The 72,089-nt window shown below is 35.2% G+C and overlaps 2 protein-coding genes across 4 annotated transcripts; both read left to right on the top strand.

Annotated features, from left to right (window-relative positions):
* Positions 1–15,036: 15,036 nt before the first annotated feature.
* On the top strand, positions 15,037–15,778 carry LOC116636234 (vitamin K epoxide reductase complex subunit 1-like). Its single transcript, XM_032410831.1, is given in 2 exon segments — positions 15,037–15,428; positions 15,431–15,778. Coding segments are annotated over 2 exon segments (489 nt in total). The 5' UTR covers positions 15,037–15,043; the 3' UTR covers positions 15,535–15,778.
* Positions 15,779–32,114: 16,336 nt separating this feature from the next.
* ETAA1 (ETAA1 activator of ATR kinase) lies at positions 32,115–45,698 on the top strand. 3 transcript variants are annotated; one of them, XM_032410828.1, is made up of 6 exons: positions 32,115–32,460; positions 33,656–33,784; positions 34,052–34,128; positions 37,147–37,259; positions 37,512–39,556; positions 44,569–45,698. In XM_032410828.1, the coding sequence occupies exons 1-6, from the start codon at positions 32,238–32,240 to the stop codon at positions 44,685–44,687; spliced, it is 2,706 nt and encodes a 901-aa protein (XP_032266719.1). In that variant the 5' UTR covers positions 32,115–32,237; the 3' UTR covers positions 44,688–45,698. The 3 variants fall into 3 exon arrangements, with proteins under 3 accessions (XP_032266719.1, XP_032266720.1, XP_032266721.1); XM_032410829.1 differs by lacking the exon at positions 44,569–45,698 and adding an exon at positions 41,627–42,138; XM_032410830.1 differs by lacking the exon at positions 32,115–32,460 and having other exon boundaries at positions 33,691–33,779.
* The last annotated feature ends 26,391 nt before the right edge of the window (positions 45,699–72,089 follow it).

Genomic DNA, 72,089 nt, shown 5'->3' with positions numbered 1-72,089 from the left:
AATCAAAACCACACTGAGATACCACCTTACACCAGTTAGAATGGCCAAAATGGACAGGGAAAGAAACAACAAATGTTGGAGAGGTTGTGGAGAAAGGGGAACCCTCTTACACTGTTGGTGGGAATGCAAGTTGGTACAGCCACTTTGGAAAGCAGTGTGGAGGTTCCTCAAAAATTTAAAAATAGAGCTACCCTATGACCCAGCAATTGCACTACTGGGTATTTACCCCAAAGACACAGATGTAGTGAAAAGAAGGGCCATATGCACCCCAGTGCTCATAGCAGCAATGTCCGCAATAGCCAAACTGTGGAAAGAGCCGAGATGCCCTTCAACAGATGAATGGATAAAGAAGATGTGGTCCATATATACAATGGAATATTACTCAGCCATCAGAAAAGATGAATACCCAACTTTTACATCAACATGGATGGGACTGGAGGAGATTATGCTAAGCGAAATAAGTCAAGCAGAGAAAGTCAATTATCATATGGTTTCACTTATTTGTGGAACATAAGGAATAACATGGAGGACATTAGGAGAAGGAAGGGAAAAATTGGGGGGGGGGGATTGGAGGGAGAGATGAACCATGAGAGACTATGGACCTGAGAAACAAACAGGGTTTTAGAGGGGAGGGGGGAGGGGGAATTGGTTAGCCCGGTGTTGGGTACTAAGGAGGGCACATACTGCATGGAGCACTGGGTGTTATACGAAAACAATGGATCGTGGATCACTACATCAAAAACTAATGATGTATTGTATGGTGACTAACTTAACATAATAAAATTAAAAACTACAAAAAATAAAAAATAAATAAAAAAGAATGGAAAGCAGCAAGGAAAATCAAAAAAAGAAAAAAGAAAGAAAAGAAATTTGTTACCACCCGTAGGTCCTAACAGAAGAAAGAAAGGAAGGTAAAGAATAAATAATAGATGACTAACCAGCAAAGGTGATTTGGGGGGCTCTGGTAAGCAAATGTGCCAACTGAGACCTGCCCACAAAAAACTCGTAGGAAATTTTTCAGCAGCCATTGGGATGCGAAGAACAAATCAAAAGAGCAGAATAGGAAAAGAAACCATCATGTGTTCGTTACACTATAAGCGCTGATGTGATACATTGCTTGGGGGGGGGTGGTACCGTGATCTCACAGTAACAAAAGCACATCATAATTTGTGGGGAGAAACGGCTCTGTGAACATTCAAAATCGCTCATCACAAACCTCTGAACCCCAAGGGTCTTCTCTAATTTTACCAGACTAAAAATAGTAACTAAAAACTGAGACAGATGTGTTATTTCTGGGAGGTCTCAGAATAACTTTTGATCTGCTGCTTTAAATTCACAAGGAAGAAACAGTGTGATATAACCATTGTCAGGATGCAATAAGCTTCATTTTGACATCATTTGAAGCAAAATTTATAAAATAAGAACAAAAGGCAACAGTGACATAGTGCTTCCTTTGAAAGCAGATTAAATTATAGACATAATAATCAGGATGGTATCAGTTACCAATACATACAGTTTTAGAAATGCTGTGTCTAAAAGTAAATGCATAAATTCCCTGGTTTTGATCTTATACTGAGATTCTCTAAGAATATGTCCTTGTTTTTAGCAATACACACTGAAATATTTAGGGCTAAAGGGGCATATGTCTGCAACTTCCTCTCAAATGATTTAGGAACAATAACAATACTTGTATGTATATATACATATATAGACAGGAAGAATGATAAGGCAGACATGGTAATATGTTAACATTTAGAAAACATGGGTGGTAGATATATAAGAATTCTTTTTACTATTTTTACTTCTCTGAAATCTGAAATTATTTCAAAGTAAAATGTTAATGTATAATGTATAAAATCTCAAGGAATAAATGCTTAGAGTTTGAATACCTCTGAGTCAAAAAACAAATGAGAGCTACAGAAGTAATTATTGAAGATGGAAATGTTGGGGCAAGAGTAGATAATGGAGATTTATTTGTTCATCACCAAGTGGTTATGGAATATTTTGCAACCTACCAAAATGTAGCCATTTTTTTCAGTCCACTGAAAAACAATCACTATTTTATATTGTTAAGGGCACACTCATTACATAGTATGACACACTGTGATCTAGAGCCTACACCATCTGGTGAACCAAGACACTGAAGACAGCGAAGGAATAATAGAATTAATTAAAAGTATGGTGCCAGATTTGTAAATGGACTCAGGTATAACTGTCATCAACATACACATACAGAAGATTAATAGTAAACTAAATGATAATATATTTGTCATTGAAGGCAAAGCTATATTTAGTTGTTTTTATCTTCTGGTAGAATTCAATATCAGGCAGAAAAAATATACATTTACTTGTCAAATCACATAAAGTAATTCTTTATGATCCAGAAATAATTTTATTTCTGTAAAATGTTAAAAACTGTAGGCTCTCGATCATGTACTCAACATTAATTTACCAGATATTTTGAGCCACCCACCACATGTCAGACACTATTGTGGGCACTGAGGATATAAAGTGGAGAGTAAAATTTCCGTTTTCTTTGTGCACTGTAGTAAGCATAACAAAAAATAAATGAGATTTAAAAAGTAAAATATATAGTGTTACTGATGCTTGCTAAAGTAAAAAAATAAATAATAATATAAGAAAAGATGAAATGAGAAATGTTCGGTGAGGGGGGTGAATTTTGGAGAGTGTTCCCAGGGAAGTAATCATGGAGAGAAGATCCTCTGAATAAAGCCTATGGGCAGAAGAGCACTCCAGAGAGGGAACAGAGAGTGCAAAGAACCTGAGGCAGAAGCATGCCTGATGAATTGAAAAATAGCAGTTGCCTTCTTTGGCTAGAGCAGAGAGAAACTAAGAAGAAAACAAAAAAATGAGGCCAGAAAAGTACCAAGAACTTAAATCACAAGAGGCATTGTAAAAGTAAGGACTGTGGGTTCCACTCTGAGTAATATGGGAAGCCATTAGCAGAAGCATAAAATGATATGTCATATGCCATTCAGGATCTCTCTGGTTCTGTACTGAGAATAAGTTGCAGAAGACCAAGGCCAGGAGCAGAGAAAACAAAAACAAAAGAACAGGCAATAGACGATGGTGGTTCAGGTAAAAGTGGTAGGAGTTGTGATAGGTGAATTTTTTTATATCCAGGCAGTCTTTGCCTTGAATGGACTGCAGAACTGCAAATATGTCCATGCAAACTGAAAGCATTCATCTTAATAATCAATCTTAGTAATCAGTGGAAAGAATTACGTTTGTTCTCCAACCTTTAAAAAATTTTCTCAAAGCATTAAGAATGCTCTACAGTCAGTTATAAACATATGGGTAAATGAAAAAATAGCACAACTCTTACTTATTTAGAACACGGTAATTTAAGACATTAGAAACATTGAGATTTCATGTTTTACTCCTTCGGAAAAAATGTATCAAGTGCAACTTGAACAAAATTTGACTTTTTCCTCTTGTAGTACTTACAATAATGAAGAAACATCTCTGCCTTGGTGAACTACTACTTACTAAGTCTGGATCAGCTTCCAACAGTTTATCCTTTGCACTTTCAATGTATTAAAATACCACTGAGAGTTCCTTTAATGAGAACTTATTTGTCAACATCATGTCCTCTGGAACATCTCCATCCTCTTTGTCACAACCACTTCTGCAGTTATGTTGATAAGTGTACCTTAACTAAGTCCTGCTGGCTAGAAATCTAGAGTTGCTTGAAATATGGCTATGCCAAAGTTCCCACAGACAGGTATTTCTTCTGTAACTCCATTTATATTGGATTTGAATTTCATTGCCAGCATTATCATTTTTCACTTCTTTACAACATGTTCATCTTTGTGGCTCAATTCTGTCTTTTAATTATCCACTTTTGCAAAATGTCAAATGGGTTTATCACTAAGAGACAAAGAGGCGACATAATTACACACTTTGCTGTCTGTGCATGAACTGTATAACAGATATGCAGTGACCAATTGCCTACAGGCATTCAATGAGGTGACGTGATGGTCATAGATTATGATAAGCATCTGTTATTTATGTGGGGATTTGTGGACTGAAAACCTAGTAGTAGGGGTGCCTCGGTGGCTCATTCATTAAGCATCTGCCTTCCAGCTCAGGTCATGATCCCAGAGTCCTGGGATCAAGCCCCACATCGGGCTCCCTGCTGCGCGGGGAGACTGCTTCTCCCTCTCCCACTCCCCCTGCTGTGTTTCTGCTCTCACTATCTCTCTCTCTGTCAAATAAATAAATAAAATCTTAAAAAAAAAAAACCTAGTAGTAAAGTTTGTACTTTATGTAATTACTCATAGTTTATATACTGCACTAACTGAAATTTGAACCATGCTGTAGGAGAACTGGTATTAACTAAACCTTCGAAATAGAAATTCATGTCTTTCAGAACCACAAAGTGAGGAAGGCCTGCATTTTGAAAGCAGAGACAATAGATTTTTTTTGGAAGATGGGATACAGGGTATGAGAAAAAGAGTTTCTCCTTCATAGCACCTATCACAGATGCAATTTCACATTCGTTAGTGATATTGATTATCTGATTACTGACTGTGGCTCTTGATAGCCAGCTCTGTGAGGGCAAGGACCACATTGTCTTTGTTTGCCATTATCAGTTGATGTTGTACTTTCCTAAATAGTGTCTTACTAAATCTCACAACAACTCCAGGAGGTAGGTACTACTAATCTCATTTTGCAAATTAGGAAACTGAAGCTCTGAATTTAACTAATTTGCCTTGGTTGCACACAACTAGTAACCAACAGACTAGGACTCAAATTCATATCTTCTATATTCAAGTCCAGTGCTTTTTCCTTTGAACCATCTTATTCTCCCAAATAGAAATAGGCACAGTCCTATAAAATCTTGCTTTGAAAACCATAGCACCATGTTTTCTTTTTTTTTATTTTATTATGTTATGTTAATCACCATACATTACATTATTAGTTTTTGATGTAGTGTTCCATGATTCATTGTTTGCGTATAACACCCAGTGCTCCATGCAGTATGTGCCCCATCCCCCAACCCCCTCCCCTCTAGAACCCTCAGTTTGTTTGTCAGAGTCCATGGTCTCTCATGGTTCGTCTCCCCCTCTGATTTCCCCACCATGTTTTCTATGCCATAATGAATTAGCATGTGGAAGCTGCAGACTATAAATGAGAGTAGAAACAAAACAAGCATGGTATGTTTCAATCTCCTGTCTTTATAAAATTCCTACAAGTTTCCATTTAAATTCTGGTCTTAACCTCCATGACAAAGATTTATAAAATATTTAAGACCTTCTTTGTTATCATAGCAACAAGGCAAGCAGTACCTAATTTACCTTCTTCGGACTTCTAATTACAATACTTATGAAAATCCGTAGACCAAACTGGCAACTATGCTGACTGAAGGAAAAAAAAAAAATCTTAGACTTCAGAGGAATTTCCACTATCTCCATAAACAATAAAGATATATTAAGGAATGCATTCCTGAGTTGCCCAAACTCTAGTCGTGGTTCAGAACATTAAGGAGGGGTACCTGGAAGGTAGAAAATGCTTTGACTCACATCAATAACCACACCCAACTCAAAGGTGTCTGGTTGCATTTACCAGAAACCCACCTCTCATCCCCAAAGGAATTATCTTCTAATCCAGTAGCATCTCTCTCCTCCTTCACCATGTCCAAAGCTTCTCTTTTTCCATTTGCATTCAGATACCATTCCTCTCAGGATGCAACAGTACAGGAATCAATAGGACAGGGCAATTTGAGGAAGACTTGTTGTTCCCATTATAATGGCCAATGTGACTATTGTCCTGGTTGTTTTAATATCTAAATTAGTCTGCCAGAATGTAAAATCATTGCTTTGTTACTAGCATATTATTATTTTGCAAGTAAGATGCTTAGTAGACATAACTCAACCATTCCAATCAAGGGAGACTTTCACCTTCTAGTTTTTCATTTTTGATATTACATGAATTTCTTCCAAGGACATATTCATTTCAGAACTAATAATAATAATTTTAAGTGTTATAACTGAGTTAGCCTCTGAGGATATGTCAATAACCCCTAAATCATTGTTATACAATAGCCTAAAGTATCCAATTAAATGTATGTATAATATTGAATACTAAAAGAACTGAGGGAAAGAAATATTGAGAGTATCCCATGTAATCTGGAGCTGAGAATAAAACCACATAATATAACATAAATATCACTTTTCTTATATCCATTTTATAATAAATACCAAACCAAAATTAAAACTATATGTAACAAATTGATAACACTCCTGACTAAAGACAAAAAGAAGATACTTTCTATTTGGGGGACATTTCCTTATTTATATCATCAATAGAGATAAATTAAGAAATGCATTCCTGAATTGCTCAAAGTCTGCTTTGGGAATCATAATCAAGAATTCTATCAAAATCAGAGGGTTTGTTTAAATTTTTCAATGGTAAAATATGTATCATTATTAAGCTGACAAATGCATGCATTATCTAAAATTAAATGAGTGCGACTATGTTATTTTAAGAGAGAAATGAGAGGATTTGATATGCATACCATGTAGGATACAAGCGAGTTCTCAGAGAATGAGCGCACATTTTTCTCAGAATGATTCTGAAAAAAAGCCTGTGATAGAGAAGACATATAATTCTAGGTTCTACGCATCTTTCCTCTGGATGTTACCTAACACCTACCTCATCTTCACCATCTACACCAACCCCACCCCATCCCAAACCTCCCTCATCTTCAGACTTAACCTCTCTCTATCTCATGACTTCCCTCAGAGTTGGGGTACTCTGGTCTAGCATAGGGATATCCATTCCAAACATCACTAAGAAATTTTTCTTAAAAACTAAAAATATAGTGGTTTCTTTGTTTATGCAACATTAAAAATGACACTGCAATCAAAATATCTACGTTACTTATGTAGGGACAGATCCAGTACATTTCTCTCATTTTGCTTCTTTCCATTATTATGGCAATAAAGGGATTTTTGCTTTTATAGACATAAATCCCCAAGTAGGGACAGAACTGGAGGATACAACTTCAACATTCTGGAAAAGGGAAAGCAGATAGAGGAACTTAGAGGACTAGAAAAAGATGAATCCTAATCTGGCAAATGAGGAAAGCTTAAATAGATGCATAGAATCCTCCAAAGGCTCAGGTATTGGAACTACTTAGAAATGGGTTGCTAACATAAAAAAAGTTGGTGAAGAGCAGTTTAAGAAGCAGCTGGAGACCACATCCCCTCTTCTACTCTGCGAAGCTGAGCAAATTCTCCTAAATCACCAGACAGAAGACCAGCTGTTCCTCAGTTTGTTGCTGGAGTGGTGGGGGGTGGGAAGGATGGGATGGCTGAGTGATAGACATTGGGGAGGGTATGTGCTATGGTGAGTGCTGTGAATTGTGTAAGACTGTTGAATCACAGACCTGTACCTCTGAAACAAATAATACATTATATGTTTAAAAAAAAAAGAAGAAGAAGAAGATAGCAGGAAGGGAAAAATGAAGGGGGGAATCGAAGGGGGAGACGAACCATGAGAGACTATGGACTCTGAGAAACAAACTGAGGGTTCTAGAGGGGAGGGGGTGGGGGGATGGGTTAGCCTGGTGGTGGGTATTAAAGAGGGCACGTACTGAATGGAGCACTGGGTATTATACGCAAACAATGAATCATGGAACACTACATCAAAAACTAATGATGTAATGTATGGTGATTAATATAGCATAGTAACATAAAAAATAATAAATAAATAAATAAATAAGAAGACCAGTAGTTCATTCTCTGGCAATTCAGCTTTGTCTGACACTATTAAACATAAGTGGTCTACCAAGATTCCCACACAGCCAAGGACACTTCATAATAGGAATAACTGAGATCAAGCAAACAGAAAAAAAAAAAAAAAGCACTCGGAGGAAGCAAAAATTCAGCAGGGAGAAGAAAGCTTGAGAAAAACTCAATAATTATAGAGAAGAGCAGTTGTTAATAAAACACTATAAAGAAGATTCAAGGAACAAAAAAGGTCATGAAATTTTAAATATGAGAGCATATTTAAGAAAAAAAACTTGATAGACTTGTTAGAAAAAAAAATATAGGAAAAATTCAGGAAATTTCCCAGAGAGAAGAGGGAAAATGAAAGAAATAGAAAATAGAAGAGGAAAAAACAAAACGCTTGGTGTTTGATTTAAATTCTATGTGATTTTCATTTAATAAGTAAATGTACATGTTATTAAAAATTGTCGGGGCGCCTCGGTGGCTCAGATGGTTAAGCATCTGCCTTGGGCTCAGGTCATGTCAGGAGTTGGCTTCTCCCTCTCCCTCTGCCTCTCCCCCTGCTTGTGCTCTCTCTGTCTCTCTCTCAAATGAAAAAATAAAATCTTTAAAATAAAAAAAAGAAAATTGTACTGAAAGGCTTATAATAAAAAAATGATCAGTTCCTTTACCTGCTTTTTCCTACTCCTTACTTGATGACTTCAGAGGCAATCACCTGACTCTTTAAGCCGTTTTTGTTGGCACTTGCCTATCTTTATACGTTTAAATAATATGTGCATTTTGCTATGTTTAGACACATAAATTTTGTACATAATCTACTTACTTCCTGTTATGGTAGTTGAATATTTTACTTTCTTATACTCCCATACTTCTGCTTTCCCTGCTCTGTGATTAAAATGTAGTTGTATTCACTTTTGTGAATTAAATCAATATCCAGTTATGTCTATGCAAATATTACTCACAGCTGAGCATTGTACTATGATTACATTTCCTTTCTTATATTTTTGTCAAAGTTAATTATTACCATTTTTAAAATTTGAGGTACAACTTATACACCATAAATTTTAAATTTAAATTTTATACACCCATCATTACAATTCAATGTACAATTCCATGAATTTTAGTAAATTGACAGAGTTGTGCAGCTATCACTTTGGAACATTTCCATCAACCCAAAAACTCTTTTGCGTCTGTTTGCAGTCAGCACCTGCTTCTGCTCCCAGCCCCAGGCAACCACTCATCTGTTTTCTGTCTCTGTAAATTTGCCTTTTTCTGGAAACTTCATTTAAACGGAATCATGCAATATGTAGTGCTTTCTGCCTGGCTTCTTTGACTTAGCATAATACTTTGAGATTCATTATGTTGTAGCATGTATTTTTAGTTTGTTCTTTTTATTGATCAATAGTATTCTATTTTATGGATATAGAATACTCTGTTAATCTCATCACTTGATGGATATTTGGATTGTTTCCACTTTTTTTGTTTCTACTATAAATAATGCTGCTGTGAACATAAGTGTGCAAGTCTTTGTGTAGACTTATATTTTCATTTCCCTTGGATAAATACCTAGGCGTAAGATTGCTGAGATGTATAGTAAGATACCTTTAACATTTTAAGAAACTGCTAAGCTGTTTTCCAAAGTAGCTGTCTCATTTTACATTCACGCAAGCAATGTCTGAGAGCTCCCGTTACTCCATGTCAACACCTACACTTGAAATTGTCAGTCTTTTCTTTAAAGCCATTTCAGGAGATATAGCAGTATCTCATTTTAATTTGCATTTCCCTGATAACTAATTATATTGAGCATCTTTTCATGGGTTTATGAGCCTGTGATCTTTTTTTGATGAAATGTCTATGTACATCTGTTGCCCTCTGCATTAGATTTTTATTGCTGCTACATCAAATTGCCACAAATACGGCTGCTTAAAATAATATGCATTTATTATCTGTTTCTGTAGGTGAGAAGTCCATTTGGGTTCAGCTGGGTCTTCTTCTTAAGGTCTCACAAGACTGAAATTACAATATCAGCAGGGTATGTTCTTTACTGGATGCTTTGGGAAAGAATCCTCTTTCAAGCCCACTCAGGCTATTGGCCAAACTCAGTTCCTTGTGGTTATAATCTCTATTTGGTGCTGTCATCCAAGGGCTAATCTCTGCATCTAAACGCTACTTGAATTCCTTCTCTTCTTTTTAAGTGGATTGTTTGTCTCCTTATTAATGAGTTTTAAAAGTGCTTTATATATTCTAGATATAAGTTCTTCAGCAGATCTATCAGAGAATTGCAAGTTTTTTTGTAAAAGGACAGGTAGCAAATTCATTGATCCACATGTTTATCCTTACCCAAATACTCCACTGTCTTGATTACCATAGATTTATAGGAAGTTTTATAATTGGGAATTCCACGTCCTCCAAATTTGTTCTTTTTCAAAGTTTCATTGGCTAGTATAGGTTCTTTGTGTTTCCATATAATTATAGGAGTAGCTTATCAATTTCTACCAAAAAAAGTCTCCTGGGATTTTGATAGAGATTATATTAAATCTATAAAGAATTGTCATTTTAACAATATTGAGTTTTCAATCTAGAACATAAAATGTCTCTCCATTTATTTCAATCTTAATTTTTTTAAGTAAGCTCTACATCTAACACAGGGCTTTAACTCACAACCCTGCAATCAAGAGTTGCATGCTCTACCAACTGAACCCGCCAGGCACCCCTTAATCTTAGTTTCTTTCAGCAGTGTTTCATAGTTTTCTGTGAGCAAGACTTGTACTACTTTGGTTATGTTTATTGTCTTTATTGTCAGTATTTTATTCTTTTTGATGCTAATAGGAATGAAATTTCATTTTCCAATTGATCATTGCTATAATATACAAAATAATTTATTTTTACATACTTATCTTGTATTTTGTAACCTTGAACTCATTTATTAGTTCCAGTATGTTTTTTATATTCATTGGGAGTTTCTATATTCAGGGTCATGTTGTCTTAAAAAGCAGTTTACTTCTTTTTTAATCCATATGCTTTTAATTTCTTTGTCTTTTCTTATTTTACTGGCTAGAGTCTCCAGTACAATGTTGAATACCACAGGTGAAAGTGAACATCTTTGCCTTATTCCTGATCTTAGGGACAAAACACTAAGTCTTTCACAATTAAGTAAAATGTTAGCTATAGATTTTTGCAGATGCCTTTTATCACATTGGAAAAGTTCCCTACTATTCCCAATTTGCTGAAAGTTTTTATCATTCATGATTGCTAGATTTTTTCAAACGTTGTTTCTGTGTTTCTTGAGATAATCATGTGGTTTTATCTGTTTTTATTAATATGGTATATTACATTGATTTGTTTTCAGACGTTAGAACAGTCTTCCATTTCTGTGATAAATCCCACTTGGCCATTGTGTATCTTTTTTATATGTTACTAGATTTTATTTTATTTGCTAATTTTTGAGGTTTTTTGCATCTATAGTCAAAGAAACACTAATATGTAGTTTTCTCTTCTTGAGATTAAATTAAAGATACCTTTAGGTGGCTTTAATATAAGGATAATACTAGCCTCATAGCATTGAGAAGTATCCCTTTTCCTCTATTTTCTGACAGAATTTGAGAAGAGTTGGTATTATTTCTCACTTAAAGATCTGTTTATTTATTTTAGAGGCAGAGCAAGCATGAGCGGGGGCGGGGGGCAGAAGGAAAGGAAAGAATCTCAAGCAGGCACTTTGCTGAGCGCAGAGCCCAACGTAGGGCTTGATCTCACAACCCCGAGATTGTGCATGACCTGAGCCGAAATCAAGAGTCAGATGCTTAACCCACTGAGCCACCCAGGTGCCCCTATTTCTTACCTAAATGTTTGCAGAATGGTGAAGATATTTGAGCCTGGGCTTTTCTTGGTGGATTTTTTTTTTTTTAAGATTTGTTTATTTTAGAGAGAGATTGTGAGTGAGGTTAGTGGCAGAGAGAGAGGGAAAGAAGCAGACTCCCCCTGAGCCCGGAGCCCAAGGCAGGGCTCACTCTCACTACCCAGAGATCATGACCTGAGCCTAAATCAAGAATGGGATGCTTAACGGATGGAGTCACCCAGGCACCCCTGTGGATTTTTAATTACTAATTCAATTTCTTTATTCATTGGTCTATTCTGATTTTCTATTTCTTCCTAAGTCAGTTTCAGTAGTTCGTGTTCAGTCGTTTGTGTAGGAAATTATCCATTTCATATGAGTTTTCTAATTTTTTGACATAATATCATTAATATTTTCTTATAACTCTTTTAATTTCTCAGAGTTGGCAGTGATGTCCTTTCTTTCATTCTTTAATTCCCTAATTTGTGTCTTCTCTCTTTTTTCTTGGTCAAACTAGGTCAGAGGTCAACATAGTATGGACAGCTTGGTGGCCAGCCCATGATTGGCCAGATGTTATACTGAAATACCTGGAGTCAGTAAGGTTTACATCCTGCTCATAGATCTGTTTGTTGATTGGGAGCACATCCAAATTTCAGGCATTTTGACCCTGCTTACTCAGTCACGTTCTTTCAGGTCTTTTCAGCATATATATACATGGCTTCCCAGTCAGCCAGTGAAATGCAAGGACCTTTGCTAGTTAGCTCTTCTATGGTTTTTTAATTATTTTGGAATCTACAGGTCTGCAACTCACTCTAAACAAGATTACAACCTCAGGCTTGATTCACAGGGCTGATGCTTTCATTATTCTTTTCCTATTAAGATTGCTATGATTGCTGGCAATACTGCTGAATGTGGGATTTTTTTTGCCCTCTGCTCTGAATCATGTGAGCCCCTTCAAGAGCAAAGCTGCTAGTTTTCACAGCAGCTTTTAAAGACTGCTTGTTCAACTATAGCTACATACTATATCCCAGCTTTATGGAAAAAGTCTTAGTTCAATTTTCGCAGTTTTGTTTTCATAATATTAAATGTCACACTTTAGCTGGGCAGGAGTTAAGAGGCTTACTGTGCAAGATTTTTTTTTTCCTGCTGTCATTTGTAATATGTTTGCAAGAATCCTTGGGATTAAAGTTTTGGTTACAAATTATTGTTTAACCTGAAAGCCTGTTTTTCCTTGCAAAGCTAAAATCTGTGAGTTTGGTATCAAGTCCCAGTATAACATTTCTATTGCAAACCATACTTACATTTTCTTGTAAAGTGCTTTTGAATTAATAAAATACTAGCATAATTGTGTAATAGTGTCCAAAAAAAAAAAAGCTGCTGGTTTATGGTTAGCCCCACCATGTGAGCTAAAGGACTGAATGGGAACAGCCAAGAATAGCAATATTTCCACTGCTCTTATCTGAAGTTCAGCAAATCTTTTAGTAATAAATTCTTCTTAATTTGTTATTTGCCTTTGATTTCTAGAGCCCTGAATTTTTTTTTTCAAAAATTTATCAAGTTTTATGTTTACTTTGAGGCAAGAGGACTTGCCATACTTTTCACTTTGCCATAATTAGAAATCCCCCTCCCAGGCCACCTGGCATCCCAGATATCTGTCTGTTTTCATTTATTTAGTTTTTCCTTATATTTATTGCTAATTGTCCATACACATGCCAAGAGTCAAAATAATTTTTCACCAGAAAGAAATCTCCCCTTCAATGTTTTAATTTTAGAGTCTTCCCTCCTGAGAACTTCCATTCTGCTTTTATGTAGAGTATAAATTAATTGCACCACTAATATCTTAAGGTATCACTTCCTAATTATCCTAGGAATTCCTTTCATCTATCTCCTGATTTAGATTATGTCTCCTGAATCTCAAGACTTTCTCTTTTTTGTTTATTACCTTGTTTTTGGTGGAACATAGTCTCCAGTAGAGCTTTTATTAATTTTGTCCTGAAGGTACTGCTCTTCACATAAAATGGTGATGGCAACCTTCAATATGCCTTCTTCTGTAGTCACACTGCTCTGAATGATGTGTCACCTCAGGTTAGGCAGAATTTTTTGTTGTGGTTTTTTGCTAAGTGGAAAATGCAATTTTAAGTAAATAGCCTAATTGCTAGGGAAAATAGAGTGAGGAGAGAGAAGAAAAAGACTCAGAAATAGTCTTTCTTTAGTGATATTAAGTTGGAGAGGATAGGATTCTTTTGGATAGAATAAATTCTTTTGGAAAGGATAAATTGCTGATTCTGGCCCCAAGGCAATTTGAAGACCAAAGCAAAGGGTACTCAAGGAATCACATCACAGAAACACGAGGATTATAAGGCAGATGCAAAAATTTATAACCATCCAGCCTAACAACACATCAGTACGGATCTTTGCCTAAAAAAGAAGTTCAATGTACAAAGACAAGAATTTTACTAAAACTTGGATTAGTTCTTTTATGCTAGTATTTTGTTGTTGTTGTTAGTAGAATCTTTTTTATTCAGAGAAAAAAAAAAAACCAAAAAACAAAAAAGTTTTCCAACCACACACAGGACGGGTTTGGGTAGGGGGAGGTGTCTGTCCATCAAGCCCCAGCCCCCAGCCCATGTGGTTTTGGCAGCAATAAGGGGTGTGGGGTAATGGCCCAAAAAATAAAAATAATGTATGTGTGTGTCTGGGAAGGAGAGGGCTGCAAAAGCCGTGGGGAGTGGTGGGGGGAAGGGACGGACGAGGTCAGTACTGGGAACGCCGCAGGCGGGAGGCCATTTCATAGCATTTCTTGTTGATCATACCACCGTGGACACCTTCTTTGCCCATCAGCAGGACGAGCGTCTTGGCAGTCATGGTGACAGTGATGTTGAAAGTGGGGGCTCCCCCGGTGCTCTTGGTACGAAGATCCATGGTAAATTCCCCATCCTGCAGCAGTGAGTCCCGGATAACAGAACATTTGTGGCCACCAAGTGTCAGCCCGTTCCTTGTCAGAGACATCCTCCAAATTTGCATATCTTAAATCCAATCCAAGGAAAAGAAGGTTTTCACTGCTACAGAGACCATGGTAAAGCCATAAGCCCTGGAAATGATGGGATTGGTTGTGTCTTGGAGGAGAGGGGACAAGTGAGGCAGTGCCTTTGGCAAATGATTTCATTCACTCCAGAACTGCTGGCCTTCTGATGTTTTGAAGCAAGATATGGATGAATTGATAGTCATTCTTTTTATATTCAGGATGCAATTTGACCCTGTCATTCTTCTGCAGGCGGCTGCTGGTTCTTATCGGGTATATGAACACTGATGTCACCCAAGAAAAATTCCTAGTTTATGAACACCTTTTGGAAACTCTAGAGACTACCAGTACCTTTGAAATGCTTTAAAAAAAAAAAAAAAAGAGGAAGAAGAAGAAGGAAAAGAAAAAGCTTATTTGCTGGGACCAGAAGACATGGGCGCTACCTGGGGGAACCCTGGATGGGTGCGGCTCGCGCTGTGCCTCGCGGGTTTAGTGCTCTCTCTCTACGCGCTGCACGTGAAGGCGGCGCGCGCCCGGGACCGGGATTACCGCGCGCTCTGCGACGTGGGTACCGCCATCAGCTGCTCGCGCGTTTTCTCCTCCAGGTGGGGCCAGGGCTTCGGACTGGTGGAACATGTGCTCGGCCAGGACAGCATCCTCAATCAGTCCAATAGCATATTCGGTTGCATCTTCTACACTTTACAGCTGTTGTTGGGTTGCCTCCGGGCCCGCTGGGCATCTATCCTGCTGGTGCTGAGTTCCCTGGTGTCTCTTGTCGGTTCTGTCTACCTGGCCTGGATCCTATTCTTCGTACTCTATGATTCTGCATCGTTTGCATCACCACCTATGCCATCAATGTGGGCCTAGTGGTGCTCAGCTTCCGGAAGGTCCAGGAACCGCAGGGCAAGGTCAAGGGGCACTGAGCCCTCACCCAAGCCAGGCTGACCTCATGCTCTGCTTTGGCATGTGAGCCTTGCCCAAGGGGGCTATGTCTGGGTCCTTAGAAGAGTCTGCAACCCGACCCCACCATACTCCCACACAGGACAATGGACCAAATGTGCCACTCTTTCCTCCACGCTAGTGCCTCTGGCTCTGTCCCCAAGGGCTGGTTTCCAAAGCTCCTGCCATTGCCCAAGGAGGGAAGGTTCTGAGCAATAAAATTTCTTAAATAAAAAAAAAAAAAAGCTTATTTGCTGAGCTAAACTTCAATTGGACAAAACATCTGGGTACCCAAGGTGCAGATGGAGTGCCTGCAATGATTAACCACACATTTATTTTTCCTTCTATGATGAAGATGGAAGCTATTCACACAGTACTGAGGCACATTATGTTCTCCATCCACGTCTTAGTCAACTTTTAGCCTCCATGTTTTTTCCTTTACGTTCAATTTTATAATGCTATGTACCTCTTCATTATTATACTTCCCACAATTGTAATTTTACATTTTTAATTATCTTTTGATATGTCAACTTGGTTATAATCCCCAGTTATTCAATCAAATACTAATCAGGGTGTTGCTGTGAAGGTATTTTGTATGTGTGATTAAAATCCATAATCAGTTGACTTTAAGCAAGGGAGGATTTTCTAGATAATCTAGGTAGACCTGATTCATTCAGTTGAAAGGCCTTAAAATCAAAGCTGAGGTGTCCCTAAAGAAGAAGAAATTTCTATGTGTGAACAGTAGCTTCAGCCCTTGAGTAAGAGATCCTAACTCACTCTTTCTGATAACCTGCCCCACAATTTCAGACTTGCCTGGTCAGCACACACAATTAGTAAGTGAAATCCTTGCAATAAATTTCTTAATATATAACCTTCTACTGGTTCTACATCTCTAGTTGAACCCTAACTTTTATAACAGTGTTGTGTGATTCTTTGACAAATGAATGTATTACTCTCTAGAGTTAAAATTCATAAAGGCAGAGACTATATCATTTTTATTTACGTATGTATGTATTTGCTAACTATGGTAACCTATGGTGTAGAATAGTGCCTACCTTACAAAACCTACAAAAAAAAAAATGCTTGCTGAATGAATAATTACAGATTGATAAATTTCTGTATTTTTAACCAAAAATAGTGCCTAAATAGAATTGAAAGCAGGATTATTATCTTCCAAATCTCTGAAAGAAATACAAATGAAAAAATATAGTGTATGTAGTAAAAGGCAGGTAATAAGAAAAGAAACAAGAAGTATAAACTTAGAAAAATAAAAAAAATTCCAAAAATACATCTAAAACATTGATTATATGACTTAATGAATATTGGTTTAAAATTCCTTATTAAGAAAGGAAAATATTTAGATTCAGTTTTATGAAAATCCAACTGTTGCTTACAAGAAAAATATGTAAAACAAAATTAAACAAAAAGCTTAAAGAGAGTGAGATGGTCAACAATATTTCTAACAAATGTTAGAAAAAATAAAGCAGAGGCAGTGATATTTATATAGACAAGAAAACACCCAAGAAAAAGAATGAGATAAAAAGGGTGAATTTATAAGATTAAAAGGAAACCTAAGAATTATGTGTCAGGTTATAAAAATATAAAAAGTTTATATTGATGAAAATAGAAGAAATGGACAGAAATATGTTTATAGTGGGATTCTTCATAAACCACTATTAGTCTATGAAGCATCAAATAAAAGAGATTTAATTGATGGCAAATTAATTAAGAAAGATGAATTATATGACATATGTTTTTATTTATGACAAACATAATATTTTATTTTAAAATGTCTTTGAAAATATAATTTGATTATTTTCTAGGAACAATCAACACCCCAGTAAACTTCACAAAATGAAAATTATACCGGCCACTCTCTCTGATCATAATGAACCAAAACAAAATGTAACAAAAAATACAAAACCACTAAAATTCAATAGTAAAAAAAAACAGACATATATTCATATTCCTTTGGAGTTAAAATAATTTCTCCTAAATAACTGTTGGCTAAACATAAAATCAAACGCAAAATGAAATGACATGTATAAAAACGTAAGGGATTTAACCTAAAGCTATATTTAAAAACGAATTAATAAAGTCAAAAGCTTGTGTTAATTTTTAAAAATAACAAAATAAGTAGAGAAAATACACAAATCATTTACGGTATTGGAAAAGAAGCAACTGTAATACTGTTCTAAGGAAAGGAGGTGTAGAAAGTAATGATGCTGATGTTTATAGGACAGTGAATTACAAAATAGAAAGAGAAAGCTGAGAGATAAAGCCAAGGTCTAGTTCTTTGAGAAAACATAATGCATTTATCATTCTTTAATAAATCTAATAAAAAGAGATTGTGACAAATACGGAGATAATTTTCATCTGTGTGTACTGTGTTCAATTGTACGCTAATAAATTTGACAATCTACATGACAAAGAAGAAACTGAAAATCTAAATTAACTGTAAGAAAAATTTTAAGTTATCATGAAATAACTTTCCCAAAAGACTACAGAATCAGAAAATGAATATCTGAATTTATTTTATGGAGAAATTATTTTAATCTTTTGAGAAATTAATAATTCTCACACAACATAAGCTATTCTACAACATAACAAAAGATTGAAGGCTTCCCAGTGTACCAAATAAATTAAGAATAGTCTAAAGAAGAAGGGGCTTAGAATCTCCTAGATCGGTGACCTTAGACAACTGCTCTCAAACCCCACTTTCCTCATCTGTAAAATGGGAATAGTTAAGGTATGAGCCTCTTAAAGTGTCTATAAAACTTAAATGGGGTAATTCATGTAAACTTCAGCTTAGCAGATTCCCAGGGACAGAGTGCACAACAAGTTTGTTTTTAAAGCTAAAATACCCCTGATATGAAAACTTGTTAAATATAGCTCTAAAGTCAACAAATACTGATTTAGTTAATGAGAAATAATGTAAAAATCTTAATACAATATATACAATCAAATTCAATAGATATTAGAGAATAATCAGGCATAAGTGCAATGACGATTTAGTATTAGGACATGTGCTGTTGCAATGAGTCCTGCTACATCAATACACCAATTAAGAAAAATATATTGTCACATTTAAAAATCCTATGCCTATGCCTGATAGTGCCTTATAAGTGAGGAAGGAAAGTAAGATAGCTCCTTAATATGATAAGCCAACAACGTCTTAATAACGAAACACTAGAAAGAAACATTGCCACTGAAATCACAAACAATACCCAAAGGCTTCCATATCCAGTTTTGCTCAGGGTAGCAATGCAGCTAGCTTAAAAAAAGATCTATGTGTCTAAATTGCTGTTACAGGTACAGGTTGCTATGTGACACCGTTCTAGCTAAAAAGCTATAAGCAGAAATCTCTAGGTCTGGCTTGGGGGGGGGGGCAAGGGGGGGGGGGGGGGGGGGGGGTGGATGTAGAGGTGAAGCCTGTTCCTATTCTTACTGGACGGAACATGGAGTTGCAGGAGCAATCACAGGACCATAAAGCCTAAAGCCCCAATCCAAGGATTAAAGAACAGAAAAATTCAAGGAGCCTAGGTTTCCAAGGCATCACACAACCAAGGTACCAGGCCTGGGTGGCCTAGCTTTAGACAGACCATCAATCCCTGATCCACTGATAGTCATCATTCCCTTAGTTGTTTAAACCAGTTATTTTGAGTGTGGCCCCTAGAGCAACAGCATCAATATCACCTGTGAGCTTGTTAGAAATCCAAATTCTTGGACACTATCCCAGACCTACTGTCTCAAAACTCTGGAGAAAACGACCAGCAATCTGGGTTTTAACAAGCCTTCAGGGGATTCTGATGCTTGTTAAATAAAGTCTGAGAACCTCCGGTTTAAGCCATCGTCTTCCAAGTCTCGCTAAAAGCCAAATGCTTTAAGTAAAGCATTTTAACTAAAAATATATTTTAACTAAAAATATATTCTGGAGCACCTGGGTGGCTCAGTCGGTTAAGCATCTGCCTTCGGCTCAGGTCATAATCCCAGGGTCCTGGGATCGAGCCCCACGTCGGGCTCACCGAGGAGCCTGCTTCTCCCTCTCCCTCTGCCTGCCACTCCCCCTGCTTGTGCTCACTCTCTCTCTTTCTCTCTCTCTCTGTCAAATAGATAAACAAATTCTTAAAAAAAATAAAAAATAAAAATATATTCTGCTGATGAGCATTCTAAGAAAATTCACTATGCTTTCAGAAAAAAAATTGTCAGATATTTCCTTTATACACAAAATTGAATTTCAGATGGATTCAAGATTTAATACACATATTAAATAGGTACCATGTGAGGACTGAAGGGTCTAATTGCTAAGAATGAACCTCCAAGAAATCCTACATAAAATTATAGAATAGAATAAATAAGATTTGCAATGTTTCTAATAACCATCCTACTGTACTAAAAAAAATATGTTCCCTGAGATGGCTATCATTTCTCCCCAATTTCCTTGAGTTGGAAGCTCACCCAAAGCAAACTTCACTTTCAACCTCACCAACACTCCTAACCTCATAGGCCCCTAAACTGTCTGAGACAGCACAGTGCTTCCAGGTGTATATTCAGAACAGTGGATAGTCTGGTGGCCCCCACATAAAATAGGCATCTTTTAAATGAGTGCCTTTAAATGAGTGAATTCAGGAATTAATCCCACCCTTCATCTCATTATCTCTCTGGCTGCCTTGTTTCCCATGTGGACTTCTTTTGCGTTCTTTTTCAAGCATTTGACTCTAGTTTATGTCACCCTTCACTCTACCGTCTAGTCTCACTCTTCAAGCTTCACTTCTCTGACTTTAACCCTTACTGATTTGGCCTTTCCATGGACTAGCAGGGCAACAGTGGCCAAGCCCTGAAATTCCCAGACTTAAATACTGACCCTAGGGGCAGTTCTGAATTCAGGGGCTGTTCTGACATCAGATAAGTGTAGCTCCGTAGGTCCCAACAAGTGGTGTTCTGGTAAATGTTTAACAACCAGCTCCTTCTGCAAAAAAAAATATTTAATATTGATATAATTAGGTACATACACACACATTTATTATAAATTTTTACTGATATAGAGGATATTTTGCATCACACAATTTACAAATAATAATAAAATATACGATACTCTTTTCTGTGAACTCTATGTAGCTAATTGAATCTCCTGGAATCCTTGTGTAGTTTTTGTTAAATTCTTGTATTCATAGCCAAACTATGGCTGCAACAGATGAGCAAAAGTGTAGTTCTGATATGACTGTTGGTTGATACATTCCTTTACGTTAGTGAGAAAGTAAAACAATGAAGACATATGTAGGAACTTCACCAGTTTTTCAATGATCTGACTGACTTCTTCGCTCAATCAGAGAATTGTTTTTAAATATTGGGAGAATATTTCCTCAATTTTGTGTTATTTGCACTGTACTGGTTGCAGCCAAGGCATACCTAAAGGTTTAATCTACATTTTGTCCATCACTTTCTAAAGTCTAGACAATCAACACACATTAAATCAAGCCTTGATTTGTAGTGCTCATCTGCTTCCATGATGTGAATATACCCATCATGGCTGATTTCAAGCTGCCAAAGTAGCGTCACTCAATGTGGAGTTGAGAACAGATGTGTAACGACCGTAGCAGACCACTATACAGTATTCTACCTTACAGACACAATGGACACAAATTAAGCTGAAAAGCATAGGTAATAGTTAAATGTAGTAAAACAATTAGCAATTGGTGAATTTTTGAGTATATATTAACCTTGTTTTTAAATATAATTTAGTTAATGTTTACATAAATTAATTTTTATAATGGCTGTCAAAATTCCTGAAATGTTCTTTTCAGGAGCAAATTGCTAGCCCCAGCTCTCCTGTGTTACCAGAAAAGAGAACTGTGGAATATATGCATCCATAAGTAGACTGAACATCTTCCACCTTGCTAATGTGTTCTTCTAAGAAGAAGTCATATATTACAGAGCATCAGGGAAATGTCCTAAAAATTGGGGTCACTGTGGCTGCATAAGCCCTAACCTATTCAAGCAGTAGGCCCTGGGCCTCATGGTTCAGTCTAAATATTTGCAAGACATAAGGGGAGCCCATGGCAAGAACTTGCTGACTGATTATGGGACATCGGACTGGAGTTGTCTTAGGAGTCCAAAGAATGTATGGAGCAAGCAGTCAAAAAGGTTCTTTTATACCTTGCTGTGGTTGTATCATTATTCATATACATAGGACTAGATTCTGGTCAAGTAGGGATAATAAAGTATACTATTTTTATACTGAGTGATGGTTCTGTGCCAAACACCGTGCTAAATACTATACATACATCATCTCTTTAATCCTTAAAACAACCTTGAGTGGTAAGGATTATTATTCCCACTTATAACCAGAAAACTGAAAGAGCAATTATGCCCAAGGTCACGCAGACAGCAAGTGATAAACTAGGATGGGAATCAGCTGTGTACCTCCAAAACCAATGCTTTGCTATAGCACATCCTCAAGTCTGGAGATCCAGGGCCTTTGAGAACCCATCAATAAAATCTTGGATGGTATCCATTCACTCTTCAACATTCCTCATTAATCCATTAGCCAAATGTCCCTGCTGTATATCTGTTTTCAGCTGAAATTGTTAATAGCATCCTTTTTCACTATCAGAAGTGTCTAGTTTGGGTGTTAACTTATATTGTTCCTCTTCATGTAGAAGAATGTGTTCTGCATATAAGCAGGAATTAAGGCAAGCTGTGTTTCTGCCATGAAGGGAGTTGGCCAAAAATAGCAGCAGTACAAAACCAGCATCTACTCTGTTTTTCTCCACCTTACGAGGTCGAGTCTGCACAGACACATCTCCGGGGAATCTATACATTCACGTGTATGTGCAAAAGGGAAACATGGAATTTTCCAAAGATAACTCCACTAATTAAAATATAGCATCGTGCCTTTTGACCTCTGAAGTTACCTTCACTGATTTCCACTACCTAAACATCGTCATCTTGAATGAATGATTCCCTAGACCTGACTTCCTGTGAAGACCTCATCCTGACCATCTTGGACACATTTCAGAGTAAGTTTCTCTATGTCAATCTGGAGAAGTACAAGCTTCCACTCCCAGGAAACCCAGTGGATGCCGGCAAAAGGAGCAGCCGCTCAAAATGATTAAGATTATCTAATGTTTTGGGGATGTGAGGTCAACTACATCCAGTTTAGTGGTGTTCTTTGATTATTAAACATAACTCCAGACAGGAAAAAAGACATGGAAATAAAACAAAATTTGGAAAGCCTTCAGTGGAAACATAAAAATAATATTGTGGGGAACCAAACAAAAATAATGGTATTTTAATTGAGTATTTATAGGTTAGCTATTAATTATTCTCTTCAAGCATATGAAAATTAAAAGCCTTATTCTTGTGAACATATCAAACTTAAAAAGATATAAATACAAATAATCTGCTCTTACATCTTGAATATTATATGATTTCTTTCTCTGTAGATGAACAATGTCTTAAGAAAAATTATTTCTTATGTTAATAGCAAATGGTTTCACAAATTTAAATATGTTCTGTGTAGCCTTTCATTAAATTCAGATTTCCAAACACAGTCCAGTTCTTTTGATACCAATGAAAGAAACAATCTATAGGATATATAACAGTAATGTTTTTTGGTCTTTCCTATCAGGAAAACTACATTTTTTTTCTGGTCTCAAAATAAGCTTATTACTAGTTTTCTTATAAGGGTCCAAAAAAAAAAAAAAAAAAAATCGACAAAACAGCAGCCTAGACAGAAAACCCATTTCTCTCCCTAACATTGCCTAGAGCAATAACACAGGGCAGCATACTTACTTGCATGCATGTGTGCGTCTGTGCATGTGTGTGTGTGTGTGTGCATGCATGTGTAATATATATGTTATACTGCTGCTTTTCCTAGAATATTCTTTTTCATTCATCTCTTGCTAACACTGTTTTGGTTCAAATATTAATGCAATCAAAAATCAAGGAATTAATTATGACATATAAATACCTTAAACACCACACACCACAGATGGCTCATAATAATATTAGGTTACAATTTAACAAGCACTTAGAGACTAAAGAATAATACTATGGTCAAGTCACAAAGAATGTATTGCCATAAAAAATTTTAAACTGACTACTGTGGCATATTACTTTCATTCTTTTTGCTATTGATGTACTCATATTGGGCTGGAATAAATATCAACATTTCTTTACCAATAGGATCTTAATAAAAATTAAGGATTATTATATTCTTTTGCCAAGTGGAAATTCATGGTTTATTTTTGTCTTGGCACCCATAAGAAAAGAAATGTATGTATGTATGTATGTATGAGTTCATTTGGAATCTTTCATTCTTATTAATAGCTTCTTTTTAAAGTATGTAAATAGGTGCTTTTATTGATATAGTATAATTTTTCATAACTTTTTCTAAACCTTACCTCAAAATGTTTTAGAACAGAAGGCAGAACCCATAACAGCACTGTACCAAAAGCCCAACATACAACTCTGGCCTAGCCATCTAGGGCCGGGGTGGGCAAACTACTGCCCACAAATCGAATGTAGACTAGGGCCTGTTTTCATATGGCTTTCTACCTAATATATTTTAATTTTTAAAGAGTAAACGAGTCCAAAAAGAATATGCAACTGAGACAGAATCTGGCCTGCAAAGCCTAAAATATTTACCATGTGGCTTTTTAGAGAATTGTGCCAACCCCTCGTCTAAGAGCTCACAATATTGTCAGGGAAATCATTTTGCATATGCCCAACAATTCATGAGAAACATAGGATTATATAATAAAGTGCTAATTTAAAGAATGGACAAAAGGTAAGGTGGGAGTTCAGAGAAAAGAGGCATTAATCACTACGGTCAAAATTATTAGGGGAAGTCCATGCAGATGATCAGCTCTCAAACTTTCCTATGGTCATGAATGATTTGGGGATCTTGTAACCATGCAGATTCTGATTCAGCAGTCTGGGATAGGCTCAAGATTCTGCATTTCTAATAAGCTCCCAGGTGAAACCCAGGTTGCTTTTCCACACACTATATTTTGAATAGCAATGACTAAAAGGACAGGGAGCATTTGGAAATGTGAAGAGCAGCATGTAAAGGGGACTGCCTATTGATGCATTTAGAAGTCATAGTAACAGGCTTAAGAAAATAGTTCAACAGCAGCTTAAATGTACCTGTGTTTTCCATATGCTTCATGTCAAGGAGATGACAACCCCCAGGGCCCAATTTTCCCCAACCCCGCTACCCAGATTACTGACACTAGACCAAAGCCAAAAGAGCCTTTTACATTCATATGAAATACACCAAGCATTTTTTCCAGGAGTCTGAAAGAAGGAAAAGCCCTGTTGAAAGGAAAATTTTCTTATGCTGCGAACTAGATTGATAAGAGCAGAGTTACCTTGTAATATAAATTTTGCAATTTAACTAGCTTCTTTTCTATCCTTTTACATTCAAATTGATCTAAAATGTTATTTAAAGTTTTAATGTTTTAAATGCTATAAAATCACTCCTAAACAATCAAAAGCCATTTTTAGCTCTGGCCAGAGTATCCTGTACAAATGAACCGTTCACCAAAAGAACCATTTGCTTTTAGGACACTTTAAGCTTCCCCAAGCATGCATTTGTCTGAACTAACCTAAACACTATTTAGAGTTGTAAAAATTTTAAGAAAATTTTATTATTTTATTTACTGCAAAATAAATAAATCTGTAATAGTCTCAAGTATGGTTTAGGGGTGTTTTAAGTTAAAATTATGGTGACAGAGTGAATGATCTGGATCCTGCTGCTTGAAAAAGAGTCAAGGGCAATCTTTAAAATCAGGCCATCTTCCTGCTATTCATAAAAGCAAAAACTCATAGAGGACAACCAGATTCCATTACAGCCAGGGAAAAGAAAGTTTTAACCCTGAATAAGACATTTTGGGGCAGCTCAGTCTTTTCCCCCCAAGGTTTCACTTAAAGCAGTAGAGGAAAATGTCTTTTCAAATTACCTCTTTGATACCCACAACCATTATTCCTGGGTAGAGATAGGCCCAATGGGGGCTCCTTTTGAAATAATCAGTGGCATTGAATTCAATTAGTGTTAAGTGGTGCTTGCAGAAAGCACAGTGTGCAAAAAATATGTCCCACTCCAGAACTGAGTAACCCTGTTTTCCTTCCTTCCTCCTACCCACATCTACAGAGAGATCTCCCAAGGGTCGCTTAGTTAGAAAGGGTCCCTTCCTACTTGGAGCTACCTTTCCCAGCAACCATCTAATTTCTCAACCCTAGGAAAGTGCCCCAGGCTCTCTTGTCCCTTAACATTTACAGCTTGGTTTCATTTTTAAGCCTGTAACATATAGAGTAGCACTCTCCGGTCCAGTTCTCAGCTCAGTCACTGAATTGAGAGGCTTAAAACTGATGAAAGCTTTGACAAATAGGTAAGATGAGGAAAAGCTGAAGAAACTGAAGTTACTTAAACTGGAGAAAGGAGAACGAGAGGTAAGAAAATCAGTGATGTGCTATAACCAGCTGATCCTAGCTCTTGAGAGCTGATCGTTAAATATTTAGGAATTAGGCTAGCAAATTGTTAAATACAGCCATTAATCAAAAGTAAATTATACACTCTTACATACTGCAAACAAAAGGAATACAAAGGGTCCAAGGAGACTTTAGGGGTGATGGATATATTCATGATTTTGATTGTAGTGAAGACTTAAGGAAGTATATATAATACTGCAGAATGATTGCTAAAACATTCCAAATCTTGTTTATTTCCTTGTGAAATTTTATGTAAGATTTAAATAAGCTTAGTCTTAATAAGTAAAGCCTTCATTTTTCTCATGGTATCTGTTCTTATATAGACAGTGGTAGAGAAATTTAGAATCTCTGTTCTAGAGAATGGAAGCATGAGTTCTGCTGGTCAGTGATACTTTATTGTGCGCCATTGAAAACTCACCTGGTCACTATAGCTTCATGATGGCACAGCTGGAAACCTCTCCAACCTACTCAGTAGCTCACTTGTAGGAGCTGAGAAAGCAAGTGGCATGATTGATCCAAGCCTGGAGGCCAGCAAGGAAAGTGTATTGGTGGGTTGAGAAGGTAAGGGAATAGTGGAAAGCAGTAAAACAGAGGTTGAAACATCATCCTGGAGTATGGGCTGGAAAGGCAAACAAACACAGTCTATATTTTCTAAACTTGTAGGTCTTTATAAAGAGTGAGCCAAGAAATGTAAAAAAATAAAAATAAAGTGATTTTTAGATGACAGCCAGTGTCCACTATAATTTGTCTCAGATTCAGATAAATCACTAAAATATTTTAGCTCCCAACTCTACCTTTAAATGGGATTTTGTTACATTCTATTTTGAACTTTTCAAAATCATCTCTCTTTAAGTTATTATAAAAACTGCCTAAATCATTTATACTTAAGTGTGATTTTGTTAAAGTTTGCAGTTACCATCTTGTCCTTGAGAATGAGTTTGGTATCCTGCTTTGCAAACAGCATTTAAAGTAAAAGCATTTAGCAGCTGCCATTTCTCATGGCAATTTGCGCCTTCTAATAAAAACTGAGAAACAATTAGACTATAACTGTTGATCCTAAGCTTTGTTTTAGTTCAGCTTTTGTGGATACAAGGAGTATAGACTAACTGGCATTAGCTAGCACAAGGAAAGGAAGTTTACTGTAAGGGCTTGGATTGAAAAAGAAAAGAACTGGAATTACAATAGAACCTGGCCTTGGGATGCTGGAGCTGAATGGCTGTTCAGTTTCCAGGTATCAAATCTACATACTCATTCCAACTGTCCTGTCAGGTAACACTGTTCTACTACCTACAAGCTTTCTCAAAGTTTGTGGCCCCGCATGGTTTTGCACAAGGCCCTCTAGCAAATTCTTCCTTCAAATCTTCAAGAAATATGATGTCTCGATGTATCTTTTGTGATAGTCAAAGGTGGAAAGCCAGCCTATGGATTGGCTCCCAAAGTCAAGTGCCCACTCTAGTCCAATCAGTTTTACCTGACTGGGACTACCTGATGGGACTAAAGTCACCTAGGCAGAGGCTCTGGATGAAGCAGTTCCCACAGAAGAGGGATGGGCATAGAAGGTGATTTTAATTACAACTGCTAATAGGTCAGGACTGAGGAAAAATGGGCCCAATACCTACCCACGCTCATTTTGGGGTATCTTAGGAACATAGCAATAAGACTATAAAAATTTTCTACTCATTTTGTTGTCTGTTCAGTTTCTGTCAATTGTATCTATTGATAATTGATATATTTGGATATACAATTGCCAATTGATATATTTGGAACTGGGGCAGGGCTCTGTACACATAATGTGCTATTATGTAGCACATTATGATTTTCATTTTTTTTTTTCTTGAAACAAAGACTTCTCACAATCAGCCACCCAGCCAGCAGGTAGTATCATTGTGATGTGACAAGGCAATCAATCCGCATAACATCTCCTTATCAATAGACTCTCAATTAATTTTTGTTTAATAATCACTATCAAGCTTATGGATAATTCCTGCAAGTAAACAAGTAAGAGTTTAACTTTGGTTTATCAAAAAATTTTTAGTTGTATTAAACCTTACGTGTATGTACATTGTATCCAAATGCCTAGAAATGCTAAGTTTGGGCATTTTGAATCATATTGCATTCAAATGTCTAGGAGACTTATCTTTTGTTTTTTAAAAACATTTTATCAAGGAGTTAATTGTACTGTACTGATTTCAAGAGCTACATTTAGGAAGTACAGTTAATTTGAACCACATTTAGAACTGTAACGAGATTGTGTGAATTAAGTAACTTCCAAGCTAAAACTTACGATAGCTTCCTACCACATAATGATTACAATTACAACCATTCTGGGTATGCTAAGGTCACAACACACGGCTGTTCTTTGGGCTCCAGTTGTTCCTTTTTACAAGGGTTACTTGGGCACTATAGAATTTGGACAGTTATGGGAAATTATTCATTGTTATTTTATTTGCAGTGTTGATATGCTTTAAAGGATTACCACATGATTATTACTCCTATAGGCTTTATTAAATTCTTCAAACTTCAACTATTTTCTAAGTGTGAGGTGGATCCTTTTTAGGGTAAGTTAAGTCTTTTAGGCAGCAATGAAGCCATCTATTTAATAAAGTGTAGCAAACATGAACTTTTTTTTTTTTCTGCTTCTGGGATTCTTGGTCAGTTGATAGGTAGGTAGGAGAGATCCCCAAGAGAAATAACTATTCCTGTTAATTTAAACAACTGGAGTTTCATGTAGTTGATGTGAATTTTAAGAGATGTCACATTCCAAGCAGTCATATCCAGGTATAAATATATAAAACTAAATAATGGTTTAAAATATGGAGATTAAAAACAATCATGGCAAGGGAAATATCAGTAGAAAGTCAAGGACTGAGGAAAAAGAAGGGAAATATTTGGTCACATTGGTTTATATAAGTGTTAGAACTGAACTTCGTATTTAGTTGTAGGATTTCTTTCAGCCAGACAGGGTAAATTACAAAGAAATACATTTCAGTTCCTCAGTGGAAACAAATATTTTTGCTTTACAAAAGTTTTAAAAATATTTTTATTGATAAACATAGTGTATACACACAAAAGTACACAAAACAACATATTCAGCTCAATGAATTACCACAAAATCACAACTAGAACAAGAAAAAGAACAAAGCCAAAACACCAGATTACTGCCACCCTATTCCCTTCTAATCATTGTCCCTTCTCCCCTCCCCAAGGTAACCATTATCCTGACTTTCATGGTAATCGATTCCTTGATTATTCTTTATAATTTTAACACTTAAACTTACAACCCTATACAACACCTTGCCTGTTTACATGTAAATGGAATTATATAGTATTCTTGGGATGTAATTGACTGGGAGTCTGGCTTCTTTTGCTCAACTTTATGAGATTTTCCACATTGTTGCAAGGAGTTGTGATTTTTCTTTTATGTTGCTATGTAGCATTTTGTTAAGCAAATATAGCTCAATATATTTAAGCCTTGTACTCTTGAAGGATGTTTGGCTTACTTCCAGGTTGGGGTGATTTTGAATTTTACTGCTAAAAACATTTTTATAAAATGTATCTTGATGCACAAGTGCATCATGCATTTCCGTTGGTTATATACCTCAAAGTGGGATTGCTAGACCAAAAACTGTTTTCCAAAACTGTTGTACCAAGTTACTCTCACCAGCAGTATGTGACAATTCCCATTGGTTGGGTCCTCAGGCTCTGAGTCCCTCACAGGCTGCAATCAAGGTAGTGGCTGAGGCTGTGGTCTCATCTCTGGTTCCCTCGATACCCCTATTGTCAGTCTTAATTTTAGCCATTCTGATGGGTGTTGAGGAGTATCACATTATGGCTTTATTTTTCATTTTCCTCATTACAAATAAGGTTGAGCACCTTTATACAAGTTTATTGATCTTTGAGATTTTCTTTTGGAGAGCCTGCTAAAGTATCTGACCCATTTTTCTTATTGGTGGTCAATCATTTTCTTAGCAATTTATATCCGTTTTTCATATATTTTACATATGGGCCCAACTGGCATCTGGTAAATACCTTCTTCCAATCTGTGCCTTGCCTTTCATTCCCTAATGCTGTCTTTGGATAGACCTAAGTTCTTCAGTTATCAATTTAATGTACTCAAGAATATAATTATTTTTTTCATAGTTAGTGACATTTTTGTTCAATTTAAAAATCATTCCTGTCATTAGGACAATTTATAGACAGCTCCTAGAATGTTAATTATTTTATCTTTTACAATTAAATATATAATCAACTTGCATATCATTTGATCTGGGTTATGGTTTGAAGTAGAGGTTGTTTCTTTTTTTCCCACAATGTGACTATCAAATCGACCAAGCACTGTTCATTATCAAAAAGTCCTTTTCCCACTGCTTAGGAGTATCACCTTCGTCTTAAATCAAGTGTCCATTTATGTAAAGGTCTGTTTCTGAGCCATCTATCCTGTTTCTTTCATGTTTGTCTATCCTTTCACCATTGCCACAGTGTCTTAATTACCATGATTTTATACGTGGTACATACCAACTTTATTATTCTTCAAGAGATCTCCGAAAGTTTCTTGGATATTTTTGGTGCTTTGCATTTCCATATACATTTAAAATAAACTTGTCATGTTACACCCCCCCCCCAACACACACACACACAAACCTACACTCATACACCTACTGCAATTTTGAATGGATTTGCATTGAGTCAATTTGGGAAGAAATAAGGTAAAAATATTGAGTCTTGCAACCATGAACATGATGTAATCCTCCATTCACTGTTGACCCTTGAACAACATGGGCTTGAACTGTGCAAGCCCACTTACAGTTAGTTTTGTTTTTTTATAAAGACAGCACAGTACTATAAAGTATTTTTCCTACGATTTTCTTAATTACATTTTTTAAAAAAGATTTTATTTATTTATTTTACAGAGAGAGACACAGCAAGAGAGGGAACACAAGCAGGGGGAGTGGGAGAGGGAGAAGCAGACTTCCCTCGGAGCAGGGAGCCCTGTGTGGGGCTCGATCCCAGGACCCTGAGATCATGACCTGAGCCGAAGGCAGACGCTTAACGACTGAGCCACCCAGGAGCCCCAGCATTTTCTTTTTTGTAGCTCACTTTATTGTAAGAATACAGCATACAATACATATAACATACAAAATACGTGTTAATTAACTTTATGTTATTGGAAGACTTCTAGTCAACATCAGTAGGCTATTACTAGTTAAGTTCACGGGGAGTTAAAAGTTACAGTGATTTTTCAACTGCACAGGGGTCAGTACCCCTAACACTTGCCATGTTCAAGGGTCAATTGTATTTAGGTCTTCAATTTCTTTCAAAAATATTTCATATTCTCTGTAGAAATGTTGCGATTTGGGTTAAATTTATTTCTAGTTACTTGATATCTTGTATGCTATTAGAAATCATATTTTATTTTTTTTTAAGATTTTATTTATTTATTTGAGAGAGACAGAGATAGCGACAGAGATAGCACTAGGAGGGGAAGAGAGGGAGAAGCAGGCTCCCGCTGAGTAAGGAGCCCAATATAGGACTCGATTTGGGGACTCCTGGATCATGACCTGAGCCGAAGGCAGTTGCCCCAGAAATCATATTTCTTTAAAAGTCAATGTTGTTTGTTCCTAATATATTCAAACATAATTGGTCTTTGAATATTTACTTCGTATCTGCAACTCCGCTAAATTAATTTATATATTTAATAACTTCTACACTTTTTGGGTTATTCTATGCACACATCACCTATGAAAAAATAGCTAAAATTTTCCTTCCTAATCTATACCTTTTATTTCTTCTTTAAAATACTAAAACCCACAATTATCTAAATCTGAGTAATGTGTAACTCCAGCTGTAAATACAGTAAAAAGGTGCCAGTGGATTCAATTTTCTTTCCACCTCCCATACTCTCACTCGACTACTCTGACCAGCTCACTACTCCTTACATCACTTCCCATCCGGATGAGTCTGAGCCGAGCCCGGCGAGCTTGGAGGCGGGCTGCGGAAGCGCGCGCCGCTAGCACCCTGACCGCTCCGCCCCCTTGTCCAGACGCAGCCAATGAGCGGCTGCCTCTTTCGAGCGCCCTATCGGCCAAAATGGCGGCGGCCGTTGGCGCTGAGTTCCGCTTGTAGTTCCATTGCCTTACTACTCCCGTTGCAAAATGTGAAAGGAGAAGGGGCTGGCGGAGGGGGTGTGTAGGCAATGAGTCGGCGAAGGAAACATGGGGACAGCCCTGGCCTGAAGAACACGCCGCGCAAAGCGGCGGCGGCTGAGGAATGCAGCTCGATGGTCGAGCCAGGGAAGAGGCGGCTGAGGTCGGCCCGCGGCTCAGAGCCCCACAGGGCCGGAGAGACGTCTCCCCGGCCCGTGCCGCAACAAGAGCAGCCTCCAGCAGCCGCTTCGTGCAGTAAAAGTAACCCCGAGGGTGAGACGTCGGCAACGCGGCCTCTCCGGGCTTAAGCGCTGCAGCCCCACAGCCCCGCTTGCAATGGGCGATCCTAGGGTGCGGGTGGGGGTGGAGACTTAGTGCTTTCTTTCTCTGGGCTTCTTCCCTCGTGAGTCCGAAAGGAACACGACGCCACTACCCCCATGGTTTTAGTCTCCGAATTTGAGCTCTGCCACGCTCTGTTTGACCACCCACTTGCTGCCCCTGGTATAGGAATAGGCCCTGTGATTTACCTGTTTGAGGGAAGGAGGGCGGCTATTTCTATACCGCTCCTCCAGTCTTCAGCAGTGGCAGAGCAAGGAAAACTATCTGATAACCTGTTGCCTTCACTTTATTTCCAGGGGAATTGTTCCCCGCCCCCCCCCCCAAACTTTTTGCCCTGACTTGCTTTAGTGAAGGGATCATATAAACAGCTATAGCTATCTCTATCATCCTCAAGAGTCTGGGTGATGTCTCACTTCATTATGAATAAACCGGAAGTCCTGTGTATGATGTCTCTCAAGTAGGAAACTAAGGGCCCCTGAATATTTCATTCTGGTCAGTTTTTGGTGTTCTATTTTTTTAAAGATTTGCAGTAAATCCTGGTAGGAACTGAAATTCACACAAAAGCTCTTTCTTAAAGTGTGTTCTTAAAATACGACTTTTGTTACCTTATTTGTCTTTAGTTTACTCCCATAAGGCAATTCTGGAATGAACAAAAACAAATGTCTGTAGAAATTTAAAAGTGATAGTGGACAAAACTTCACAGGAAATGGGTCGCTAAAGCTTTTTGAAGTAATTAGCATAAGTTGGATAGAGTTAATGAAAGGGAGCTAAACAGACTTTTACTGAAGTTTCTGCTGGGAGCTTTTTGATTTTCAAAATTACAGGTGGTTCCCAAAGCCTCCAAGTTCCAGTGGTAATGAATGGAGTGACTAGATTATACAGTAGTAGACATTCATAGAGCTACTGAGTTATCTTAAAATACTTGCTATTTACAGTGTCAAATTTGTGAAGTATTACAAGGATTTTTATGTGAAACATTTCAGTTGTTATTAAAGTAATATCATCTCTGGGAGAAAATTTTAGAGTTAGACTATAAAAAGTAATCTAAAGGATATGTGACATTGGGGTATTAGGAAGTAAAGTAATGCTTTACAATGCAACAATTGTTTTTTAATCTTATTTTATGTAGAAAGATATGAAACACCAAAGAGAGTGCTGAAAATGGATTTATTGTCATCTACCTTCAGTTCTCCTAATGATCCAGATGGACAAAATGATATCTTTTGGGATCAAAATTCTCCAATGACAAAACAGTTAGGTAATTTATTATTAATTAATATTTTTATCTGGGTAAATATTTGGCAAATGATTAGGATTTAACTATAGAATTTCAGTAGGGTAATAACAGAACTTTTATATAACAGATGTTTTTTGAGAAATCTTACGTGATTGGTATGGTACGCATGTGATGTCAGTGCATAGTGATCTAAGCCATGCTAATTAATACTGTTTTCTATGAAGTGACTCCTATTTTTAAAAATTAAGTTTTTTGTTTACCATTTATAGGAATGTCTTTGTTCTTTAGGTAAAGGAAGAAAAAAACAGATTTACACCACAGATAGTGATGAAATCTCACATATTGTTAATCGTATTGCTCCTCAGGTAAATATCACTAGTTTTATAGTTTATTTTAGAACTGTGAAAACTATGCCACTAGGCCCATGTATGAAAAATGTTGTCTTTTACAATTCTCTTTTCTGAAAATAGAGCACCAAAGGTTACTTTTACCTTTTGTACTACTGAAATGTATGTTTTGAAAAAAGGAACATAATGTATAATTGGCAATATATATTTTCCTAAGCATATATCTTATATTTTAATTTTTTTAGAGTAATGAATTTTGACTAGAGCTTTGTGTTTATTTTGTGTTTAATGTTGTTTAACAATATATGGCATTATTTTTAAAGTTACTAAAATAATAGAATCAGACAATAAAAATTTAAACTTTTTAAAGTTTTTTGTGATTGGTATTTGTTTACTGTCAATAGCACAATTTTTCCCCATTGAAACTGCTCTTCTTAATACTTGTGGACTAATATGATCATTGAGAAATACTCGTAAAAGTGGAAAGAACACTGGATTTGAAGTTCTCAGTCTACCTCCTATATTGGGTGACCATAAGCAAGGCACTTAAGCTCTCAGAACTTTAGTTCATTCAGCCATAAACTAGAATTACTTGTCTTGCTCTCTCCATTGGACTATTATGAGGATTAAATTAGATAAAAATTCTTTGTAAACATAAGCACTATAAATGTAAGGTTATTTTAAAGTTCATTATGATAATTAAATTATTTGCTGTCATAGAACCATCCTCAAAAGTTTCTCTATCTTTATTTCAGTTCCTGTACTGCTTGAATGGAATAGAAATACAAGTTTAAGGCAGCCTGTATTCTGAACCTCTTTACTGTCCTCTCTCTTTTTCTTATTTAACAATATTTAAATTCAGAAAGCATCTAATTTTTGCTCAGTGTCCTCTTTGTAGGAAGTATGGGATTTTTCCTTGACATACCCTTGGATAGTGACTATATGTTCACCATAAACAATAGATGGCATTGTTCCAAACTGTGGTTACAAGGAATTACCATCATCCAGGTGGAGGAGACAGGAAATAAAGTTTTTCTTAGTGGCTATAAAATATCCAAAATTACAATTAGCACAGTCAAAACAACTCTGTTGCTACTAGCTTTACATTCCATGTTTGGCGTGTCATAGAAATTCATTTTATATTCGGTTCATTAGTTAAATAGCTTTTATGCCATAATACTATTTACTTCATAAGTTAACAATAGATCTTCATTAATTGTGGGTTTCACATGAAAGAAGCATAATAAAATGTGTTTGGACTGGCCAGCTTAAATAGTGATAAAAAGATAGTTGAGTAAATTACTGGACCCTTTACCTAAGTGGGCTGGAAATAATAGCTCACATAAAGAAATAGAAACAATATGCAAGTGGTAACTTGTATATAAGAAAAAATACAGTGAAATTAGTTGCTTTTAAGTGTTACTCTTTTCAACTAAGCACTTTTAAAGCATGTAAATCTTTGGTAGTGTAAGATTGTGATTAGACAGAATGACATGTTCATGCTTTTTATTTTTAGGTGAGTTACCTCCTCAAGTAGTTATTTAAGTCACCTTGATATTTTCAGATATGGCAATTTCCCCCCCCCCAAATATTCACTTCCATTTTCCCTGGACAATCATTTCACTTTTTTGAGGGATACTTTTCATATAGTGTTGTTTATTTGAGGATGTGTATTTTTTCATAATTTTTATACAACTCTACACAGAATACTCTTTAGGATTAAATAAAGTAATGTGTTCAGATTCCTTATATAACACCTGGATTGTAGTTGGAAATCAATAAATTATGCAATTATTAAAGACATTTTTAAAATTTAACACAAATAGTATAAAAACATACACAGGGCCCTTGTATATATAAAATTGGACATAAAAAGTTGTCATACCTTTATTCTCTAAAAATTGAATGAATTTAAAAATACTTGGTAAATGGACAAAGGGTCCATAATTAAATCATTAAGAATATTTTCCCTAAATTCAAGGTTGTTGTTGAAACAAAAGTGAAAATATATATTGAGTCTGAAAGTAAAATTATTGATTACTGGAGTATTTTGTGAAGCTAAAATCTAGGTTCAACTGGACATCTAAGAAAACTGCTTGCTGAATGAGGATTTTAAAGTATCAAGTTGTAGAGATATTTTCATCTAAACCTAGTAAATAAATATAAACTGATAGCTTCTTCATGCCGAGCATTTTTCTGGGTGCTGATCATAAGATCAGTCCATGCTTTTAAGTATCCTATAACCTAGTGATAAGATTATTTTTAGCTTGTGTGATAGTTATTTATGTTCATTCTAAGTATTATATTCATTCTAAGTACAAAAATAGAGTGGAAAATGGTTAAACCATTTGATTTGTTCATTTGTAACTAATGAATAAATTCATTTTCTAATTTTTTTGCATGATCAGCTGACTGAAAGGAGTAGCAAAAACATCGAGGATTAAAATGGCCCTTTCGTTCCCTTAATAGTATGGTTAAACTTCTTTTTCTGCTTTCTCTACTTATTTTTATTCTTATCCCTGCCATATTCTTAGCATCAGTTCTAACCTTGCACTTGACTCAGTCCTGAGTTTAATTTTAAGTGTTCCCAGTTCAGGTCAACATGGATTGTCCAACTTTAGATAAAGATTATAATGGGGATAGGGAAAATTTGGAGAATCACGTGATATAGAAAGAATTCCATATGTATCTCTCTCTATTCTTAATAAGTCAGTCAGTTTTCTCTTGGAAAAAAAAAAAAAAACTGCTTTTACTGTTGAATATGCATATGTTAACTAATTAAATTCTTAAAACTTAATTTTTTAGAAAATAAGAAATTACCAATTCTGAATGTTTTCACTTCCTGAAACATAAAAGGATCACTTCTTACAGCTTGTTATTGCCATCCTCCAACTTCTCATTATTCTGGAATTTGTTTAGTAACTATCACCTTACCAAAATTTTTTGCTTTAGGAAAATAATTCAGTGTAGTTAAAGTTTTTTCTTTTCTTTCTTTTTTTTGTTATGTAAATTTTTTTTTTTTCCCTTCTGCCAAAGGATGAAAAACCAACAACAAACTCCATGCTTGGCATGTGGATTGGTGCAACTGCTATTCCTTGTACTCCTAGTGTAGCAAAAGGAAAATCAAGAGCAAAAATCAGCTGCACAAAGTAAGTTCCAACTTTACAATTTTCCTGAGATTCAGTGGAGTAAATATTTTTAATATTCTGTTTTGGCTTTGTAAATATATCAAAATGGCTATAAATTATATTTTTTAGTTTTGACATGTAAAATTTTAGACTTAAAATAATTGTGTTAAAATTTTGAGTTTTAATATATTAAAATATGCTTAATAACAATTGAATATTTATAATGACTCTTAGAAGTTTTCTTAGTTATAATTTCTATAATTTTTTCAATAGGTTAAAAACACAAAATCGAGAGGAAGAACTTATGAAATTGGCTAAGCAATTTGATAAAAATATGGAAGAGTTAGATGTGATTCAAGAGCAAAACAAAAGAAATCATGATTTTATCCAGACAATTGCAGAAGCAGAGACTTCAAATAATTATAAAGATAATGTACAAATGCAGTTATTACATGATATAGGTCCTGAAATAGATAATTCTATAATAAAGAAGCCGATGAAAGAAAACACCAAAATGTCGGTGGTAAATGATCAAAATAGCAGTCAGAAGCCATTTGACCAAAATGCTGAAGCAGCCTTTAATGCCATTTTTGATGGCTCTACTCAGAAATGTAGTGGACAGTTCAGCCAAGATTTGTCAGATGCTTTTTTGAACACAAGTAATACCACCTTTGGAAAGAAAAGCGCTTTAAAAGAGGGGAAAATCATTACGAATGAAATTCTGGTCCCTGAAAAACTGACAGATAAAACCCCAGGATCACTTTTTTGTCAAGTAGACACTCCTGGAATGACAAAATCATGTGTGACTTCTTATACTGAGAAGCCAGAAGCTTTTCATAAACACCTTGATGCATTTACTACCAGTGATTTTGAGGATGATTGGGAAAACTTACTAAGTAATGAACCTTTTGTTATGCAAAATGTCAAAATGTGTGAACTTTTCCCTGCTCCTAGAACAGCCCAGATTGCTGATCAAAAGCAAAATTATAATTTTAACAATAAAAATGATAAAAATAAGTCAAGAATGAATACAAGTCTAGATACCAGGGTAAGGGATTCAAAAATTTTACAGGATCTCCCTTCAAAGACATGTAACAAGGAATTAATAGATTCTGGAAAATATGGGTTTTCACTAAATCCAAATGATAAACCAAGCAAATTACCATCCACTGGAAATAAAATGAAATTTGAGAAATCTTTCAATAAAACTGTTGTTCAAGACAAAATTCAAGACTGTACAGTTGCGTCTAATCTGACAAAAGTAAAAGAAGATAGGCACACTAAATTTACTTCTAATGTAAATATTTCTGAAAAGTCAACTTTGAACACAGGATATTCTAATGAACAAAAAAATAAGTCCATTTATAATCAGTCTTTTAAAGCACCTGCTAATATAGATCATTTTGGCTCTGCAACTTTGGGCAATGAAACCAGTGTTTATAATCCAAATCAGACTAATACATCAAAGTTAGGTTCTTTCTTTGATGACTGGAATGATCCATCATTTGCCAATGAAGTTGTTAAAGCATGTCATCAATTAGAGAATACCTGGGAAGCAGATGATGTAGATGATGATTTATTATACCAAGCGTGTGATGATATTGAAAGACTAACTCAGCAACAAGACGTTAGAAAGGACAGCAAGATATCAGAAAGTAAACTTGAGATGCATAATAGTTCCAAACATGGAGGCGAAAACATGTTTACTACATCTAAAGAAAGTCAATTGGTGCAATCAAAGCATTTGAATCTGAGCAGCATTTCAGGGCATACATCTTTCACAAATAGCTCACAATTAAATAAACCAGTGAAGATGGAAAAAGGAGAAATTTGTGGAAATTCTCCAAGCTTTTTAGGTGTTACAACTAATTTAACAACATACTCTAAGAACTCAAATTGTCAGATCAATAATCTACGTTATTCCTGGAATAACACTGATGTTCCAATACAAGTGAATAGTACTGAATCGGTTCTTATAGGAAATTCAAGTTTGAATGTGAGTTCAGATCATAGGAATACAGAAACTGCTACTTACAAGAAGAAATTAAGTACTCAGCATCTATCCCATAGGAGCACAACAGATGGAGCTAAGAGTGACCTTAACAGACCAGTTAGATTTCCTAAGTATACATTTACAAAGATGAAAAATTCTAAGATTCTTTCCCAGTTCAGTCAAAATTGTATACCAGCAAGTATTTCTGATACCAAAATTACACAGGGTTTGGAGAAAAATAAAACTGTCAGCCCATTTTGTGGGAAGACTGTTCAACAGCAGTCTTTGGTGAAACGTTCTGAATCTATGGAACAACCTTCAAAAGGTATGTATAAAATAGTTTTCTTTGAAAATTATCACCTGGGAAAGTAGCTAAACTAGTTATTTGTTATATTGAATTTGTGTAACAATTTAAAAAATCATGATATTTAACTAGAATTCTTAGTGACTCTTAAAAATAATCATGCTCTAATATACAAAGGGTGTGTGATTTATGTTTTCAGAAGACTGCATTAGATTCTTAGCTTTTAATACAGTGACTAGCATATGGTAGGTACTCAAAAAATATTTGTTGAATGTTTTCTGAATTGTTTCCTAGAAAATTGTACTTTAGGTAGATATATTGCTGTGAGATTGTGTTTACTAAATGTCTCATTGTTTTAAAACTTGAATAATCTTATTCCTATGTTTAGCAGAACATTGAGGTGAATGATATTTGAAAATTCAGAGCATTCTAATTAAACACATTTGCTACTGTAATATCTGATATAAAACTCTGTTAGTTGTGATGGTTAGAACTGTAATTTACTAAGTACAACCTGTCATCTTTGATTCTTCTGATTCCTCTCCCACAATTCTATCAAGTTCTACCTCAAAAAAAAATACATCTCAAAATTGTCCATTTTTCTCACTCTTAATTGCTACCACCCTTATCCAAGCCAACATTTTTTGACTAGATTGTAGTTCTTTTATCTGTCCCTTTTCAATTCTAGTCTCCAAACAGTAGGATAATCTTTTAAAAAACAAACAGGCAAATATGGCATTCCTGTGCTTAACCACAGCCTTCAATGATGGCCCATCATTTTTCAAATAAAATTCCAACTCTACGCTGATTTATAAGGCCCTGGATTACCACTCCTTAGCCTGTCTGTCTGCTTTTTTATCTCACCTACTAAGCTTCAACTACACTAGCTATCTTTTTGGTTCCTCAAACAGAATAGTTTCTTTCCTAGTTCAGGAGATCTGACTGTGCTATTCCTAACTAAAACTACTACTGCCCAGCATTTGACCCCCCCATTCCTGTCTTTTGGTTGGTGCTTTTTTATCCTTAGGTCTCATTTTAAGTATGACTTCCTCATAGAGACCTTCCTTGAACAACCTATAAATAGGTCTTTTCTTTGTTATTTTCCATCATCTCTCGTATTCCTTCGTTTCTTTTATCACAATTTGCAAGCAAGTATTGATTATTGTCTGTCCTATCTGTGAATACCTAGGCGTACCACAGTATCTGCCACTTAGAAGATGTTTAGTAAGTATTTGAATGAATATCATGCAATATAAGGTGAAAAATCTGTTATTCACTGATGTTGTAATGTTTTTTAAAAGGGACTGTGTCTGGCATAACTACTTGTACATCTTAATGCCCAGTTCTTTCTCACAGCCTCATGTTTTCACAGATGCTGTTTCCTTCACCAGAAACACAGTGCCCCCACATTGCATATACCAAATCTGCCCAGCCATTTTCCATTTGTCCTTTAAAACACAATATGTTTCTGTCCACCCAGATAATTTAGCTTCACTTTCTCTGGGTTTCTCCAATACCCAGTGTTAACTTCTGTTATAGCATTTACTATGCTAGCTTGTAATTATTGATTTTCTTAATCAGTCTTCCTCACTGGGGGCTAACATTAGGATTCTTTTTATAAATTTTTTTTTTTTTAAAGATTTTATTTATTTATTTGAGAGAGAGAGTGAGAGAGAGAGAGAGCACAAGAGGGGGGAGCGGGAGAGGGAGAAGCAGACTCCCTGCTGAGCAGGTAGCCCGATGCGGGACTCGATCCCGGGACTACAGGATCATGACCTGAGCCAAAGGCAGTCGCTTAACCAACTGAGCCACCCAGGCGTCCAACATTAGGATTCTTATGTATTATGTAGATTAATGCTAATAAGGTGAGGGAGTCTTTAGCTCCTTTTAGCATTAGATCATTGTTTTCTATTTAGACTCTAGATGATGATTTTGTTGGCATTACTGCTACAACTTTCCTATTTAAGTGATCCCACCCTTTTTTTTTTTTTAACTTGTAACAGTAATATGCTGGTTGTTTAAAAAGAAAGAAAACAGAATAGATTAATTTGGAAGTGAAAAATTAAATTCTCTATTTCTCTTTTCTCACAGCCATTCCTCAGGGAAACCACAGTTAACAGTTTGGAATACATCATGTAGTATTTTCTGTGCATATAAAAGCATGCATGCATGTTTGTGTGTATGTATATGTGTGTATACCTACACATTTATTTAATCAGATGGAATTATGTACTATGTACCTACCCTTTGACAACTTGGTTTTGCCTTCATCTAATATAGCTATCTTTTCCTGTTATTCATATAGTTTTGCTTCAGTCCTTCTAATAACTACATAGTATGTTATTATATGGATGTACCATGATTTATTTAACTGTTTCTCTATTGATGGAAAGTCCAGTTTGGTTGCATTTTTTGCATTACAAACAGTCCTCCAGTGAATATACTTCTACATGAATTTCTCCATGCTCCTGTGATTGTATCTGTTAATTATTGAAAAATTGATGTAAGAGAATGTTTTGAATTTGATGGATATCACCAAATCTTCCCCCAAAGTTACATCAATTTATATTCTTATCAACATTGACAATGAATATTTCCCTACATTATAGCCTTGATATTTTGAAACTTTTAAAAATTGTGGTCAATCTATAATTTAAAATATTTAAATTTATATTTAAATAAGTGTAATTAATTGGACCATACTCTCAACATGAATTTAGTTACATATAGTTATAACTATATTAAAAATGACTACATCTCTGCAATATTTGAGTTTTCCCAAAACTACTATCCTATCTGCATTTTTTATGGGTGGATAATCTCTTTCAGTTTATCTTATCAATTTTTTCAAGTTTACTGATAGTACCTAATCTTCTAATTAACATTAATCTTCTTGATATTGTCTATTGTTTCTACTTTCTTTTACTTTGTTATGTAGCAAGCTGCTCTCCAGAGAATGTCTCTGAAACAAAACCCATTTAACTACCTCATTGCTGTAAGGCGGGGTTTGGCAAACCATGGCCTATCCAAATCCAGCCCATAGCCAGTTTTTGTACAGCCAGCATGCTAAGATGGTTTCACATCTTAAATAGTTGAAAAAATCAGGAGAAGAGTAATATTTCATGACCTTTGAAACTTACATGGAATTCAGATTTCATTGTCCCTAAACAAAGTTTTATTTGAACGCAGTCACATCATTTGTATTGTCCATGGCTGGCTGTTTTCATGCTACAATAACAGAGTTGAACAGTTGCAACAAAAGACCATATGAACTTCAAAGGTTAATATATTTACGTTCTGGCCCTTCACAGTTTTTTTTTTTTTTTCTTTTTTGCTGACCTCTGCTCTAGGATAAAGATTAAGAAGAGCCACTTTTGCTTTGTATCTTGTAATAGTTTGAGACTTTACCATGTATTTTTATTGAAGATTGAGTTAAAGGAAGAGCTGATGGGAGAAATGGATGACTCTCTCTAAGTCAAAATTTCATAGTGTGACTTTATTTACATCATTTGAAATTATTTTCCAAGAATATCACCAAGCCAGTTGTAAAACCAGTTTTAGAGAGCTATGTTCTTTTCTGCTGTCATGGATTATTAACCTGTTTTCCTTCCAAACTTACGGTCACTTCAATTGTGTGTGTGTTCTGAGTTTTCTTTCTCAGCTTTGAGACTAAAATATTAGATAATTAGTCAAGCTAATTATAAAGTATCTTGTAGCATCTTTCTGTAAGGAAAAATAGCTACAAATCTGTGAGATAATTAGTTTAGGAAATAAATAAGGCATCAGAGTAATCTGGGGAGTTTATCTAAAATATTTACCTCTTACCTTGAATACCCTCTCCCATTTCCAATTATACCAAGAAAGGAAGGGGAGACAGATAATTTATTTTGGACAAATAATCTCCCTTAGTTAACAAGGGAAATGTCTTACAACAAAATCTGAACCTTTGTCTAGATGGTAGTGTAATATTTCTCTGCCAACAGTACTACAGATTCATATTCTGTGAGAGGCAGATCTTACAACATAAACAGTTTTACCAGTACAAGGTCATGTAAATATGATTTAAGGTGATGGTCTTAATTTTAAAACATCCTTTAAATGAGAAAATACGTTTGCTAATTTTAAAGTTTGATTATTATTACCAGTATGTAAATAATCTAATATTTTAGCTTAAAGTGACTAAACTGTGGAATTAAATTCATTTTATTAGAACTTAGTATTTTGCATAGATATAATTGGATATATTATTAAAATCAAACTTAACTATTTTCATTAATTTAAAACACATTGTTTATTTTATAGTATATTATCCCTGAAGTATACACTAAAATATGCTGCATAGGAATATGTCAGAATGCTTCATATTTCTGTATACTTAAAAAGACATTCAAATTGAAGATTTTATTCAGATATTCTCCTTTTTGAAATAATTTTCTAATGTTTATATAAAATGTATTCTCCAAATAAAAATATTTGACAGTGAATTATATGCTTATTGTCATGATAGATTTCACTAGATCACTCTAAAACATTTGTCCTCAATGGCTAAAATGAAAATCTTGGAGCTCTATAGAGGAAAAAAAGTTGGTGTGAATATTAATATAGCTTATCAGTAAAAATACACTACTTGAGGTATTTGTATTTAATTCATTATATTTTGACTGCTTTTTTACTAAAGTTTATATAACATTTAAAATCCCAGTTTTTAAAAAAATATTCATTTGTGAATTATATAAATTAGATGTCCTTATTCACAAGAATTATGTGCTAGGAAGTTAAAATGTACAGTTTAATCAAATGAACTTTATGACATTTTGAAAAGGTATATAAAATAAGGACAGATTGATCAGTGCTGGATTTTCTTTTGGCTAGAGCACTATATCTGTAAGTGGAGGATCATATATAGTAGCTCAGTGTGAAATAGTTATACCAATATGGCAAGTCTGGATAATAAAAAAGTGAAAACTAAAACTCATATTCAGGATGACTTCACAGTCTATAAAAGTAATATCTATATTTTGTTTAATTTTTAGAGGAAGAAGAGAAAAATAAAAAGTGTTCTCCTGAAGAAATTCAAAGAAAAAGACAAGAAGCACTGGTTCGAAGAATGGCCAGAGCACAGGCAGCATCTGTAAAGGCAGCTCCCACTTAACTTGATTTCTTTTGTGAAATATTAGTTGGAAGACGTAACGACGACAGTTAATAGCTATCTGTGATAGGAAATATTTTTTCTTGATTTCTCTGTGAGAAATTTAATGCTGACTTATAAAGCATGGACTTCTTTTTTTTTTTTTTTATGGACTTCTATTTTATTTAATAAATCAATGTTTGCAATTCAATGAAACCTTTCCTTGGAGAGGTATGTGAAAATAATTGTATAAAAGTTTTGGAAATTCAGGAGAGTTAGCGATTATGTTGTAGAATTATACAGAGTAAGTAGTTATATTTTTAAATATTGTGGATCATCCAAAAGTGGTAATCTACTAATTTTTTTATCATAATAACTCCCTAATACAAAGCTTCAACTCACTAAGTAAATAAGATTTTTTTTTTTATAGTTTTACTTTCAGTAACTGTTCCTAAGTTTTTTATACATTTCTGAATCTTAAAAACACTTTCATATTTTTAGGAACATGGTTGGTGGGAAATGACTTCAATTTATTTGTCAGTAAATCACTATTTTTAATTCCTAATCTGAAATAGATTTTAATTTTATTTTTCTAAAACATGATGTATTTTGGAAACTTTCCACTATTTTTAGGGAAAATGCTGATTTAAGAAGTTTAGAAAAAAAGTAGACTGGCTATATAAATAATACAGTATTATTAACATTTAGAACTGTCAGAACCTTTAGATATCATCTGGTCCAACTTCTTTTTTGTATAGGTGAGAAATGAATACTGTTATTCTGAAAGTCACAAGGCAGGTTAAAGCTGTGCTGAAATTAGAATGATTGCTTTCATTCTAATGAACACCTAGACAATTGTACCATTTTCTTCTGAGTATTAATTAGTATATAAAATAACTTGTTTGTAGGAGCATTAATTATTTCATAGTATAAAACTAAAAAAAAATAGTAACTCAGAGTACATTAAGGACTGTTTAATAGTAATGCTCATTGTTTTGTGTATTAAAGAATTCATTCCAGAATATAAAAATGAGAATCTTTCTCTTTTTAGTTTTCCTATAACTATTTAATTTTCCTTTAATTAGTTTTCTCACTTTACTAATTTGTTCATCTCTATTACTCTATTTTTTTCTTTTTGTCTGTTTAGAATTCACTAAGCCAGAAAATCTAAGCAGAGGTCATAAGGGCAGTAAGGATGCTTTATTTGTCCTAAATGACTTTGGGAGACTTGATGAAAGGTATAGATGCAAAACACCTATTAGTGCATTTACCACTATTCAGGTGTCTTAGAGCTATGATAATATCAAAACAATTAAATGCATTTTAAGGTATGACTATATAGAGATATATCACTCTGACAATTGTATTTTCATATCTACAGTAGAGTAACACTGTAACACATTCTTCTTCCTTTAGGTATTATTGGAAACAGTAGGGGTTAGTGGCCCTTCAGTGAACACACAGAGGGCTGTATAGATAGTTTCTCTAGGTTGGCTTTTTCCAATCTCTAGGAAATCTGTTTCTACACAGAGGAGGAGTAATTGGTAGGCCTGACAGCTTTATTCCAGCTCAAGCTTGGCTGCTGTTTATGCATCTCATGCTGGCTGCGGAAAAACTGACATTAATAATGCCATGATTGCAGGAAAGTCCACTGCAGAATAGAGCCCATCTATCACCACTCTTTCTCTCTTTTTTTTTTTTTTTGAGATTTTAATTATTTGACAGAGAGACCGCGAGAGAGGGAGCACAAGCAGGGGGACTGGGAGAGGGAGAAGCAGGCTTCCCACTGAGCAGGGAGCTCGATGTGAGGCTCAATCCCAGGACCCTGGGACCATGACCTGAGCCAAAGGCAGATGCTTAATGATTGAGCCAGGCACCCCATCACTACTCTTTCTTGCTGCAGCCAGGCAACCCTGATCCCAGGAAAACTTGGGTTGCTTATTACACAGAGTCAGTTGTATGCAGGCATGTACCACACCTTGGGAAACAGTGCTTATATCACTAACTTACATTCCTGAGAACAGAGGCACCTTACTCATCTCTGTCTACCCAATACTGATATTCAGTGGTTACTTATTAAATATTTTATGAATTTAGATATATTCTGATGGCAGAGTTCTGCCTTCCCCTCCTTAAAGCAGTTTGACTCTGATTCCCTGAGCTATTCAGTATTAGAAAATGTTTCTAGGAACAATTAAATACTGATTAGTCTAAGTGACAATTTATCTAAAGTCTAACCATGATCTTCAGTTCTTGCCGGAATGTGATGATCAGAATCACTTGTGGGACTCAAAAACAAAACAACAAACCTGTGTTGTTGTGCCTTCTTTAGACTTCATAAAAGTACATCTAGGGGTAGATTTCAGATATGTGTGCTTTTAAAGTTCATTGGCTAATAGCCAAGAGGGTTGAAAAGAAACTGTAATTGCTATTCTATAAGTTGCTAAATGTTTTATTTACCATGCACAATTTTAAGAAATTACCGTAACTAATTTGCTTCTCAAAACAACTATGTAAATAACACTCTTACCGCCATTTTACAAAAAAAAGAAGCTGAAGTAAGCATATTAAGGGATATTCTCAAGGTTACACAATTAGAAAGTAGTTGGAGCTCGAGTTTGAACCCAAGCAGTCTAATTTCAAATACTGTGATCTTAACTATTGAGTGTACTGTCATTCTTGGAAACTATTCATAAAAATCACTTGTCTGTGGAAATTATATGTACAGGAAGGAATTGTTACATTTCAGGCAAGTGTGCCCAAAAAACTCACTAGAATTCTATAGCTTAACTGTATAGCTCAGGAGAATTTTTTTTTACAGTCTGAGTTGCTGTTATAGATGACTCCTATACTTTATGTGTACATGAGCAGGTGGTTGTGTACTGATTACATGAATCCACATAGAGATCGCCTTCTTTTTCATTCAACCACTAAACAAAAGAGTAAAGAAATACATAAAATGTATAGCTATTTAAAATGTCTTCATTTTACCTCACTATTTTACTAACTTCTGGGTGTTCTGGTTTTAAATCTATTAGGGAAACCTTAATTGCCTAGTCTAAGATGAAATGGCATACCTTAAGCTGCTAGTAAAACTCTGATCCAAGTAATAAAATCAAGGTTTCTGGTTAGATTCACACTATATAGAAGAGGGGTATTCTGCATTTAATTTGTTACAATATGTTACTGTTAAATCCAAGCTCACACAGATTGTAGTTGGGAAAAGGAAAAGTATTTTAATAGTGTTTTCAGATAATTATAGGTATTCTTTTCTGATATTACACAAAAACTCAAGAAGTGATCATCTATTGATAGCTCTAACTTCTGTTTCCAGCCAAGATGGAATAATGAGGACTGCATGTACACTTCTTGCTGAAAGAACCAAATAAACTACATGGAAAAGTGGATTTCAAGACAACCTGAGAATGAGGAAACAAACAAATAGAGCCCTACCATTTTCCCAGCTTACTGCCTTGAGGGAGTTTCCAGACCATGAGGCAAGGAAGAATTGAGGAACAGCCTAGTAGACATCATGAGTGAGAAATGGAGCTGAGACACTAGGGAGACTAAGGTAGCTAGAGTTCACAGGACAGAGTACCTATGAGAAGAGAAAACTGAACTCCAGAGATCTGCAGATGATCCCCTTTGATAATTAAATTCAGTACTGATTAGCACATATATGTGAGGAAATGGAGGCTGGAGAAAGACATATGATGGGATTAAGAGGGAGCAAACATTGTCCGGTGCTCACAAGCATCTAGTAATAATGCCAGTTCTTACCAACCAAGGTCACTGGGTAGTTAACTTGCCTGAGTAGTAGGGAATGATTTGCCCTAGGTTGCACTGCTCTGGGCCCACCCAACAAATCATAAAAGCAAGGTCAAAAAGGATCAAACCATTCCCACAGAACAACTGCATGCTAGAACAAAGTGTAAAAATACTTCTAGAAAAACAAAAATACCCAGCACCTATGAGATAAAATTAACAATGACTGCCCTCTAATTAAAGATAACTAGGCATGCAAATAAGGAAAAACAACCTATAAGAAGAATCAATTGAAACAAACCTGTATCTGATACAGATGTTAAAACTAACATGAGAATGTTAAAATAGCTACAGTTATTAAATGTGTTCAAAAAAGTTAAGTAGAAACATGGAGGATATTAAAAAGACTAAACTCAAACTTTTACAGATGAAAGCTAAAATGTCTGAGGTGAAAATACACCATATAGGATTAATGGCAATTTACACATTGTAGAAGATTAGTAATTAGTGAACTTGACATATCAATAGGAATTATTCAAAATGAAAAAAAAATTAAGGAAAAGAACAGTGAGTTGAACAATTTCAAGTAGCCTAATGTATGGTTAGAGTCTCTGAAGGAGGAAGTGGGCAGAGAGTATACAGGATATTTGAAATAATGACCTAACAATTTTCAGACCTTATGGAAACTATTAACCCACAAATCCAAGATATTCAATGAACTCCAAGCACAAGAGATATTAAGAAAACTATGAAGCCACATCATAGCCAGTATAAAATCATGAAAGCAATAAAAAAGAACAAAGGGACAAAGATGAATATAACATCAGAATTTTCATCAGAAACAATCTGAGAAGACAATGGAGAAACATCTTTGAAGCACTGAAAGGAAAAAACCTATCTAGAATTCTATACCCAGCAAAATATCTTTCAAAGTCAAACATGAGATAAAGCTGCTTTCAGACATATAAAATCTGAAAGAATTCATCACTGGCACTACAAGAAATACTAAAGGATGTCTTTCAAGCAGAAAATGATAAATGAAAATGTGGGTTTACATGAGGGAATGATGAACACTGGAAATGATAAACAACATGGGTTAATATATGAGTTTTAAAAATTATTTAAATCCTTTAAAAGAATTGACTACTCATATAAACATAACAATGTTGTGGGGTTTATAACATAAAAGTTAAACATGACAATAGCATAAAGGCCAGTAGGAAAAAAAATATGAAAGTAGATAGTCCTAGTCTCGCACATTTTGGCATGCATGGGTTTCAGTTACATAACACCAGTTTCCTAACAAGGTAGTTCAAATTTCTGTTAACATAGTATATTAAACTGTGAATACTTGCATAAAGTACAAACTTTATAGCTATCTCAGTCCACAAATCACTACATAAATAACAGATGTGGGTTATGATGCATGATCAATCATGTCATTTGTGACAACCGCCCAGTTGACATTATTCCCAGTTCAGAGCTAAGGAGATAGGGGTTCAGTTTTTCTATCCTGAGCTATACCCTGTTTTAAGACCAGTTCAGGCTGACTCCATATCTCAGGATCTTTCCACAGTAAACCATTATTCTCATGGAACCCAACATGGGGCTTGAACTCACAACCCTGAGATTGAGAACTAAGCCAAGATCAAGAGTTGGGTTCTTAACTGACTGAGCCACCCAGGCACCTCCCCATTATTTGTAAATTCATCCATTCTTTTGCTGTGATTGGTTTATGGTGTTTTATATAGGGCTTCTTGTTTTTGTTTTGTTTTTAATACAATTGGACTTACATTAAATAAATGAAAATTTTAAATGTTTAATAGAAAACATTTCCTTCTTTGGTATGAAGGATTTAGTAGTATATTCTAAATGCAAATATAGAAAACATTGTTTAAATGCTGAAGAGCTCCTGTTCCACTTATTTTCTTTTTTTTTAAAGATTTTATTTATTTATTTGAGAGAGAGGGAGCACAAGCAGGGGGAGTGGCAGAGGGAGAGGAAGAGGGAGAAGCAGGTTCCCTGCTGAGCAGGGAGCCTGAGGCAGGGCTTGATTCCAGGACCCTAGGATCATGACCTGAGCTGAAGGCAGACGCTTAACCAACTGAGCCACCCAGGCACCCCTCTTATTCCATTTATAACTTCTAGTCTGGGAGTACTCTCTGTAAGGCAGAGTGAAACAGATGGATAAAACTCCTTGACACTATTTAGTAACCTCAGATTTCTTTGTGGTTTAGTGCTGTTTCAGCTGTGCATTCTCCCAAAGTCATTATCTCTACATCCCAGTACACAGAAAGGAAAATTTAAGCCATAGGGACAATCGTGCTTTAAACTCTTGGGAATTAAAACCCCACATCTCTAAATTATAATTATTGCCAAAGCTATTGAAATAGCATTTCCAGAACTTGGTAATGGTGTACTTAGAAAGAGAACCACAGTTCTGGGCTCTAGACATTTTCAGCACTTGTGGATATGGCTTTTCCTAATGAACTTTTCAAGTAAGTCATCAAGCTGTTAATCCTCTGCTTTAGATTTCAATTGACAATATGTTTCTATAATCTGTGGTAGTACACTTACAGACTCAAAGATTTATGTTAATAAATCACACCTTTTACTTGATTCTACCAATACACTTTCTGTGATGTTGAAAGTGTTATTAGTGGTTCAAAAAAACCCACAAACCATATTTTTGCGGGGTAGGGAGTTGAAGAAGTATAGCTTACTTTCATTTATAACAAAATGTTTGTAGAGAAAAAAAAGTACCACGTAGAGGACTCAACTAGTTATTTGAATACTTTGAATACAAATATCTTTGAAGCAAAAATAAACATAAAATATTAACTGATTTTTTTAATGTCTCAAGATTTATTTTTTGTGAATTGTCACCTTTACGTGAAACAATATCTAATTTGTTATTGTTTCTGTTTCCATTACAGAGTTACTCTGTTTTCTTAGGCATACCCTTAGTATGTTCCTGCCTCAAAATTCTAATATGCAAAAAGGAATTGTGTTTATTATTCACTTAATTAGTACTTTCATTTGTACCTCACATTTCAGGGTCATTTTAAAAAACAACTAATTGCTAACACTTACTGAGCACTGACATAAGAATTTGATATGCATTATTTCATTTAATTCAATACTCCTATGAAGAGGATATTGCTTCATTTTGTAGATAAGGAAATACATAAACATAAGGAAACATAAAGTGGTTAAACCTGTTCAAGATCACATAGCTAATAAGTGGGAGAGCCAGAATTCAAACCAGCCTGGCACAGTGTTCACATCTTAATCATTACTCTATTGTTTAGCATAAAAAATGTGAAATCCACATTGTATAGATGAGGAAATTGAAACTCAAATGAGGTTAAGTGACTCAGTCAAGGCTATATTCATGGCTAGAACCAGTACATAGGACATAATAGATGACTATCATTTATAGGAATTGCATGGGTTATTCTTTAGTTAAGATCCTTTTTGTTAAAATAATCACTTCCTAATTTAACTTTTGTGTAAATGTATATTCACACACACACACAAAACTGATTACAGATATATGCTTTGTGTTAGAAATATTAGAAATAACCACATAATGTATTGCCATGATTTGAGGTAGCATAACATGTATATGTAGCATAACCTATAAGCTTTATATAACCTGATACTGTATGTAAAGCTTATAGGTTATTACTTATATATAATTAATTTAAACCAAATTATAAAGGTATGGATTTAGAAGTTCCTTGTTAACTATATTTTTATTGTGTTATTTCAACATTTGAGAGGAGTTTACTTTCCTACATATAATTATTACCTATTAGAAAAATGAGCATAATTTTCAGAAGATATTTATAAGAATATTTGGATTATGTAACTTCAGGCTTTTAAACTATATTTGCTTAACACACACACACAAATACACACATACACAGATGATCACAAGAATATTTTTTACTTAAGTAATATATATGTAATATATATATACATATGTATATATGTTATATGCTTTATGTACATATGAATTACTATAAAATATATATAAATTATATATATGTGAAAATAGAAGTCCTGGAAATTTAAGCCAACTTAAAAAGAGGTGTTTTTCCAAACTTTAAAATTATCTAAACCCATTAATATTAGCATATTCATTATTCAGTTTTCCACTCAATTTTGTAAAATATGGCAAAATATATTAAAATATTCAAATAACTGCACAAACACCATTTCATAAGAATGGTAATTCTAGGGGCACCTAGATGGCTCCGTCAGTTAAGCATCCAACTCTTGATTTCAGCTCAGGTCATGATCTCAGGGTTGTGAGATCGTGCCCTGTGATGGGCTCCATGCTGGGCGTGGAGCCTGCTTAAGATTCTCTCTCTCTCTCTCTCCTTCTTCCCCCCCCCCCCCCCATTAAAAAAAGAAAAAAGAAAAAGAATGGCAATGCTAACAGGAGGTGCATAAATGTAATTTTAGTAAGTGTGGTATATAAAAAGAGTTTGTATAAAGACTGTTGATGTGTGGTATTTAATATTTTAGGTTTAAAGCTGGATCCTGCAAATAAGTTTGTTTCCAAAATAGTTGAAAATAGTTTAATGAAATTAAACAGTGTACCCCATTATTTAAATTATTTTGTTATAATCCATTCTTGAGGTAAAAGTTGTCTTGTGGCCAGCCTATCACTCTACATTTACCTTTGTGTCCCTCTTTCTGTTCCTGTGTGTCCCTCTCTGTTGACTTTATCTTTAGCCAAGCTCTCCACGTAGTGAGAAAAATGAATCTTATTCCTTTTACATGCTTTTTCTCAACCTATACAAGGAGATAGGTAACCCCCATCTCCCAGTTTCCATCTCGATTACTGAACAAGAGCTCTGATTATCCCTGCTTGGATACATGCAACTCTTGGGGCAGGGAAGTGGCCTCTTAATTAACAATCATACCAGAATCATGTGACATACAAGAGGGGAAGCTTCCAAAAGTTACTTTTTTTTACAGACAAAAAAAGTAACATATTTTTATTTTCTTGAGTTGGCCCTTCCCCCCCCTCAAAAAATGTTGTTTATCATTATTCTAGACTTACTGTCCTTTGCTTTCTGAGACAGTAAGAAATAATACCAGGCAACTATATAATGTCACAAACACAGTTGCCTCTTTTTAAAATGTTGGATGTAGTCTTTATATTTATAGAGAGAGGACAGAAGACTGCTGATGAAAGGTGTGGATTACCTTAGGAAAGTATTATTGAAATCTCACATAACTCATAGTTTAGTTTCCAAGTTGGATATAGTCCACATCAAAGAGGATCAAATACTTTAAGCAAGTTATGGGATAAAACATAGAAGCCATTCTATGTGTCTGGAAAATGTTCTAAAATTGATGAATTAAGCTTAAAATAACAACAAACAGTCCATTCAAATGGTGTCATGTGACAGCCAGAAAATAGTTTATTGTGCCCAGAAACTTCCCAATGAAGGTTCACATATAGAACCTCTACATTTCTCCTGCCATGTCAATCTTGGTTATTCATCTATATCATTTTCATTTCTCTGATGCTGGGCTCTTGATCAGGCTTCTGCTTCTTCACTGTATCTGGAACTCTATATGCATGAGTCATAATACTACTTTGTGAACCAAGTTGAAAAAGTCAGTCTAAAAACTTAACCACAGAAATCTTGGATTTGAAACATATCCAACATTCAGCAAAAGAGGACAAACTAAATACTGTCTTACCTTTTTTTTTTTTTTTTTGTCCTACTTTTCTTCCTTAGAGAACCATGACAGAGGGAACATGTGAGCCAAAACTTTCAAAGACCTACAGATAAGATTTACCCAGTATTGAAAATGTTTCTCCAGGGGCACCTGGGTGGCTCAGTTGGTTAAGTGACTGCCTTCAGCTCAGGTCATGATCCTGGAGTCCCGGGATCGAGTCCTGCATCAGGCTCCCCACTCAGCAGGGAGTCTGCTTCTCCCTCTGACCCTCCTCCCTCTCATGCTCTCTGTCTCTCATTCTCTCTCTCTCAGATAAATAAATAAAATCTTTTAAAAAAAAAAAAGAAAGAAAGAAAATGTTTCTCCAATAGTTGAACATTATCTAATATTAGAATTTTAGATTGTTTACTAATTTCGTGATTTAAAATATAAAGTTTGAATTACTGTAGAGAGTAAAGAACTGCCTAATTAACCCACATAATCATGAGAGATAGTAAATGTTATTATTTTAAGCCCATAATTTTTAGGTGTGGGTTCTATGCATCAATAGATAAATAAAACAACTGAGAAGTTCTTTTCATCCTTTACAAATTTTATTTCTTGGGGCCCCTGGGTGGCTCAGTCAGTTAAGCAGCTGCCTTCAGCTCAGGTCATGATCCCAGGGTCCTGGGATCAAGCCCTACATTGGGTTCCTTGCTGAGCGGGGAGCCTGCTTCTCCCCTGCCTGCCATTCCCCCTGCTTGTGCTTGCTCTCTCCCTCTGTTAAATAAATAAAATCTTAAAAAAATAAAAAACAAATTTTATTTCTCTCATTCATGTACTTTTATTTGTAATAACTAATATCTGTAAAAAAATTGTTGAATAATTGTGGTCATTGTGGGTAGCCTACCTTACTCCTGATTTTAATACGGATGCTTCTAGTATTTTTTATATCTACATTTCAGGCTTTTAGAATGAGACACATTTCTTGCTAATAGTTTTTATTATTTTTATCTTATTATTTACCTTATTTTTTTGAAATCAAGGATTGCTGCTTTAAAAAAAAAGTATTATTATCATCATTAATGGGGATGACTCTGGTAGATACTGTTTGACATTGCCCAGTATCTATTCTCCCTTTCTTCATTTATTAATTCTCTAATTTTAGTTGAGACCATAAGCTCTCCAATACTAGGGTGCCACTATATCATTTCTAAACTGCTTATGCTCAATCTATTCCAGGCAAGAGAAGTAAATTTTCATTTTGTATAAGCCACTGTTATTTGAAGTATTTCTTATAGCCAGTGAATGTGTTACCTAATTAAGTGACCCTGTGAGTTTTCTCTCTTGTTTTTGTTTTCAATTTTATATTAAATATTAGGTTTCCTAATCTTAAATCATCCTTGTAGTACTAAAATAATCCAACCCCACTCCAGCTATATTCTTGTATAATTCTTGAAATGTGCTAATGGATTCTGTTTACTAATATTTTGTTTAGGATTTTTTCAGTTTAGTTGACCACTAGTTTTCCTTTGTGTGTGTGAAATCTATTTTATACATTGTTATCAATGACATGGCCACCTTATAAAAAGGATTTAGAAAATTGTCTTTTTTACTAAATACTCTAGAATAATTTAAGTAATTTAGGTTTATCTTTTTCTTTTAGAATTAATTTCTGAAACCCTCACAGTCTGGTACTATGGAGAAATAGCTACTTGACAATTGTATTTATTTCATGGTAATTGGTCATTTAGATTTTCTTTCTTCTCAGGTAATTTTAGAAAAATTTATGAAAAGATATTTGAATGTCTCAAGCAAAATAGCAATAAGGTGTTGTAAGGATTATGAGATATGTAGAATTAAAATATAAATCAACAATTATATATAGTATGAAAGGGAAGAAATCTAAGTATACCATTATAAATTTCTTACAACATAAGTGATACAAAGTTGTATAGGTAAAATGTGATGTTAAAGATTTATATTGCAAAACCTAGAGGAACAACTAAAAGTAAAAAAAGTAAAACTAAGAAGCCAATAGTGAAGGTAGATGAACATTAATAAAATATCCAATTAATCCAAAAGAAGGTAGGTAAAGAAGAAAAACAACAACAAAGAACAGATGACACAAATAGAGCACAATTAGCCAGATGTTCTATTACCTGCTTCTATGGAAGCCACATCTTCCTCTTGTTCTCCGCCAAAGGTGAAGCAATTTGTATGTTCCATCTCTCTTAGAGGACCTTGTGACTTTTTAAAATTCAGTTCAATAGGTTGCCTTGTAACTCAGCTCTCTGATAGATTCAAGAAAAGTATTGTTGTTTTTAGGTTCCAGAAAAAGTTCAAGAAAGGTGTTGTTGTATCTTATTTTTAGGATGGGAGGAACTTTCTTCTTGTGACTTTCTATATCCTAAAGAAAAGTGGAACTCTTTTTCAATAGTTTTTGTCCTTTAAATAGTGTATCCAAGTTATTTGGTATGCAATACAGATTCATAACTAATATATTTTAATTTTCAATTTTACCCTCTTGTTTATAAACTTTTTGGTCTCATTTAGTGATCTGGAGCCTGAATTCAATCTTATCTAGTATTAAAAGTTTGTCACCTCCCTGCTCCCAAAATTGTGACCTTCCCTTTTTGTTTACTTGTATTTATTTGGTAAAATTTTGCCCATGTTTCTATTTTCCCCTCTGAATCACTTTGTTGCAGGTATGTCTTTTGTATAGAGTTATACTTTTTTTTAAATCATAGTTTGGCTAGGTATAAAATTCTCAGTGTTATTCACCCCTCCTCTTTTCTTGAGGATGTTATGTAATTTCTCTGGAATCTCTAGCTTTAAATCTTTCTACAGAAAGGTCTGAGACCAGCTTGATCCCCCACCCATACCCCATACCTTAAAAGTATCTTGAGCTTATTGCCTGTTTACCCAAATACTTGTTTCTTTTTCATTGAAATCCTATACACTTGCTAGGAAATGTTTTATTGTTTATTATTTTGAATATATATTTCTTTGACAAGGTTTTCTTTCATTATGTGAACCCAAATCTTTTATTTCCATGAAATAAACTTAAACTATATTGTAAATTATTTGTTCTTTTTCATTTTTTTCTCTTTTTGGACTCCATGCAAATCTTGAGTCAATTTGCCTCTTCCATTTTACCTCTTTATTTCATTTTCCTTACTTTTCTTATACCTATCTTATATTTATTTTATTGTTTTCTGCAATTTTTTCTCCATTGTGCTTCTTTATATTTGGGGGATGGTTTTGTTATTTTTTTCTTTCACTTTGTAGTTGTATTATAAATTTTCTCTTCCTATTTTCTTATGATCCCTTCCCTGAGCTTTAGAATATCTTTTTCATGCTCTTTCTTCATAGGAGGTATTGCTTAATTGAGATTTTTAAATTTCTGTTGCTACAATAGATCATTTTTCTGCCTATATTCTTTGTAAGATACTCTTGTTTCCTTCCTTTTCTTGCAGCATATTTGTGTGGCTCTAGTGATACTTCCTTTTTTTCATTACTCATCTTTAAAGCAAATAAATTTCTCCAGGATAAGTTATTTTCAGGAGTCTAGTGTATGAAAGAATTGATGGCTATATTCCAGGTTAGCTGGAATTATCTTGAGGACCCAGAATTTTGTATATCAGTTTGTCTCCCCTTAACTTTCTCAAGTCAAAAACAAAAAACAAAAAACAAACAAACAAACAAAACAAACAAAAACCTTCCCAAGTCAATGAGGATAGGCACTATGGAAGTTTATTACAATGCCAAATCTCTGCACTCACTTTCTGCAAATACTTCCTGCAAATGCAACCAATCTGCATGATGCCTTGTTTGTTGCCATCCTTTTGATTCCCAGAAGTAAGCTGGATCCAGAGTAGTTCCTGCCTCCAGCACATGGATCCTATTTCCATTGTTGTAAACAAGGCATTGGATTTTGCATCTCAGAGAGTGTCCCTTATTGTTAGGAAGTGTGTTTTGCTGAATCTTTCTTAAATTTGAAGCTACAATATTCTTCCCCTTTGTTCTTTATGCATACATCCCTGTATTCTTATGGGAAACTCTACACTTAGTTTTTAGTTTATTGTTTAATACTTTTTTTGCAAAAAAAAAAAAAAAAAAAAAGGAGTTTGTGTTACTTTATCTCCTTCTCTGTGCTGCTTTGAGTGATATCCAGGAAGAAAATGGGGAAATACTGACTTTATAACATCATCTCATCTTTGATACCAGCTCGTTTGAGATACTATATTCAACACTATAGAGGTTATCTCCCTTGGCTTGTTCCAATTTACAGAGATTATTAAAGCATATTTCAGGAAATACAGTTTTCAAACACAACTCCATTTGAGTTGTTTGTTTTTGCCTGCTTAAGAAACTCTGTTATATCTCTGACTTCTAACTATTTAAGTCACAATTGTTTCCTTTAAGTTTTCTTACCCAGTCAAATGTTTAGACCTAAAATACATAATAAATGAATTTAGGTAACATGGTAGCTATGTTTAATGGTAACAAGTTATACTTCAACTATTTGGGGAAAAACCTCTCTGCAGGGTACAGATTTAAAGTATGTAGTTTTCTATATTTTACATCACTACTCCTAGAACTCTATTGCTCAACTCAGATTTTCATTCAACAGTTGAATGAACAATTAAAGCCCTTGCTTTCTGGAACTGTTTGCAGGCTATAGTTTTATTTTGACTCCATTGCCATCTTGAGCAACAATGTTTCGACAATTATGTAAACAATTTATTGCATATTGTTCTATTTTATAAATTCAGTGGGAAGAACAAGAATGAAATTGCTAAAATATGATTTTAGAGGAAGCATATAAAGTCCATTAAAAAAAAAAAAAAAGCTCTCTATAACTTGCAACCAATAGAATGTGGCCTAATATGGGAGGAAATTGCAACATGATTTTACATGAGGCCAGCAGTAAGATTAGGATACAAAGTATATGCTAAATCATCTTCATTTTCACTCATGGGGTAAAATTTGGCTTTTAAACTTTTTAGTGTGGGGATCTGATTTCTTTTTTTATGTGATGGTAAGGTAAAATAATTCTGGATCGGTTCTGTGTTGGTCTACTGTTATAAACTATTATAAACCCTCTATAATTCTGCATTACTTCATCTATTAATCAGGAACAGCAATGATAACCGTAATTTCTATTTTGTCTTCAAATGTTGCAATCTTACCTTCCCTTGTTTTACTTTGAACAGTCATTTACTTTTTATTTGTCTAATCTATTTATGCTGGACAGGGTGATGGATTTCAGAAATACCCCTGTGTGCCAAGATGTTGAGCGAAGCTTAATTCTGTCTTTGCCTCTTTCAGTGTTCATCGGTGCAAATTTTTTTTTTAAGATTTTATTTATTTATTTGACAGAGAGAGAGCACAAGTAGGCACAGCAGCAGGCAGAGGGAGAGGGAGAAGCAGGCTCTCCACTGAGCAAGGAGACCAACGTGGGCCTCGATCCCAGAACCCTGGGATCCTGACCTGAGTGGAAGGCAGCTGCTTAACCGACTGAGCCACCCAGGCGCCCCTCATCCGTGCAAATTTTATATTGTAAGATGCTGATTAGGTCTGGTATAGGTCTCAGATAAGTGCTTTACAAAAAAAATGTAAAGGAAGTGCACCACATTTAAGAATCATTGTCCTAAACTTTAGCCTCTGATTTGAATTAGTTAACCTTTTCAAAAGAGCTTCTGCTACCACAGAAGCATCTCATTCTTAAGAGGTAAATGAGCTCACTACTTATTTCTTCAAATTAGAGGGTGGGAATTAGAGTGGCAAAAGAACTAAGGCTAATACCATTAAATAAGCAATTGAAAACAGTTGATTTTTCTAACCAGGGAGTAAAGAATCTCTTCCTGTGACATCTCAAGTCACAGAAGGCTTGCCTTTGAAAAACTCCTTTGTATCAGAAAGACCTTTTTTTACTCCATCCTTTTCAGGATTGTGGATTGTGGTTGGGGGCTGGGGTGTGATTGGAGGAGGGATAGTGGGGAACCTTTGGAAGTAGAACTGGTATAGAGAATTTAAAAGCCTCAGGAACAATGTAAAAGAAGGGAAAACATTTAAGGACTTCAAGTGAAATAGACACTTCCTTTCCTGACAGATCTTAAATGGCTGGATTGAAAACAATCTTCAAACTATAAATTTTATCTATTGGAAACAATTTTATGACCTGCAGTTGTAACCATTTCAGTTGATTGTCATGACTCTTGGGCAATTTTTTATTATATTTAGTAATTTAATTTTTCTATTAGAGGACATGATAATTACACATTTTGGAAAAGCAATTATGTGTATTTCTATTTTGGACAGAATATGAAGTAAAAACTACATATGTGAAAAAACTAGATTCACTAATGGGGTTATGGTTACTTCTCCCAATATTTTTAATTAAGAGAACTGTATCAAAAATAGCAAATGTTAAAAAAAAATGGCAAATGTCTTGTTTGGTGGAATTATAGGATAATGAACAACAACAAAAAAACATAATTCAAAATAGGTTCCTCTTAATTTTATAACTGAGGCAGGAAATATTCTAAACTACTGGCTGCTCATTGGAATCACCTGTGAAGCATTTAAATGAATACCAGTGTCCATCTAGGGATATCACCTAAGCATCGGTATTTTTTAAAAGCTCCTCAGGCCATTTTAATCAGCATGCAGTATTCAGTACCACTATCCTCAAATAGACTCATCCCAATATTTATTAAGCCCAGTATTGCTGAAATTGAGATAGGAATTATCAAATTTATTGAGTCTTACTTACTGTACTTAAGGAGTTTACATTGCACTGAGAAGAATTACTTAAAATGAAACACAAAAAATTTCAAAAATGACATTATTAAGAGCCAAGTATGGTTGAGAACTTCTTCTAAAGGTGTTCTGTGAAGAAGGAAATCATAGAAGAGTAGTGATTAAAGAAAGCTTCTAGGAGAAGCTGGGACTTCTAAGTGTGGTAGTTCGAAGGTAGCCAGACTCCAAGATGCCTCCCAATAATCCCCACTCCTGGTATTCACATCCTGTGGCTTTTATCTTGTTCTCCTTCTCTCTCATTAATAACTGTGGAGGAAACCAGTAGTGACAGCTTATGGAGAAGCACATGTGGGGAGAAATGGAGGCTTTGGCTAACAGACAACAACCATGTGAGTGAGCTTAGAAGAAGATTCTTTAATACCAGTCAAGTCTTGAGATGACAGCAGCATCAGCTGACAGTTTGCCACCTCGTGAGTACCTGAACCAGAACAATTCAGGCCAAGAATAGGAGACAAGGCAATGGGAAGAACATACTAAGCAAAGAAATGAAGTGGAACTGAAATGCTATGCTGTGGTATTCTGGCCAGAGACACAGGCATGTTGCCTAGGAAATATGTGTGTGTGTTGGAGGAAACATAGATTATTGAGGTTATTGAAAGGTACACTAAATGGTTAATGTGAGAGAGAATAAGAAGCCATTGAGCTTTTGCTTTATTTCTCCTCTCAAAATTTTAGAAACATATTTTAAAAAACATAATAATTCAAATGCGGGGGAGAAAATATTTTGTTGTTCGAAAATTAGCAAAAGAAAAATTAGCTCACTGTCTTGTATAAAAAAAGATGAGCACCACTCTTGTAAAGAATGTTTAAGTGGGCAAAGGGTTTGAGTAGAATAGGAGATTTGGTATATGAGGTAACATTTATCAATTACTAGTAAACACTGAAACTAACAACAAATTTATATACCATAGACTGATAGCTTGGTCTTTAAAAATACCTGAATAGCTGCTGGAGAGACAACAAAATCCCTTACTTTACTGTCTTGATTTCCAATAATGATTCCAATTGACTTCAAATAGTTTTACTAAAACATCACCATTAACAAACATCAGCTGAGTGCTTTAGACATTTTTCACACAGCCCCTTATTTCCTACAAAGTATATACACACTAAATTTAAAGTCCAAGGGCAGCAGTTTCTACCTTATTTTACAATGCTGTAATAGGAGCAGGAAATAATTTTATGAATGAAAATTCACCTAGCTTAAGTATAAACTCACAACCTTCTTTTAGCTGTTGGAATGTTTTCCTAAAGAATTATGCCTTAGGCAAGTCTCTGCTTTAAGAATAAATCAGATCAAGTTCAATTGTATCAGTGTTTTACTTTTGGCTCACTGTTTATTTTGCAGGTAAAACTTAAAATCAACAGTAGAGTTTAAGGTGAGCATTAAGGCAATTGTGTCCACACTGCAGGGTCTGCATGAACCACCTTTGGGGAGTAATTTATTTGCTATTATCCACATTTCTTCAGAAAAGAAGATAACTTTTCTGAAGAACTTTTTCATTTTAAAACAATGTACATTTATTTTATAAATTTCTGAAAATCAAAAAAATAGAAGGAATTGTTTTTCATTGTACACTATAATACCATCCAAGCAGAAGATACCACTATTACATTTTTCTTTCTTCTCACATTTCCTTCTCTCTCTCTCTCTCTCTAGATATATCTATACATATGTGGGTGGTGTTATATAATTATGATTATTCAGTATCCACAATTTTTATGCTATTTCTCTTCCCATTTGGGATTCATCACTTCATTCATTCAACAAATATTTCTTGAGCAATATACTATATTTTCTCATTTAATTTTAATTTTATACATATAATTTTTAATGGCTGCCTTAAATCCCATAAAGTACATTTACCATAGTTTAAGCAATTTTCTATTATTGGATGTTTAGTTTCCTGTTATTTTTTGATCTATGAAGTTTTTTTCTTTTAATTCTTAGTTCCTTTTAATTAAAAAAGTAATACTTACAAATCAAAAATGCAAATAGAAAAAAAAGGATTTATATGAAAAATTTCCTTCCCATCCCAGACTTCCAGATTCCTACTCCTCCTCTGATTATCTGTTTCAAATCTTCTCCTTTTCTAAACAGTCTGTGTATATACAAACTTGCTTTTTTTCCTTATACAAATAGAAGCAGTCTATATACAATGTTTTACGTGCTCTATACATTTTCACTTTTATTTTAACAATATGATATTAGTCTCTTATTTGCAGATGCCCCCTAGTAGTCTACTGTATGTGTGTTCTATCATTTACTTAATCAGTTCTTTATTGACATATACCTAGGTTATATATATTTGTTAGTTTTCTAGCCTATTGCACTGGCTAGTTAGTACAGCTTGAATAATATTAAATTGTTCCTAGACTTTAATAGGAATGTATCTAGTTATCCAACATTAAGCAAGATCCTGGTTTTGGCCTAAGGTAGAAAATCATGTTAAGGAAGTATCCATCTATTATTATGTTAATGAATTATAAAAATAAAGAATGCATGCTGTATTTTTAGTATCTATGGAAATGAATGCATTTTCCTCCTTTGATGTATTAACTGGTGAAAGCACATTAATAAATTTCTTAGAATCAAGTCATCTCTGTATTCCTAGGATGAATTTAGGTAATGCAGAGTTCCAATCATACCACATATACAATTAATATCATTTATTTTCATCTTAAACAACATACCAAAACCTTTTATCATTTCATTTTAAATCCCTTGTAAATATTATTTTATTGACTACATAATTTTTCATCTAGCAGATGCATTATCATTTTTTCTTAATCATCTATTGTTGGGTATTTAATTTATTTCCCTTTCAAGCTATTCTAAAAATGGGACAGATTAAACAATTTTTTGATGTATGCAATATAACTCAGATGTAAGCCTCAGTCTTCTAGCCTTACAATTTATTTATTTTTGTTTAAAGAGGGAGAGAGGGAGGGGGGAGAGTCAGAGGGAAAGGAAGAGAGAGAATCCTAAGCAGGCTCCATGCCCAGTGCTGAGCACAAAGTGGGGCCCGAGCTCACAACCCTGAGATCAGGACCTGAGCTGAAATCAAGAGTCAGAGGCTTAACTGACTGAACCACCCAGGCACCCCTAGCTTTATGAGTTCTAATGTTACATTCCATCTCCCATTTGTGGGAAATTCAGTGTGTACCACAGTGTGTCTCTTTGAGGATCCTCTGAAACTTATTTCTTACAGTCACATCTAGTTTTTTTGCTTCTGCTGAATTTTAACTCATTTATCTCTGACCTCTTGTAGAAGCTCTCTTTCTTTAGTTGGCTCAACAGAGATCAGAACCCCCTTTTAAATTCTCCAAAACACAATCCAAACAAAGCAGTTACCAAAGATAGTTATGTGCAATAGATTTTTATTGTTGATCTGGTGAGTAGTTACACTTAGTTATAGCACAACAGATAAGATTAATATTAGACACTGATGTTCTTGAAAGTTCTTTGGCTATTTGTGCTATTGAGAATTAGTCATTTTGTGACTTTTCCTTGAACGTTATCTTCCTCCTTCTCCTTTCATCTCTGGAATGTCCACAAGATGAGCTGTCCCTCTCTCATGTCCCTGAAAAATTAAAAATTCTTCCCATTTCATTATGAGGAACAAGGCAATGCTTTCTTTATTTACCCTTATCTCACAACTGGCCATGTCCTAAGGCCTGTCTTTCCACAACTGAAAGGACCCTTCATATTTTTTTTTATTTTGTTTTTCTAATCAAAAGACATTTCTCTCCTAAAAAGGATTTCCCCACAGGATTTTAACCTACTCTGCTACCCACTCCCCAGGAGTGCTGATCAGTTCAGAACATGGTGCTAAGTCTTAAACAGGATGAGTCAGATAATGCAGCACTAGTACTTGTGTGGCATTCCCTCCTGTATTTGTTAAGCCTTTTGATAATGTGGTAATTACTTGCCTTTTCTGTTGATGGAAGAATTAGATTGTTGAGATCCTAACATGATGTATCTGTCAGCAGCATTGATTCATCATCACTGAATGCCAAGGTTTTCTCTGATTTAAAAAAATGGGAGGATTAATTGATCTGTGTCTTTCACCTCCTCCCTCTCTCCTGTTTTTGCTTCCCTTGTATTCTCACCTCATGTTTCTGCTGCCTGTTTTATTCACTAAGAGAGACATCATGATATAGGGGTGGGAGTTGGGAGGGTCAGACATAGTGTAAAGATTAGGTTAGATTAGCACCTAAGCCTATTTTGTTTAGAAATCTGAACAGTACGTACTGGGTTAGGACTTCTTTCCCCCATTTTATCCTATATACCATCCAGCCAAGCAAACTCCGTGGCTTCTCTGGCCTCCCAGGACTGTCTCTGGTGGGATTATGCTTGTCATCCTTATATACAAGGGATGGGGCTTATATTTAGAGTGATGGATATAGGGATTATTGTCCCTATGTAATGTCTGTGTAATTACACACATTCACTTGAGCACAGAACAGTGGATGGCCTCTATAAGCTGTAACAGTTCAGTGTTCAGGATCTGAGTATAGATTTGTCTCCAAGCTCACAGGGCCCACATGGATAGTGCAGATTAAGGATTTTCCTTAAATATCTTAAATAGGACCTTGAATCTGGCTTGTCTCCCCTTACACCTAGTCATCATCATTATCATCATCATCTTCATCATCTCTCACCACTCTGCCCTCTAGAGTTCACTCTTCCTTCTCTCTCCCTCCTGCCTGGAGCCAGTGGACAAGAAATGCTACACAGAGCTCTGAGAGAGGTCAATGGCACAGAGGGTCAGGACTGGCCAGATGGTGAGAACTGATGATATCAGGAGTAAGTGTGAAGAAAGGAGGATCATGAGTCAAGGATATGCACATTGCGGAATGGGGAAGGGGATGGTCCTAGAAGTACCAGAAAAGGAACAATCCAATTAAGTAGGAGCAATATCATATTTAATAATAGGTTCTGATTCATGTCAACAGTGTGCCCCCACCCCTAATTAGTAATGGGGGAAAAATTATACCCAAAGCACTCATCTCTGAAATTATTCATTTGATACAGATGCAATTTTATATGACTACATCTCTCATTTATATTAATTAGAGATAAAATATAATCCAAATATAATCCTCAAACTTCATTTCCATTTATAATTCTAATCCACCTGTACTACCTTTTCACAGCATAAGTAAAAAAATAAATGGTCAGCACTTCACTTGTTCTTCCAAGTCTACAGCAAGGATACAAACTGTAGTGAACTGATCACCATTTGAGTCAACTTGAGGACAAAAGAGAAACTAGTAATAAAGATCTTGGCAATTCAAATGTGAAGTGATAGGTTTCTGAAATAATGGTTACTCAATTCCTCACTGAGGTGACTCTGGGTTCAGAGTTTTTGCATTTGAATTCTGATTCCAACACTTACATATGAGTCCTTGAAACTGAGGAAGTGAACCTCACTGAGCCTTAGTTTCCTCATTTCTAAGCAGAGATAATAATAGGGCCTACTTTATAGAGATGTTGTAAAGAATAAATGAGATAATACATATAAAGCGCATACTTGGCACACAGTAAGCATTGGATAAATAGAAGCCATTACTATGACAGAGACAGTGATTAAATAAAGGCCAGCTACCACAGTGTTCTCAGGTGCTCAAGCAGAACACCTGGAAGGCATCCTTAACCCTATCCTATCTCATCACCTCATCAAAGCTTTGACAAAGTCCTGGCTTTCTTACTTCCAACATGCACTTAAATCCATGACATTCTCCTCAGTTCCACGGTGACCACTCATGCCCATACCACCATCATCACTCTCTCCTGGCCAATTGCATCCACCTCCCCATGGGTCCCTAGCTTCCACCCTTGTCCTGTCTAGTCCATTCCTCATACTGTAGCCAGAGAGGACTTATAAAACTACAAATCCTATCAAGTGGGGACACTTACACACTGTCCGTTATTTCTGTTTGTTCTTAGAATAAATCTCAATGCAGCCCCGTGGTTATAAGGGCTGTCCTAATTTAACTTCTGTGTCCCTTCCTAGCTCTTATTTCACTATCAATTTGCTCACTAAAGTTCAGCCATAAGATCACATTCTGGTTCCTCGTCTACACCAAGCCCTTTCTCCAAGCACTTGTTCTTCTCTCAGCCTGCACTGGTCTTTCTCCCTTTCTCTGAATGACTGGCTCATTATTGTCATTCAGGCCTCAGTTCAATTGTCCTCTTCCAGAGAAGCCTTCTCCATATGTCCTAAATCATCTGCCCTCTAGTTATTGTCTCATCACCTGACTTATTTTCTCCATAGTGCTCATTACAACCTGGAATTATAATCTGCACTTTTTGTTGTCTTGTTCAGTCTCTGTACCTCCCACTAGAAGGTCAGCCCTATGAGGGCAGAGATGAATCCTGTTTTTTGTTCTATCTCTAGGCACTTGGCAGGTGATCAGTAAGTATTTGTTAAAATATTGAGTAAATGAGTTGTGCACCCTCCCTCATGTGGGTTTTTGTGAGATGAGTGTGTGAGCATGTGTGGGTTTATATGATTGTATGTGAGTGTCAGGGTGCTCTACTGCATATGAATATGCATGAGAGCATGTAAATGTGTATGAGGGAATGCCTGTGAGCATGTGTGTAAGTGTGTGTTACTGCCTATGTACGGGTGTGAGAACGTATCAGCGTGAGTGTGTGAATTGTGTATTTTAAGAATATTAGAGAAATCTGATTTCTCTGATTTGATTTGAATCAAATACTTTAATTAAATACTTAACAATTAAGGTTTATTCAAGTACTTTAATTAAAATAATCCCATGATGACAAACTATAGTGTTATAACAAAGGAATATGTTATAGTCCTCTATTTTAAGAGATTGACCTCATGAAGCTAATCATTAAAATGGGATATGTTGAGTAAGAACTTGTGGGATTTTTATTAAATCCTATGGGAACTCAATGCTTTCTCTATTTCCTCTTCAAGGAGACAACCCTGTGATCTACAGGGATTTGTCCTTGCATACCTTTCCTGCCCAATGCCCATGCTATTCCTACTGCCTGGAATGTTCTTACCCCTTCTCTTTGCTTGGCTGAGGTCATTTAGGGATTCACTGTCTATCTCCTCTACGCTCCAGAGGTACAGAACCTCCCTTTCTTGTTCATTGCTACATTCCAGCACCTAATATAACATCTGGCATAAGTAAGTGTTGAAAAAAATGCTATGGGGACACCTGGGTGGCTCAGTTGGTTAAGCGACTGCCTTCAGCTCAGGTCATGATCTCAGGGTCCTGGGATCGAGCCCTGCATCGGGCTCCCTGCTCAGCGGGAAGCCTGCTTCTCCCTCTCCCACTCCCCCTGCTTGTGTTCCCTCTCTTGCTGTCTCTCTCTACATCAAATAAATAAATAAAATCTTAAAAAAAAAAAAGAAAAAATGCTATGTAGTAATTAAAAAGGAAAGCTATTTCCTTTTTTAATATATTATATATTAATATATAACATATAATATTAATACATATACATCTCAGAAGTGATTACCTTTCCCAAGGGCAGAGCTTGCTTGGTGTATGACACACACATAGATAGATGCTCAATAAAGAGCAGCCAATCATTTGAACCTTGAACTCATACTATCCTACGCCCACGAACAAGGACATTCTGAAGTCAGATCACCTGGTTGGAATCCAAGTTCTGTCACTTATTAGTCACTATATGACCTTGGGAAATTTACATGGCCTCTCTGAGGCTCAGTTTGCTTCTCTGTAGAATTACAATCCTATCTTGGCTGTCTTTCTAATCCCTGCCTCCATGGTCACATTGCCTGAAACTCCTTTGTGGGGGGCATTATTCAATCTATAACAAACATTTATAGATATATGATCTTTTCATACATTAATATCGAAAATTATATTACTCAATATCTTAGTGTCCAACCATGCTTGCATTCAGGGAAAACTCTACATAATAATCACTTTATCCTTTTGAAGGCTTTGCCATATTCCGTTTTATAACTCTACCATTCTTTATTTAACCAAACTTGACTGATAAACATTAAGGTTATTTTCAATCTATCTGTATTATTTCCTTATTATAAAATTTCCACATATGTACACACAAATTTTGTGTACTTGTCTAATTATTTCATTGGAGTATATTCCTAACAGTAGAATTGCTGAGGCAAAATTTATAAATTTAAATTTTTTATTTATCTTATTAAATCACCCTCTAAAAATGTTCTAATTTAAAATCTCATTTCTCATCTAAGAGAGTTTGTCATTGCCCCCCACACCCTGCTCAGTTCAGATTACTAACAATTCATTTTACGAGAGGCAAAACATATTATTTTGTAATTTCATTTTACATTGTTTTGATTAGTAGTTGAGCATCTGTTTTATATCTATTACTTGTCCATTTTCTCCCACAATTATCAATCTTTTTTGATTTGCAAGAGCGTCTATATATTAAGATAGTAGCCTTTTATATTAAGATAACATTTTATATAGGCTTAAACCTATATTTTGGCATTTTTTCTCTCAACTCTGTTAATATTGCCTTTGGTTATACAGAAGTTTAAAATTTTTAGGAAATAGAATATGCATTCCTCTCATTAAGGTTTCTGGATGTAATATTGTTCTAAGAAAAGCCCTTCTAACTGCAAGGATATCGGCCATTACTGTTGCAATTACAGAATGGTGAGGCTTAAGGGCATTTCGCGTTTTGCTAGTTTTTTCCTAGGTAAATTCTGGGCTTTCTTGAGGGTTCTTTTTAATAGAATCCAAATATGCATCTTGAATGCCAAGGCTAGTGCAGAAATATTCTGAAGAGACATCCTGATCAACATTTTATGTCAAATGAACATTTACTTTAGCTATTAATCTGTATTCTGTGTTTATAAAGTTTGAGCACTTTTTTCCTTCTGTTCTCCTCCACTGAGAGCTCAAATCACTGTGATCAGGTACAAACAAGTTAAGTGAGAGACGGAGCAGACACCTGACAACCTCACACAGGTCTAATCTCAAAGGCTTCTGAGAGTCGTAAAGTACGGCATATAACTGAAATGTGGCATCTGAACAGCAGTTATAACACACTACTTAGGTTTCATTTCATGTAATATTTTAATCACAAGAATAAACAAAGAAAAAAGCCTTGCCTGATATTAAAACTTAGAGCTTGAATTCACATACCAGTTCCAGACAAGATAAGGGTATATTTTTTTCTCCTTAAATATTCATTGGGGGTCAGCAAAATTCCAGAAAAAGTAAAATTATAAAAGATGTTCCTTCATAAGAGCTTATTTTTCTCCCTCTGAATTCTTAATCAGGTCCATATTTGGACAGTTTGTATTCATCTTAATCACTTCTCAAAACTCTTTCTTTCCAGTATTAACTAATATCAAGGGGTGGATGAGAGATATCAATTAAATTTTGCTCATGCTTGCCTCTCTTGGGGATTTTATACTTCCCTTTTTAGTTGTTATAAATGTAGATCCCTTCAGGGTATCCACCCTTGCAACACCTGTCATCCTTGCTTTCCTCAATGAGGTCATCACAGACGCACCTAGTTTTTGAGCTTTTCCTCTATAATTAATTTCCTTGAGTCACTGAATAACTTTATCTTACCTTCTGCCATAAACTTCTCATTTTCTCTGATATCCTTATTTGCAATAAGTCAACCAGAATTGAGCACAACATGGCTTTTCCCTTCAGTGGTGCTGAAATAATTTCTTCTGACTCATGCTCTGTGCACTGAGCAGTGATCAAGGCAGTCTGTGATTGTTTGCTTGTTTAAGCACTTGTATGTGAGATTATTTAACTGTTTGTTTAATTGTACCTCACTGAAAGTCTGCTCTCTGTTAAAACTTGTTATCGTTTGAGTACTATTCACTCACTAAATACATCTTTCTCTTAACCTAAGTGTTCAAGTCAAAAATTTATTTCCTTGATTTTAAGATGTTCTACCACCCCCCCAACACACATCCATTTTCACATTTCTGCAACCAGACTATGTCCCAGATTCATTGTGTGCATTTAATATAGCATTTTTCTCCACAAAGACTATTACTAAATTGTTCCTTTGTCTTACAAAGAATAGCTTCTTAGAATTCTAGAGGAGTGGTGAGACAAAGGTACATTAACTTGGTCATGGGTTTGAGACATTAATGAATTACTGTAAGTCCTTTTTTGACTTTACTCCTCAGATATCAAGGTTCTTTTGGAGAAAAAAAAAAAAAAGTATTTTTGCCTTTTGTGAGTTTAGGCCCGAGCTCTTATGGTTTGGTATTGTTGACTTTCTTTCCTCCTTGCCCTGTCCTTCTGCTGGATCCATATTAGAAAGTAGCTAATCCGGGAGACCCACTCTGCTTCACCCACATCTATTAGCTCCTTTCCACTTAACACCCACATGCCATCTGGTAAATGCCTGCCCAATTGGTTTTTTTCTTAAGTTCTTTGCCCTTGAGTCTACAGATGAGTCTTCTATGTTGAGCTTCTAGCAAAAGCTTTGTTCAGGTCAAGGGTGGTTTATATACAAACACTATTTTCTCTGTCTTGGCTCCTCCTCATATATTTTCATGGAATTTTAACTGCTGAATCCCTTTAGTTCTGAAACAGAGTGTGTAAAATGCCAGGTTTGAACACTAAGGTTCTATGTTTGTTCGACTTTCAAAAATCTAAAGGCATTTTTATTAGCTGTAATCTTTTAAATACCTCCTTATCCAAATGTGTATCAGATGCAAACATATTTTCAGATATCAAATGGAAGTTTGATGGGTAGATGGAAAAATGTAGGAATAAGTATACATCTGTATTTATAAAAATGTGAGTGATTTTGCTTAAAATCTAAATAATTACTAATATATTCATTTCTATAGACATACACAATTAGATATGTGATTATGAATTACATAAAATTGACCTATATTACTTATACTGTATATAAACATATATAAATTTAGGTGTATTGTTATATATACACATAATCCATTTAGTGAGATGCAATAGAAACAGGGCTCAAATTATAGCTCTGCCATTTTCTTACTTTCTTAAAGCCATTTAAATATTCTGATCCTGTTTCCACATCTGTAAAATGAATATAAAACAATTATGCCTGCCTTACATATAACAGAAGGCTATACAGAGAATAATTCAAAAAATTTTTAAGCTACAAAATGCTTTATAAATATTGAT

This window comes from Phoca vitulina, unplaced genomic scaffold (assembly GCF_004348235.1).
Source record: "Phoca vitulina isolate PV1807 unplaced genomic scaffold, GSC_HSeal_1.0 scaffold12, whole genome shotgun sequence".
NCBI classification, from domain to species: Eukaryota; Metazoa; Chordata; class Mammalia; order Carnivora; family Phocidae; genus Phoca; species Phoca vitulina.
Note: the sequence above shows the minus strand (reverse complement) of the source record. Positions and strands in the feature narration are given on the sequence as shown.

Coding starts and splice junctions, on each gene's coding strand:
- ETAA1 (XM_032410828.1), top strand. CDS start 32,238: ATGAGTCGGCGAAGGAAACATGGGGACAGCCCTGGCCTGAAGAACACG. Junction 32,461..33,655: donor CAGTAAAAGTAACCCCGAGG/GTGAGACGTCGG, acceptor TATTTTATGTAG/AAAGATATGAAACACCAAAG. Junction 34,129..37,146: donor TTAATCGTATTGCTCCTCAG/GTAAATATCACT, acceptor CTTCTGCCAAAG/GATGAAAAACCAACAACAAA.